Source organism: Notechis scutatus, chromosome 3, assembly GCF_049901735.1.
Source record: "Notechis scutatus isolate UNSWTSFEM ecotype Mainland chromosome 3, rNotScu1.2, whole genome shotgun sequence".
Taxonomy (NCBI): domain Eukaryota; kingdom Metazoa; phylum Chordata; class Lepidosauria; order Squamata; family Elapidae; genus Notechis; species Notechis scutatus.
In genome coordinates, this window is record NC_142011.1 from 45,608,173 (window position 1) to 45,680,261 (window position 72,089).

General features: G+C 38.5%; 2 protein-coding genes across 14 annotated transcripts in view; both read left to right on the plus strand.

Moving 5' to 3' along the window:
* Positions 1 to 5,248: 5,248 nt before the first annotated feature.
* Positions 5,249 to 43,595, plus strand: SLC45A3 (solute carrier family 45 member 3). Of its 9 annotated transcripts, XM_087959659.1 has the most exons (6): positions 5,249 to 5,381; positions 10,689 to 10,785; positions 33,481 to 33,877; positions 34,669 to 35,493; positions 36,599 to 36,864; positions 38,558 to 43,595. In XM_087959659.1, exons 3-6 carry the CDS (start codon positions 33,685 to 33,687, stop codon positions 38,984 to 38,986), a joined length of 1,713 nt encoding a protein of 570 aa, XP_087815785.1. In that variant the 5' UTR covers positions 5,249 to 5,381; positions 10,689 to 10,785; positions 33,481 to 33,684; the 3' UTR covers positions 38,987 to 43,595. The 9 variants fall into 9 exon arrangements, with proteins under 9 accessions (XP_087815785.1, XP_087815787.1, XP_026532584.1 ...); XM_087959661.1 differs by lacking the exon at positions 10,689 to 10,785 and having other exon boundaries at positions 5,249 to 5,429; XM_026676799.2 differs by lacking the exon at positions 10,689 to 10,785.
* Positions 43,596 to 55,159: 11,564 nt separating this feature from the next.
* The window catches only part of LOC113418118 (Krueppel-like factor 15), a 16,936-nt gene continuing 6 nt past the window's right edge, over positions 55,160 to 72,089 (plus strand). Inside the window, exons 1-5 of one of the 5 annotated variants that reach the window (XR_015748518.1) lie at positions 55,160 to 55,291; positions 64,843 to 65,861; positions 67,133 to 67,199; positions 69,110 to 69,246; positions 71,353 to 72,089. The exon at positions 71,353 to 72,089 is cut by the window's right edge and continues 6 nt beyond it. Coding sequence is in view for 2 of the 5 variants with exons in the window: in XM_026676832.2 (XP_026532617.2) it covers positions 64,933 to 65,861; positions 71,353 to 71,533 (1,110 nt within the window). In the remaining 3 variants the exon portion in view is untranslated. The remainder of the gene's footprint in view (positions 55,292 to 64,842; positions 65,862 to 67,132; positions 67,200 to 69,109; positions 69,247 to 71,352) is intronic. The other 4 variants (XR_015748519.1, XR_015748517.1, XM_026676833.2 and 1 more) reach the window with 4 other exon arrangements.

Here is a 72,089-nt window from a genome sequence, read left to right on the forward strand (position 1 = left end):
TTTTTATTATCAATATTGAAGCAATGTGATGACCCGGGGTGTGGTACAAAGGCAACACAGTCAGATAATCAATAAGAGTCTCTTTATTATCTCCAACTTTGCCCCCAATGTCCAGGTTACCTTCTGGCTGGAGAAAAACTCTCCCAGGCACAGCCTTTGACTGCAGAAAATTAAATCCAAAACAGGGTAAACACAAACTGTAACTTAAGTCCAAACAAGCCAAACTGAAGTAATTAGTTTGGCAAGGCAGGAGCAAGAATTTCAGACTTGAAAGCACGGCAAAACTCACACAGTTGGGAAGACACCAGGAACACAGATAAGCCACTAAAGCTGCAGATAAGGATTGAGAAAACAATTTCTGAATGAGACTCCGTCAGAAAAATATATATCAGAATATTGCTGGAAGAGTAGAGCATGGCTGCAATTATGAGGAAAATATAGTACTTTTTAATTTTGTGTGTGTGCCTTCTAGTCCATGTTTGCTGGCAACATTGCTTCCTTGTAGGGCTGAGAGGGAGTAACTTGTCCAAGGAGTCAGCTACCTTTGTCACTGAAGTGGGACTAGAGCTCACTGTCTCACCAGGTTTCTAGCCTAGTGCCTTAACCACTGCACTAGACTGGCTCTATTTAATACTTTACTAAATACATTCTGGGTGCAGTACTTTTAATTTTGCTTCTGCCTGATTTGTGGAAGAGAACAGTATATTATCAGCATTCAAAAATCGTCCTGTAGAAGCAACCTGATTGAGAAGGTTGCTATAGTCTGATGGGTTTCAGTACCTTTTTTTTGGCAGCTTTTCAAAACAAACAATGCTTATGCAATCCAATATTAATATGATTTGATTCTGGCTTCACATATTATCTTTATACAGGAAATACATCTGTGTAGTTGGCTGAGATCCATGATACACTAGCGCAGATAAATCAGTTGATTTGTTGCATAAGTAAAGAAATAATAATCTGCTTTGTGATAACTGTTTTTGGTTACTAGGTTCTGATCTGTGCTCTTCAATGTTTTTAATAATGACTTCAATGAAGAGGTAGAATAAATGTCTATTCTACCTGGAGATAACACAAATATGAGTGGGATAGTGAATAACCAAAATAAATTCAACATTATCTTCAAAGGGTGGAAGAAATAGGTAGATAATAAGAGAATGAAATTTAACAGGGACAACTTCAAAAGTTCTCTTAGAAAACAGATATTAAATCAGCGGTTATTGGTTGGGGGCTGCCTGGCTTGATAATAATGGGTATAAAAATATCTTAAAAGAATTGTTGATGACAGACTGAATATCAACAGCAATATATGAAAAGGAGGATATTTCCAGGCTTTGAGACATATAATACCTTTTGCTATCTGTTGGCCATGCCACACTCAGAATATTGTATCACCACAGTTTAAGAAAGATTCAGGCAAACAATCACACATTCTGACTAGTGAAGCTAGAAACTGGTAAGACTTGAAGGAGCTGGGACTATAATCATAAGAAGAGGAGAATATGACCTTAATATGCAAATACTGGAAAGGATGTCATACAAAAGTGGTCAGCACCTGTTTTCAATCTTTGCAGAGTACAGGACATAAATCAATCAGTTTAAATTAAAGAAATGAAGATTCTGACTGACCATTAGAAAAAACTTCCAAATAAAGCAGCATGATGGTTGGGATAAATATAAAGAGGTGATATGCTCCCCTTTCATTGGATGTTTTCAAATGAAGGTCAGGCAGCTCTCTCTCCTGAATACATTAATTTCCATCCCTGCAGTGCACAAGAGCATATAGATAGACCTTATGGTGTAGTTGTCCACTTTCAGTGTTAAGCTTCTGTGACATCATAGCAAGGAGGACAATTGTCCTTAACCTGATGTTCTCCCGATCTGTTGGACTTAAACTCCAGACCCTTCAGCTAGTGTGTCCAAATGGCCAAGAGTTGGAAGGCTGGCAGAGCATATAGCTTGGACAACATTGCTTGGAGCAAGAAAACTGCATGGAGAATATTCTAAAGGGCAGCTCAACTGCACCAGCTTTTGAACCTTTGAAGCCATAGACAGACACTCCTCTTGCAGAACACTTTCAAAGCTAGATTACTTAGTGCCTGAGACATTATCAGTCTTTATCACATCCTTGCAGACATTGTCATACCCTGATGGCTAAGTGATCTCAATCTCAGTTCAGTTTTAGATCATAGAAGGAAAATCTGTAAAATAATCTAATCAGGAGATGCAGCTGATGTGGCAGTTGCCCTTCCTCTTCCTTGATTCCAACAGATCATTTTTTTTACAAGCGTTCTTCACAATTATAAGAAAAAGAAACAGTTCTCTTTTTCACATCTCTGTTGTTAAGGTAAACAGTAAACAGAAACAGATTACCCCAGATTGGGATTCCTAATATATTATTGAACAGTTTCTGCTGATTGAACTTGGATACTTGTGGTCGTAATTCAGGATATACATGAAAAAAGTTGTCAAAAGTAGTTGTGCATAGTCAATTGGACTATGACTGATAGAGGTGGCTAAAATATCTGCTGGAATTTTACAACAGTATAGAACAGGTGTCTTCACTGTGATGTTATTACTCATTGTACATCAGACTAGAAACATATGTTTCAGTATCATCTCACCTCTTAAGAGTTATGTTTCTTAATGCTTAGGGATGATAAGCCAACTGTGGCAACCTCTAAGTTAAAACATTCCAGCTAATTTCACCTCCTCAGCCATTTTCTTCTCCAGTTGATGCACAGCATTACATAATTTATACTCAGGTTGTGTATGCAAGGAGGAAGATATGTTTTACTTTATGGACTTATTTATTTACATTAGGGTTATTTGGTATTCCTGCAAACCTCAAATTTTCAAGCAGGTTCATACCTGCTCTTGTTTGGCATTGCTTTGGCTCCATTCCTGCCAGCATCCACCTTTTGAACTCGTGATTAGAAGGAGTTATGGACTCTCTTTGGAAAATTTTCTTCTTCCTGATGTGGCAATCATTTAAAAGCAGTAGCTAATTAACAATAGCCCTTTAGTTTTTAAATCATTATACACATTCTGATTTCTACTAGGCTGTTCTCTACATTATACTTATGAAAATAAACTTCATGTTTGTAATTTTGAACTTGACTTGGCAGACAGACAGACAGTTTGCATGGAACACGTGTCCAGTGTTCCAAATAAGGCTGGCCTTGTACAACTATACAAAAGAAATAAAAAGTGCAAGTGTGATACTGAATAAAAAAGGGCAGTAATATTTCACATTTAAAAAGTTTTACATATGTCACTAAAGTGTCTGGGGCTTGTCATAAACTGTTGTAAATTGGATTATCAAATGAGTTGCGTATCAACAAATGCATATCTAATTGAAGAACAGATGTTTCCATCCCTACATCTGTGTCTTTATTTGTGAATATTTGTACAAATATCTAGTTGGTCACACAGATGTTTGGGGAATGCCTGCATTCACGTCTGGATAAAGGACTAACACAAACTTATGCTGCATGAAGATCTAAATGGACTACAGAGTGAAATTGACTTCAATGCTAGTCTAAATACAGCTGAAACAAGCTGCTCATTTATCACTGTAATTGGCACTTGGAAGACAGACTCAAACCTGTGAGGTCTCAGCCATGATTGCCTGACTCACTGAAACTTTGTCAGGCATAGAAACCTCCGACTAAATAGAGACTTCTACAGTTTAAAAGCAGAAGACAGATAATCAGATCAGTATTTGTATAATAACTTCAAACTAGGATTAATTACTGGTAATATTTAGTAATTTCCTGAAAGTTTTGTTCTGGACAAAAGAGGGTCTTGTTCTACTTCTTTATCAGGGTGCTTTTCTACTATACTTTTGCAATATTTTAAATTGACTTACTTTATTGTTGCAAAGGAGTCCTGGATGCTGCTGTTGATTCTATTGTCGCATATCGATCCAACCTTGTGCAGCTTCTTTGGCTGATCTGAGTAAGACTGAAAGAAGGATGACTTTGTTTGGGATGTCATGGGAATGCCGGTAGCCTGTGAGACTACACAATACTTGAGAAATGACTGGAGGGTGAAAAATGGGAACACTCTCAGGAACACTCATTAATCATTCCTCTCTCATGCATATGTGCATACACACCTACACATACACCTTGGCAAGCTCTTAAGTAAACAAAGTTCAAGAGTTTCAAATGTTACCCATGTTACCTTCGTCAAATGTTTCTCCTTTGGAAACGAACAGAAAAGCTGCTATGCAGAGGTCTTGGCATCATGTTGTTCTCAGCAAAAATGAGTCTGCCCAATGACCTTGTCAAAGAAATAAACAAATCATGAACTTGTAATATGGGATTGTATAACCTGGGCTTAATCTGGGGAAACTAAAAAAAAGATTGAATCATTGTTCAGTATCCTATGTTTGGAGTGTTGCCTGAAATACAGCACTGAAATCAACAAATTCAGTACACTTTTGAACTGATCTGAAAGATGGTTTATCTGCATCTGGGCTTCCAAATAAAAATATATTATTTTCTCCTAAATGCAATTTTACAGAGTGGCAATTAAAGTCCAAGAGCTTAAAATTGGTAGTGTTAAACTTAGAAACCCCGGAAGCATGTAAAATTAAATATTTTAAATGCAGGACAGCTTTCTTACCATTGGGAAGATGCTTCAGCCACCTAAGTCTAGTAACTTGGCACAAAAAGGAGAAATTCTGCTTGGCTTCCAAGTTTGCCCCTTTAAAGTATTTTAATGATACTGATTTCTAATTTCAGTTTGATCCTAACTATATTATTTTGTGTTATATTTTATACTTAAATTTTAATTATTTTTTTTATATTTTATACTTAAATTTTAATGTTTTAAAACAGCCTCAAATGTTTATTAAAACAAGGCAGAGTACACTTACACACGGAATAATAAACATGTACTTTTTGCATCTTCGGTTTTTTTAGCATGTTGTGTATTTTATTCCCCAAGAACACCGTTCACCTCAAATGTCTGAGGGAGTCAGACATTTGGTCATAATTTTAGAGAATCATATAATTCTGGAGAGGGTTAATGCTTTTTGCAACACTAAATGAAAAGGGTAATCAGGTCATTCCCGAAAACTGGAGCTTAGGCGGGTTGTAGCCTTGAACTTCAGCCAGCGGGAGGAGACGAGAAAGTCACTTCGCCCGGTCTCCAGACAAGGAACGCTCCCTCGGCCCCACATTTGGGCAAGTCAACGTCACTCCCAAGGCAACAAGGCGCATGCGCCTTGAGGTCTAGCAATTTAAAAGGCGGTAGAACGCGAGCCGGTTTGCGATGGAGCCCACAATGTAATTCACCACTCGGGGCTTCGAAGCGGAGATACGGCTTCTCTTGGAGAAGAAAGCGTGCGAGCTGCGGCGTCTCTTTTCCAGGTACTTCAGCAACATGTGCGCTAGTGTTTCCGAGCCGCCTCCTATGAAGTCAGTTCACATGTTTGCCCTTGATCTTTTCTTTTTCTTTTCTTTTTTAAACTCTGGGCATCTCCTGCAGTGCCGGGGCCGCTTTCCCTTACTGGAAAGAGCCTCTCCTCCCCTCGGCTCCGACCGCTTTCCCCAAGGGGCCGGCGCCTCAGCTCGGGCAAGTCCTCCTCCGCGTGTGGGGGATCTGGGGAGGCCGGTGTCCCCCGTGCCTTCTCCCTCCTCCTCCTCCGGCGGCGGCGGCGGCTACTGCTGCGGAGGAGCGTGGGTGGTTGGGTCGGGGGACAAGCGGGAAGAGGCGGCTCAGTCTTTTAGAGTAGGACATTGTTGGCAGCGCTCGCTCCGTTTTGAGATGCCGCAAGCGCAACCCCCCAGAAAGTTATTTTGCTTGCTCATCGTTAATCTCGTCTCTTTTGGAAAATCTTAGGCTTTCGTCTCCGGAAAGGGGTGGGGCTGCAAGAGGTATGAGTCATAGATTAATCGCGGGGTTTATTTTGGTTGAACTCGCTGCGGAAATCTCTGATGCTAGTAGATCTGCTCGGGGATTCCACGTTTTGCTTACTTCGGTTCCCGTAGTTACTTTCAAGCCGGTTTTAGAGCTGTTCATTGGATACGTGGCGTTGGGAGTAATGTTGCGGATAAATGAATGTCTGGCCCCTAGGTTACTGTTGCTGCTTAATGAGCGGTGGTCTATTAGATGACGAAGGAATTCCTCCAAGCCCTGGGAAAAATGATCATCGGGTTTGCTTCATCCTTGAACTTCTCTCTCTTCCTCTTTTTCCTCTAATTCTTTCCTGAACCCCTGCTCTCTCCTACTGGCTGGGTAGTCTGACTCTAAAAGCTTTCTAAAGCTTGTTAATTGTTGGAAATCCATAGAGCACAGATCCAAATTTGACGTAGCCGAGTTGCTGCTCTTACAAAGTACCAAAAATGTTTTTAAACCTCTTTCATCAGTCAAGACATTTTGGAGTTTTTTTTTCTCTTTCTTCCTACTGTATTATGTCGTGGTAACAATTCTAGAAGCTGAAAATACACCTCCAGAAATGCAGAACCTATGTTTTAAAAGTTTGTTTTAAATCTGGGGTAGGCCTACTTTCCAGGGCTTCTGTTTTAAAGAACCAAATGTGGTAGCATTCTATTATCTAAATTTATCCAAAATTACATTCAGCCAGTGACTCCAAGGTTTCCTCAGAAAACATGTATTGATTGCTGCGATCAGCAAAGCTGCTAACTTCTATTTTCAGTTGTGACAACTGGGTTGTTCATTACAGCCTTGTCACTTTGAGGAAAATTCTCTTGCTGGACAGAAATGGGGGAGGCTACATGACCATGTTGTCAAGAAATTCTGGGAGCTGGTACTAGATTGATATAATAAACTGGTGAAATCTGACATTTTTAGTAATTGGCCTTTAAAGTTTGGGGAGATGGGTGGTTAAAAATTAAAATATTGGATAAAAAGTTTTGTTTATAATTTTGTTCTAATACTGCACTGACATGATAGTTGTTTTCAAGGCACCTAGCATCTGTTATGCTATCTGTTAAAAATCCACAAATAACTAAATGTTACATTTAGTTATTGTGACCCAGGGCACCTTTGTCACAAGGACTATGAAAAATAAAATGGCCGCTAACCCAGATACTGTTTGAAGCATTAGGTCTGATGTTGATAATGGTAATAAGTGCTGTTATTGGATATTAATAATAGTAATACAAATTATTACATGATTGGCTCTTCACTTAAGAACTGAACCCAAGTTGTGGCCCAGAACATATATAATTGAAGTAAGATCTGTTTCATGTAACACTTTTCCCACAACATGTTCCAAATTGTTTTATTGACCACTTTAGAATTGTATGAATAATTGATTGTGAGATGCCTGAGGGAGGAATTCAGGTTGGACAAGGAAAGACTCCTTCCCCTTGCTCCAAATTGAGTTTTCTATGGATCCTGCCAACCAAAGAATCTATCAGAAGCTTTCCAGCTAGGCATGTAAGCTGGTGTCCTTGATTAACTCTGATAGACTCGGTTTGGTCTCTTTCTCAAACAGAAAACAAAACTCCATCAAGGATTTCATAATACTCATTCCACAATTGATGTGTAAGAGGTAGATTGCTCTGTATGTCCTGTGGTTAAGAAATGGTGTTTTTCTAATAATTAACTAACCTATTTCCTGATCTAAAGGGAAAGCAACTATCCCTTAACTTTCTGACAGGCCTTTAAGTTGATTGTAAATCAGTAATAATCTATGTGAGTCTTTTTTTAAAAAAATAGATTAATTTGTAGTATACAAAAGCAGACTGGTGTTTGTGTTACTTTGTTAGCTTTTCTTGTGGAACAGGTCTTTGAAAATTAAGCTTGGACACTCCTATATCAGCAGAAGTTAATCCAATAAAAGCTATTGTCTAGTTTTTTTTAAAAAAAAAAATCTTAGCTTTAGGGAAACTGAATAATGGATTTTCAGTAGTACTAAGCCTTTATGACAGATTGGGATATAACCCTAGTGTTTTACTTGGAATTATCTGAAGTATTGGGCACCTGCTAAAACAAACACATACCCATAATTTGCTGCAGCAGTAATGGAAATTGCAAATATTTGAGTGATGAGTAGGTTTAGCTGCTTTCAGATAGGTTCAGCTCAGAGCTAACTAGTTGATAGAATGATGTATGTTCAATCATAACATTCTTTGGGGTTCTTCATGAACTTCTTCCTCTTGGATATCACAGGAGGATTTCTAAGAATCACAAAATTATGTTGAAGGATAAAATTTATCATGGCTGGTACTTGTTATGCTTTATGGAGATAACATTTCTCTTAACAGCCTATAATGGCCAATCAGTACTGTAGCATTAGAAAAGAAATAACTAGTAAAAGAGGAAATGAGTTAGCTCTTCCTTGCCAGTATGCAATTTTAAATCTGACGTGACATTATTCCAGTATGTATAAATATGTGTAGGTCTAAACACAAGTGGCACATGCACTTCTGTATATTTGTATGTATATATAAGCATACTAAGTATACAATGCAGCCCCATAAGATGGTAATGTAATATAAGAAAATAAAGGAAGTTTGTTATTTATAGACATTAACTATATTATTTATTTTATATGGAACCTAAGACATTCCTCTTCACTCAGTGCAGCTCAGGCAAGCCAAAAGGTTGGACACACCTTCTCTAAATCCCTATTTTCTGTTAATCTTGGATATATTTCAAAATTATTCTATCCAAAAATTGATGAAAACAGGAAACATTGATCCACATGAATACATTGGGTATTTTCAAAGATGGATTTCTCCTAAATCAGAAGGTGAGTCTTAACTATAGCTGTTCTAGTTGATTTGGACCATTCCTCCTGTCTTATACAGAATTGCTAGCTTATGTGGCTCATCTCACTCTGTTCTTTGTTTTGCTTCTCAGTGACCAATTTTATGACAAGCACATTAATCCTTTTTCTATAGGGTAAAGTCTGAAGTGGTATAACAGATTTGTCTGAAATTATGACATATCTTCTAACAATTCTGAGATGATTTTATGTTACACTCTTGCATATTATATGAGTAGAAGGATCAAAATAGTAGCATCAATTTTGTGATTTTTTTTTTAAAGATCAAAGGGTATGTAAATGATCTTTATTCAATCAGGTATAAGTAGTCCTGGAAGGCAGTCTGTATAGTAAATAAGTATAATAATTGACTAACAGGCCTGTCAAACTGGCGGCCTACAGGCCGACACCCACCCTGGCTTTGCAAAGACAAAAAAAGTCACAAAGCGTCTCGATATGTCATGTGACGTGATCGAGTTTGACACCCGTGGACTAAAGCACAAAACAGCACTGAATACATTGAGCATACCTTTTGCACATACAACACTGTTAATGACACTGGCAGATTCTATTTTCTTTTGAGGCATGATTCACTTGATTTTTTTTTTATTCTAGGGGCTCTTTCCCTCCTAACTTTGCTGCCTACAGATACACTGAACCACAACTCACATAATTCCAAAGCTGCATCAGTTATTGTGGCAGAGAATTACAATGTTTACAGTCTTCCCATTCTTTGCATATGGAGAGGACACGGGGTTGGTAAAGACTGATCTAAAATGTTTCTAAAGTGTTCAGTAGTTCCTATATTTGCTAGTAAGATAGCGGTGTATCAGTCTAGACAGTGGTGTAGCAAGCCTAGCTTTCTTTCCATAACATTCATCTATCTTTAGTTTCATTTGTGTTCTATCTCAAAAATGGAAGTTTAAGGTTAAACATTGATATTTAAATGCAAGACTGGTTTTAGATCGGTAGGAACTGTCGTGGCTAGAATACTGTTTACCTCACTCTTCAGTCCTGTCTTTGTATGTGGTAAACTGAAAAATAGTCACTGACATATCACCAAATTATTGCCTCCTAATTCTACCTTTGCCTTTAAAAAGTTGTGAAAAATATAACAAAAACCAAAACGTAAATAAAGGTCCTTTAATGCCTTCAACTTGGCTTCACTGTTTAATTGTTCACAGTTGAAGATTAAACTATTTTCAAAATAACATTACAAACGAAAGAAATACAGTTCAAATTCAAAGAGCAGATAACGAAGCAAAAAACGAAAACAAACTGCACTAAAGAAAGTTCCACTGACAGACCAGGTAATTAATTACAAACTTCAAGAACTTTATTTTTCTTATATGTACCCATTTCATGTATTCACAACTATGTATACACTTATACTTATTATCTTGTAAACAATTGGCAAATCAAATAAATAAATAAATAAAATAAATAAAGAAGATAACCAGGTATAGTTCATTGGAAGAATGTCAACCAAGATAAACCTCATCCAGGAATAAAATACTAATTTGTCTCCAACGTTTGTTAGCACGCAGGTCCAAACTCTTATGCAAATCTCACATCTGCAACCCATGAAGAGGATCATGGCCCTCTCCTCCCAAGTAGACCACGTTTTTCCCTGATCCTCTCCTCCCTGCGTGTCCTAGGATGGATAGGGGATGGGCCTGGGTCCTCCTCTGACTGCTCAGCCGGCCTCTGCCCTTCCCTAGCCTCCTCCACCACCTCCAGAGCCACACTTCCACTCCCTGTTGGCTGTTCCTCCTCTCCCTCAGAGTCTCCACCAGGGGCATGACAAAAGTAATACAGGTATTCCTGTAGAGGTAGTACAGAAATTTGACTTGGAACCACAACTGAGCCCAAAATTTCTGTTGCTAAGCAAGACAGTTTTTAAATGAATTTTGTCTCATTTTACAACTTCTTGCCACAGTTGTGAAATGAATTACTGTAGCTGTTAAGTTAGTAACATGGATCATTAAGTGAACCTGGCTTTCCCATTGACTTTGCTTGTCAGAAAGCTGTAAAAGGTAATAAAATGACCTCAGGATGTTGCAATCATCATAAATGTGAGCCAGTTGCATCTGAATTTTGATCATGTGACCATGGGGATGCTGCGATGATCATAAGTGCGAAAATGGTCGTAAGTTACTTTTTCAGTGCTGTTGTAACTTTGAATAGTCACTAAATAAACCATTGTAAATCAAGGACTTCCTGTACCATGGAACATGTCCTAAGTGAGGAGAAAAGTGTCCTTCCAGTTTAAATATTTGCAGCTGATTTCTTCGGCTAACAATTTTGCTTTGCTGCTCGATGATGCTAGCTATTGAGCTTGGCAAGCACCAAAATTCACTTCCCAAATACAGAATTGTAGCATTCCGAATTGCAATTTCAATCTCTTCTTAATGGTAGCCAATTCTGATTTCTCTCCAATCTACTGCCATAACAAGGATTGTTAGTCTGTATTGCTACTTGCCAAGAGTTTCAGCATCCTTTTCAATCAGGCGTTTCTATATATGAGAAATAACTACTCCCAGAGCCCGTGGGCCTGATTTACCTTCTGTTCAGGTAGGCAGTACTGCATTATCATCTTAAGAGGATAGAAGCCATTAATTCCTGAACCTAATTCCTGTTGTTATCTGGCTGTTCAGAAAAACAATTTCTAATCTCTGTGGTTAAAGTCCATGTTCATGTGCAAGAGACACAAAGGTTCTAAACTGCAAACAGGTATGGGTGCAGACAAAGGAAAACCTAACTTCATATTTTGAAATTTACTTAAGCGCAGCCTAATGTATTACAGGAAAGGCAAGAAAAGTTAACGTAACACCATGGCTGACTCAGGAAAAAAAACACGCAATGCAGCTTTTTTCATTTCTTTTTGATTTCTGAGAACAATCTTTTAATTCCTTGTATTGAAATTATCCCTTATTATCATTTATTGACAGATTTGTGTGTCAAAGGGACAGGTTTTGTTTCACCCCAAAGCAGCATATTCATTCTCATTCTCATTCTCTCTCTCTCTTCTCCCTCCCTCTCTCCATCCACTTATCTATCTATATTCTATCGTCTATCCTGTTTTGTTGCATTTTGCACAATGGAAACTAGTCACAAATCATCTTCAGATATAACTGTTGAATAGGGCTTAGTTTGCAAGCTGGCTTTACTAAAAAGTTTTTTTTTCCTATGAAGTGATCTTGGGAGTGTTTTCTGAGTCTTATTCCTCAGTTATATTTCTCAAATGTAACCGAGTCCATAGGTGGCATTATAATACTCACATTCATTTCTGGTTAGCTCCAGTTAACTCTGTTTTGCTCACTGTAATTACTACTTCATCAAAACAGAGAAAGAGGTTGAGCATGTATGGTTTCTTTGGTATAGGTGTTGTTTATTTTTACTTGTGCATTGCCAAATTTCTGAAAAGGAAGTAAAATAAACAAAAAATCTAAGGGATTAATGGAAGAAAGGGATCTGGAAAGGAGGAAGATAAGCAAATAAGCTATCACTCTTTCATAAATGTTACATAACTAAGTTGCAAAATGTCCAGGTGTAATGTTCACTGCTGTAGATTATTTTGGGATGAGTGGAGTAGCCAAATGGCAGCTTGTCCCAGATAAAGGGAGGGTGGATGAGTGGGTGGAGGGAGGTGGGAGGCAGGGAGAGTCTTAGTATCATGCCTCTCCTTTGCTACAGTCAGAAGGATCAGTGGGGAAATAAGTGGCTTAGTGCCATTGGGCAGAGTTATGAATTTCATCACATTTGCATATTGGACCAGCCAATGAACAGGGTGATTAAACATACCATCCTGTCTATATTAACTCCAAAATCCACAGTGACTTACACAAAGCTTTGTGAGAGTTACACTGAGTTTTGTGCAAGTTACCCCGGATACTGTATTTCCCAGTGACAAATGTAAGATCATTTTTGCATATTATTTGCATTTTATGTAACTGCATCTTGGATTGAATTTGGGGTGGGAAGAAGAGAATCCTAGCATTATTTATTTAAAGGCTAAGAGTTACCTGAAATTCTTGATGACTACCAGAATGCACCCCTATAGTTTTCTTGTATGGAAATGGTGTGCCATTGCTTTCTTCCTAGATGTTTTTTCAACCTGTTCAGATTCTACGTTTTTATGGGTATCCCCATTTCTACTTCTGGGCAATATGAAATATATGAGCGTCCCCAGGAAAACAATCTTGGACTTTTGCAGCAGTTATAACTGTCCTTACTCTATCCTTCCCTCTCTATATACCCGTTTGTTCTTGGGTGTTGACCTGATTCACTACCTACAATGCACAGTAAGTACTTTTTGAAAATCAAAGTGTATTATTTATAGAAAGCATAATTTGAAACTGCCAGAAAGGTGTAATGTATGAGGGGGAGGAAGTTTTCCACCCCATATGTATTCTCCATGAAATTTGATCTGGAAAATTGAGATTTCTGAAGAAATGAAACATAAAGGACTAACAGGAAAAGAATATGCCTGTAATTTTCAGAGACTGCCAGGAAGATTTACCCACCCTGTCTGTAAAGATGGCCAGTAAGTCAGAGAGTTCATGTTTATAGTTAGCCTTGTTCTCAACCATGCTGTGTGTACTAAGTCTAAAATCTGCAGCAGCCAAATTCGACTCAGAGTGCAAACTTAGCCAATCCTCTATTGCCAAAACCCACTTTCCTTCTTTTCCTGTTGAGAAACTAATAGGATAACAGGATCTGATTATGTGGAAAGCATTAAATTAATTATCCCAGTTGTACAAGAGACTTAGCTGGTGCTCTGTTTGAAAGGAATTGTTAAAATCTGAACAATCAAGTGATTTATGATAAATCCTGGCCATGCAATATACTGCAGAATATGATGAACGACCTATATTAACCAGTCTTAGCTAAATGGTGAGTCATTGGGAAAACTGAAATATAAGTAGTACAAGTTTCCTAAGAGTGGTCTCAGTCATTTTAGTAGACCACTGAAGAACTTGTGTTTCAACCATAATTCCCACTTCCCCTAATGAAATTAGGGCAAGTGGGAACTATTGTTAAGCAATAGCATGAAAGCCATGGGTTTCTACAGTCCTACTTTAGAAATTGATGGTATAATATTGTAGTTACAGTTGCCAACAGTTTAAATTTCATGCTCCCGAAAGAAATGTTGATATGCTAGGAAAATAAATGCCTTTCTTCTTAAAAAGATAATTGGGCTGATGTGATTAGCAGAAATCACTGAGAAGAATGGGATTTATGTGGCAAAATGACACTTAGGTCACTCATGAGAGAAAAGTGGGGTGACTCTTTCAAAATCTGGCATTTTCAACCCAACTGAAGACCTTCCCAGCACATCCACTTTTGCCCTACCCTTTTTTTTGAAGTATGCTGTAACTGAAATTAGTCCATATTCTGTGCTTGTCTTATTTTCTTTTATAAGGGTTCTTGGTTTCCACGCCATACCCCTCTACTTTGGAAATTATCAGCAGGTCCCTTCTTTGCAGTGGTCAAAAATTACAATGATGACATTAAATAGCATGGCATGATTATAAATAGCTGGAATTGCAGGCCTCAAAACTGCCACAGGCAAAAATGCGTTACTTACCATGTGATTACAAAAGGGGCCATTAGTATGTCTGGAACTCAAAACCTATCCCTCACAGAAGAGCACAAGGTTAAGCTTTTCAACTTTAGTCAAAAAATGTAATAAAGCTTAAGAATTTGCTATCATAATTTCTTCAAAGCTTCTTGTGACTGAGATTTGGAATAATGCGGTTTTCTCCTATCACTACAGTACTGTTCTATACCAAATAAGGCCTCTCTATTGGCAACAAATTATCTTCCCATTCAAAAAATTAACTAGTTTTTGCACTGGATTAGCCAGTGGATTGCTTATATTTTTGCCTGAAAGAACTTATTTGAGTTCCACACGTTTACGAGTCGATAAGGTGGTTTGTTTGATAACAGAGAACAGATAATAATAGTTGGAAGGACCTTATAGGTCATCTAGTCCAACCCCCCACCCAAGCGGGAGACCCTACACCATTGTCTGACAAATGGCAGTCCAATCTTCTTGAAAGTCTCAAGTGATGGCATTCCCACAACTTCCGAGGACAAGCTGTTCCTTTGGTTGATTGTTCTCACTGTCAGAAAGTTTCTCCTTATTTCCAGGTTAAATCTCTCCTTGTTCAGTTTCCATCTATTATTCCTTGTCTGGCCTCAAGCGCTTTAGAAAATAGCTTGACCCCCTCATCTCTATGGCAGCCCCTCAAATATTGGAAGACCGCTATCATGTCTCCCCTGGTCCTTCTCTTCACTAGACTAGCCAAGCCCAGTTCCTGTAACCGTTCTTCATTTGCCTTAGTTTCCAGTCCCCTAAACATCCTGGTTGCTTTTCTCTGCACTTTTTTCTAGGGTCTCAACATCTTTTTATAATGTGGTGATCAAAAATGGATGCAGTACTCTAGGTGTGGTCTTACTAAGGTTAACTTATGTTGGATCTGAATCCAATATAATGTGTTAGATTCTATGTGCAAGCGTGATTTGTTTTAAACTCACCATTTCATTTTATGTTTAGTGATATTTACATATAGAGGTTCCATAGGTCCATAGCTTCTTTAGGTCCATTAGGCTCCTTTCCAATTGCAGACCTCGGGATTCAGTCTGCAATGTGTCTTGTATCAGCTGGTAGTTCTCCCCCTACATCTGGCCCAAAAATCCTTATATCATCCTGGCTGGAAGAAAAAGGCAAAATGGAAAATGTAAATAATTGTCTTTGACAGCATGACTAGGCACGGTTACCAAAGGGGGAGCAAAGTTAGCTGCTGATGTTTTCAGCCTGACCTTTGCATTTTTGGGATTCTTGATGTCATGGAGTGATGTTAAACTGGCAAAGTATTTGTTTCTGTTCAGGGCTAAGCTGTGAAGTGTGTGTGTGTGTGTGTGTGTGTGTGTGAATGAAAACTTTTCAAATAATCTGCTTTTTACTTTCTAAATGTGAAATCTAGCAGTCCAGATGATCTCTCCACCCCTAAATTCATGACTTTGTGGCTTCGAATTGTATTCTACAACTTTGCAGCAAATGTGACTTTGGAGGAACTCTGAAGAAAGAAGGAGATGAAAAAAGGCTTAAATCCAGTATGCTGGATTCAAGAGACTAAAAGTGCCAGTGTGTGTAAGAGATATAATATTAAAAGTGAATGCAAAAAGCAGTATAATTTGGAATTTAAAAAAATCTGCATTGCTTTCAGAATGGTAAAAGGATAGGTGTGAGATAGCGAAAATACTTGTAATGCCAAGAGGTAATGAGATATGTTTGCACATATTTAGTAATAAGGTCAAAAGATTGATAGTTGTTATCTCTGTAACACAATATTGTATCTTCACACTACTCCTGCACTACTCTTGCCATTCTCTCAAACAGTCAGCCATTTCAAAAGAGTGGTATATTATGAAATGCAGGTGGGGATAATATGGATAGCAAAGAAAGGAAAATACATTTTTTGCCTATAATTACATGGGAAAGGGAAGTAGTACCTTGTGTGAATGATCAAATGACTCTGACTAAATGGCTTGAAATGTATCCTACTTCATAGGATGGCTGTGAGGACAGAAGTTTTCAGATGCACATACAAGTTATAATCTGTTGGAGCTTGAAGGCAGAGTTGCATGTGAAAGGGTCCACTTCTGGATAAAAATTGCAAAAAAACTAAAACTCTCTGCAATTTCAATCCAGCATGGTGCAGATCATGTGTGTCTCTTGTTGCTTTGTATATGATGTGCAACTGATCTTTTCCTTTGCCAGACAGTTGGATTAAAGGATATGAGCATTTCCCTCACTGCTTATTGGAAGAATATCTTAAAATAAAGTTAAGTACTTTAAACTTGAAACTGCATCCAGATTTTAAAGTGAATTCAAACTATCTTGACCTGAAAGTGATTATTTGACAGTAGATGTTAAATAAGGATGAAGGCTTCTGCTGAGGAAATGATCAGCCAAAGTCAGGGAACAGACCATGCACCTTGTTTTCCCCAAAATAAAACCCTGTCTTATATTTTTTTTGCCACCAAAAAAGGCACCAGGTCTTATTTTCGGGGGATGTTATCCACTGACTAACCTCACTTGCGCGTGTCGTCCCCGGCCTCCTTTTTGCTGTCAGAGGCCTTCAGGAACTTCTTCTTCTGCGGCTGGCAAGGCTTTCCTGAAGGCCTCTGCAGCCGATAACAGAGCTCCAGGTCGATCTGGAGCTCTGTTATCAGCTACAGAGGCCTTCAGGAAAGCCTTGCCAGCCTTGTTGGCTGCTGAAGAAATGATCTGGCAAGGCAGGTGTCGGGGTGTGCGAGGCCTGGCTACAACTGTCCAAAAGTAAGTAGTAGGGCAGCTCCACCCCCACATCCCCACCCTAGCTTAATTTTTACCAGTGCACTCAAGTGGGTGGGATCTTAATTAGGGCTTATTTTTTTTGGGGGGGGGTAGGGCTTATATTGGGTGCACGAGTAAAAATCAAGGACGTACTTTCAGGGTAGGTCATATTTTGGGGGAAACAGGGTAGCAGTTTTGCATTCTTGATCCTTATCATGAGATCTGTGAATATTAATGCCACTTAGAAGTTACAAATATGTTTTGTCATCATCATTTAATAAAAACCAAAGCTCGATTTTCTTATGCCACTTACCCTCCAATAACCTCCCAGCCCTTCTTTGAATGAGGTACTTGTGAAATGGCATCTTCAGAAATGGCATTTCTGGACCAGGGCAATACTCACTTCACATTCTTTAAGAATGCAGGCAGATGGTCAAATGCAGCCGAGCACAAGGAGAAGCCTAGCTGAAGTCTGGATCTCTTCCATGTGTATTAAGAAGGAAAAGCGATTAAACCCAAAGCCCCCAAATGGCTTGGAAGAAAGGGAAATGCCTGGGGCGCTGCTAGACAATACTTAAATTCTTAGAAATGGGTATTCCTTCCCTAAATCCTTAGGTCGCTGGTTTCTTCCCCAAACCCCAAAAACTTTAACCTTAGACTGTCTACTATTGACCTCACCCCTTTCCTAAGAGGTCTGTAGGGGGCGTGCATAAGCGCACCAACGTGCCTACCGTCCCTGTCCTATTGTTTCTCTTATTCTTTTATTTTTCTTATATGTAACCATTTCATGTATTCACAACTATGTATACATTTATACTTATTATCTTGTAAACAATTGGCAAATCAAATAAATAAATAAATAAATAAATAAATGGAGAAGGGCTGGGCTGGGCGGAGTTTGGCTTGTATTGTCGGATACTTCTCCTGGCTGCTGTTGTTTCTGTTACCGGAGAGCTGGCTAGGCCACCTGTTGGGTTTTGACACATGGGAGAGGCCGCTGCCCTTTTTAACACTGGCTGCCTTTCCTCTTTCCCCTCATAGAGCTCCTTCTCTTTTCCCTTCCAAATAGTTGTCTTCTGTTTACAACTGTCCCATTGTAGGACTCGACTAGAAGCAGCTGGGGGCAGGGGGGGTGAAAACAACGACTGTTTCAGGCTCAAGGGTAATTTCAGTGTCTTCAAACGCCTTTAGAGCCTTGCTCCCTCCCCAAGAGGACGGCAGCACCAACAAGGGGATAATTTGATGGATTACTCTGCAGGGCTGAGAGGCTCTTGGCTAATCCCCTTTGTGTGTCTGTTGGGCGAGACACTTAGCAGAAGCCCCTACACCCCCCCCCGCTTTCCCTGCCTCAGGCAGAGAAAAGGCTGCTCAGCAGGGCGGGTTTTACATCCCAACATATAAATGCAATCGGCTGGGTCATGTGATCAGGGTTTAATCCTTGCCTGCTACCATGGCCAAGAGGTTAAAGGGAGGGGGGCACCTTTGGGATGGCTTTAGGTTTTTCTCACTTGGCTTGATTTCCATTTTTATTCTTCTGTATTAAACCAGAGGAGGAGGCTGACTGGCAGAGGGGCAATCCTTAACCCTGGCCCATTTGAAAGCAAACTGAGGGAGGTCCCACCTTAATTTCTAAAAGGCAGCTTTCTCTTACTCACTGGGGATATTGACAGTCCAAATTTAATATGTCTGATTTGTGATTTGAATTAAGTTCTTTCAAGCCATAAACTACTAATGCTGTAGAGCCTTCAGTTACAATAGAAGTCACAGCTAACACTGCTATGTTGTATATATTGGCCATGGAGCATGGATTTGTAGGATTAAGTGCAAGAACTATACATGTGGAGGAGAATCCATTGGCTGTAGGAATAGAGTTAAATCTTGACATTTTTAGAAGGATTTTCCCTCCAGTGGATGGAGAGAAGGAGAAATGCTTTGTTAGGGTGGTGGCGATGGTGGAAATTTCAGCTCTGGGATGGGGAAATCTCAGCTCCACATGGAACTGAGATTCCCCCAGTGGGCAGCTCTTTCAGCCAACTGCCAGAGATGACAGGTAGTCCTCGTGGCAGCCGGCAATAGCTTGCAACCTTCCCTTCCAGCTTCCCCATTGACTTTCTGGAGATTACAGATGGTGATCACATGGTCATAGTTATAAGTCTTAACAGGTTGCCAAGCACTCAGGTCGCCATCCTGTGACTGGAAAATCATGATGCTTTACAATGGCTGGAAATGCTTATGTGCTGTGAAGCACCCTTGAAGCCATCATAACTTCAAACTGTCATATTAAGACAGGCATTTGACTAACACTAAATAACTTCTGATTCCCTACAAATTCAATTCAAAGAACACCTAGAAACAGATCTCATTCATAACCTAGGGATTGCCTGTATTGTTTTGCTTGGAATCTGGGAAACAGAACAAAGGTCAATTCATTCTTGCAATTCAACAACTGCACAGAAATTACTTAAAAGTGTAGCTGCCTATGTGGAGACATTTGTCTTGTATCCCCTCTGGTGTAAGCTTGAGATGAAGACTTGCTCATGGTCATCTGGTGAATTTTGCAGTCATATAGCAATCACCAACTTGGTGTCCTCCAGCCCTCAACATGCTGGTTAAGATTTCTGGGAACTGTAGTCCAACATATCAGGAGGGTACTAGTTTTGGAATGATTACTGAATGATATCTTAAATCTTTATTTCAGGGTCATATACATGCAGTCTGTGTATGTTCTGGCATGGTTCTGCTCTGTAGTGTAGCTAGAACAGATGTGAAATGGATTTGTAGACATAGTGGCCTAATGAGCAAGCCATTCTGAAACATCTGCCTCTCCTTTTATTATTTACACTCCTTTTTATTCTAGGCAAATTGATTCTGTTGTTAAATTGCAACAGCTGTCTTTGACGGTGCACAGAGAGAAGTAGTACAGGGAAAACCTCAATAAAACATAAATGAAAGCCTCAGGGTGTTAAAATAGCTTTCCAAAAAGCAGTATTGAACTTTCTTGGGGAGAAATGTGTGTCTCCAAGTCAATCTTGACTTCTGGCCGCTGCCTGGAGAACTCCATGCAGCCTTTTTGGCAGTATTTTTGGAAGAACAGTAGTTTGCTATGGCTTCTTCCTAGGGCTGAGAGTAACTACACCAAAGTTACCCAGAAGGCTTCTGTTGAACTATAATCCTCATAATTTTCATCTAGTCATTGGTTGGTCTAATAGGGTGATAAAAGTAGGTATGATCCAGTTTGGTTGGAAAGTATGCAAATTGTAATACAATGTATGTGTAGGCCTTAGATTGAGGAAAGGTTAATGCTAGTAGGGCTGCCAAAGTTGGACTGGAAAAAATTAATTTCCACTAGATGGCAACAAAGAGAGTTCTCTATCCATTTGCTGCCACCTAATGGGTGCCCAAATCTGACAGTTCTGTTGATATAAGAATGCACTTCTCTACTCCCACTCCCTAAGTTGTGTGTTTTCAAACAGACCAGTAAATATTTAGTTTTTCCTTCTCACCTAATTTTATTTAAAGATCCTGTTTTGAAATAAATAGATTTTCATTCTGAATAACTTTACTGGCATTCTCCAACTCATTTTTTCTGATTAATGTAGGTTGTTGGGAAACAAAACTGAAGCACAATTGTATAGTTAGAAATTTATTGTTTTTTTGGTGTAGGGACAAAACAACTGGAATATTTGGTTAACAATGACTGACAGAGACAACAGACTTATGCAACAATCCTCTGAACACTTACTCAGAAGTAACTTCCTTTATATTTATTCAGTAGAACATTCTTCAGTAAATGAGTATGTGATTGCAGCCTTATTTAAATTTCCAATGACCTGAAAATCAGCAATTGAATGCCATTTCATGAATCTTAAACAAAAAGGGAATTTCCTTCATTGGGAGTTTTCTTTTGCACTTACAGAAGCTGTTAGATCAAGGCAATATTTGTGCATTCCTTGGATAAAAGGATAATAGGTTGCGTTTTTGCAACCTATTATTAGCCTTGCTCTGATGAAGAGCCAGTAAGATAACAGAGGCCTCACTTTACTAAACCAGGAGCAAATTCAGGGAGCTGAAATTAAATAAATTACAACCGTGCTTCTATCTTCCTTACTCTGAGCACATACTGTATTTAAGAACTATGGAGAGGAGATGGGTCAGAGAAGGATGAGGGACTTTTTCCCTTGTCCTCTCAGATTAGAGAGGAAGTTTAATAACTGTTCTGTTCCCCTTTCATTCAGTTTGGAGGACAGCTTCCCAATTTTTCTCTTCTCTCTTCTTGGAAGGCCAAGGTCTCTGAGTCTTTTTCTCAGAGGATAAATGCATACAGTATTTTACAATAGGTTAACTTTTTAAAAATATATTTTAAAATTATGAATAAGCATCTCTCAGTTCCTCTCTAAGTGTTTACTTTCCAGATCAGGCTATGAGATCTAATGTTCCTCTTTCCTATTCTAAGTTATGTGTCTACCGTACATCTCCCTAACTGGGTCTAAGCTTCATTAAAGCAATCAAATTTCCTTTTCAGGAGACTTTGCTTATACAGTAATTGTGCTGTGGAGCTTACTCTCCTTCAATACAGTCTGTGCATTCGATTTTCAAATGACCCCCAAAGAGTCAGCTCCCAGTGACTAAGATATGAGTTCCATCCTTCTTTGTGGATATCTATTTCTAGTGTCTTCTAAAACAACTTTGTACTTCTGAGAACTTTGGACTTGACCATCCACCTCATTACATCTCTTGTGTGGATGAAGTTGCTAGTTTGGCAAGTTAAAAACTCTATATTTGCATCTAGAGGGAAGATAATAAATTCTGCCACTTTGTCCTACAGTATTGTTTCTAAGAACAGTTTAAAAAGTTTTAAAAGTGGAAAAGCAATATAATTAAATGTGCCCATTCTCATTACAGTGAATTCTTCACCTATCTTAGGCATGAAAACCTTATCTCCCAGCCCAACCGACCTCACACAGTTGTGGTGGCAAAAAGAGGAGGCAAGAGGATTAGGAATGTTCGCCATTAGATTTTACTTCATCTGGGCAGGATAAAATATAATAATACCCCAGGTCCTTTGGAAGGACTCAATAGGTGGGTAAAAGTGCCAAATCCAGTCTGAACAGCTGACTGACTGTGTGGTGAAAGATAATAATGTGTATCATATAGTTCTGCATTGTTGAATACTACAGGTAGTATAGTTTATTAATATTATACATTGGGGCTGAATAATTTCTTCTGGAAGGTTTTCTGATTTTTATTGATGTTATTTTTGCCCAGCAATCATTCATACATAATTTTTTTAAACATGTTGAAACAATTTTTTTTAAAATTCAGATGAGTGTTGAGCTGTTATGCTTTGATACAGTCCTCAAGGTTTTAAGTCCGTTGGAACATATTTGTGCAGAAGCTGCAGGAATGTTAAATATATGTTGTTGTACCAGTTGCCATCCTTCTAAATTGTGCTTTAAATTTGCCTTCCCTTTGTCTGGCTTTTCCCTTTAAATCATGCTGAGGCCTGGCCTGCTTACCTGATTTTCAGGTAAAGGAGTTTTGTTTCCTGGTTTCTTGGACAAATGTTGTTCTCTGATCATCAGGTAGGGCTTATAATGTATTTAAAAAATAATCTTCAGACTGTTTCCCAGGGGAAGAATAAAGCAAAGCCCAGTTGATCCTGTGCCAGTTCAGACTCTATTGACTGCATTTCATTCAGGGTTTTTTTTTTTAAATGTGAATCTTAAGGTTCAAAAGCAGATTTGCAGGAGATTCATAATCCATAGGTTGTGGTGAGGGAATGTATTAGAATTAGAAAGATAACATCTAGTATTTTGAATGGAAATCTTAGTTTCTTTTAGAACAATGATAAAAGTGATTCATTCACAAAATCTATTCATTAACACTGAGAATTGGAGTCTTGAGGCTAGCATTGTTAGCATTAGCATTTGTTTATTTAGTAATATATACTGTGTTAGAAGCTGTGGACAAGGTAGTGACAAAAAAAAAAAAAAAAAAAAAAAACCCCCCCCCCCCCCAAAAAAAAAAAAAACCCCCCCACCCCCCCCCCCCCCCACACCCCCCCCCCCAACCCCAAAAAACCCCCCCCCCCCCCCCCCCCCCCCCCCAAAAAAAAAAAAAAAAAAAAAAAAAAAAAAAAAAAAAAAAAAAAAAAAAAAAAAAAAAAAAAAAAAAAAAAAAAAAAAAAAAAAAAAAAAAAAAAAAAAAAAAAAAAAAAAAAAAAAAAAAAAAAAAAAAAAAAAAAAAAAAAAAACAAAATCTATGCCCAGAAGATTTGCATATACATTGAACTACACTGTCCTTATGCACATATAAACTCTATGCATCTATTTGCTGAATCTATGGTTGCCTCTATTATACATTAACTTATCTAATTGAACACAATTGTGTGAAAAACAAGAATATGCAGCTTAAATAGTAATAAGACCTAAACATGGTAAGGCATTACACACACACAAAGCAACTTGTGCAAGTTTGGATTTGAAGAGGTTATAGGGCAGTCAGGTGAATGCATGTAATTTGGGTAGGGAGATAAGAACTAATACTGTTCTCCTCTCCATATACGCATGCACAAAGTGTGCACACACATTCATGATGTGTGAGTTCCTTAAATGCTTTGAATAATTGAAAAAGAATTGGTGACGACTTCATAAGCAGTGTGGTCTGGCCAAAAGGGAAAAAATGTTATAACTTACTTTGCTTTCCCAAATGTTTCAATCAGATACAGATATGAGATGAAGTTCTGCCTACACTTGGCCTAATGCTACATTATATAGCGGCGTACTTGTGTGAAGCACACAGAATATATGGAAGCTGGAAGCTGTCTTGAATCATTTGTCTGCATATTTCTGCAGTGTCTGTATAGACTGGCAGTGGCTCTTCCAAGATTTTCAAACAAAACACACAGCTTCTGCATGCAAAGTGCATGCTGTATTACTGAGCATGGCCTGTTGCTAAAGGCTCCTTAATATCTAGGAATATATCTTTTTTGCTGGCTTTCAGACACTTTATACAGTCATACTGTGCATAATCTTCAAGTTCTAGTATTTCTAATACTGTTCATTACTTCTGTTCCAAGATGGCCGCTGAACAGTAGGAACTTTTCTTTCTCCTGCCGAGAATCTGCTGATTTTGCTGCCAAAGCTGATTCTTTGGCAGTGCTGCTTCCTAAATTTGAATGGGAGAATGTAGAAATGCCCCAAGACAGCTTTTGTTGTCCATGGACCTCGAAGAGGAATCTTGAAGATTACAGTTGCCTGTGGGAGGGATCAGAAAGTCACTGAGCATCCATCTTTCTTCTCAGCAGTTCATTTTCTTAAGAACGTTTGGGTTTTAACTTCATTTTTAAAAGCTTTTGTTTTTCTTTGCTTCTTATCTTTAAAAGTTGACCAGCTGGTTGAATGCTGATTTATTACACTCCTCTGCTGGACTCCATCTGTTTTTTTTTTTTGTTTTTTTTTGGTGGGGTGGTCTCTCTCCTTTGATCTATTTTTTTGTTTTGAATAACTTTCATTTTTCTGTAAGGAAATCACGGTGTATTCTAGATAGTGAAAGTACTTTTACTTGCTTTACATTTTTCTTGGACAGTCACTACAAGGATTTTATATTTTATTAATTTGCAAAAAGTTTTGAGCTTATTTTTTAAATATTTTTTTTTAAATGTTGGATTAAAATATCTTCCTTGCTTCTCTATTTTCTGAGGGATATTATTTCGACGTTTCTTATTTTGTGTCTTTGAAAAATTTCCTTATCTACCATTGCTAGGTTACGCAAAGCAACAATGTATCAGATTACAGACAAGGAAAAGTGTCTAGCATCTAAAAAAGAGCCAAAAAGTCCCTAGTTGAAAGCTTTTTAAAAAAGTTTGGTAAAATGATAATGGCTGTGGAAAATATTCAGATGCATGCAACTGTAGATAAATCAGATTCACAAAAAGAATGTGATCTGAAAGTAGCAGATTCACTGGAAAGAAATACAGACTTTACAGACTTAGAACTAAGTAAGTCAATTGCATACGCCTCCTTGAAGTTCAAGCCTGCATTCTTTTACAGCAGCAGAAAACTGACTGAGTGGATAAGTGATAAATTGGTTTCCTTAAGAGGATAGAAGGAGATTGGGGAATGGAATTGTCACACATAGCTGGCAAACAATTTCCTCTGGAGATTTTTAGGAAGATAGACCTACTTTGGAGATTAGACTTAGTATATTTAACTAGACAACAATTGATAAAGAGATGGTATTAAGACACATATGTAAATATTTGATCCAGGACAAATCAGTGTTAACTATTAGAATAATTTGGGATAAATAAGAAGCCCTGATAAATTTTCTACGATAAAGTTGATTATAATAACAGCTTGTTTGACACAGGGTTTTGAAATTTTAATCTTGTCTTTTTTATTATCATTTATTTCCTGTTAATTATTTTGTCATTAATATAGTATATAGATGACAGATTGATAACTTGCAAATATAATTAGTAGTTTGAAATTTTGGGGGCCTGTTTTGCAAGGGATGGGAGAGTAATATTGTTGTAATATATTAATCAGTATTCAGCTGGGGAGGGGATAATATGTATACGTGTCAGGTTAGTGTCTTGTTTGGTTTGTGCAACTTTTTGTCTGTTTCTTTAAAAAATATTTTGGAATTTTGTATTTTAAGTTCTTTTGAATAAAATAAAAATAGATTAAAAATACAGTTCATAGGCAAAATAGACAAATCATTTTAGTTTTAGTAAGATATGCATACTGGCATCTGTCAAGGTATAATAAACAAAGCAATTTTGTTAAGACTCTCATCATGACCACAGTTTTATTTTCAGCATGGTGGGCTACAACTGCAGTTATCTGTCCTGGACATTTCCACTGTAGCATCTAATTTGGCTGTATGCCTGGCAGATCTAGTCTCTTGGCGAGTGTGTTGTGGGGGAGATTAGTGGTTTATAATGCCTGCCTGCTCTCTGCTGCAGAGACTGTTGTTAGTAGCCTAACAGGCACCTGCAAAAGGATAAGCTCTGAATTATGAGTGATAATTTCCCCCTCTTCTTTCCACTTGATCCACATTTCCTCCAGATGACTGAGACATAAACAATGTACGCTCCATACATCTGAATAGAACAAATGCTTTATCTATAGTATCTATTTATGGGGCTAAATACAAAATGACATTCAGTGATTCAAAAATAAATGTTGAAGTGTAGGCGTTTGAGTGTTTGCATATGTGTGTTTACATATGAATCAATCGAAGAGCACAATATTTAGTGCAGTGTGCCCTATTGATTAGGATCAGCATGTTCCCAACCCTATGCATAACTACCTTCAAGTTGTAGGCTGTGGCTTTTTAGGTTAGGTTAGTAAAACATGTTGATCATGAATGAAAAGTCTTCATCAACCTGAAATGCAGTTTTCAAATTTTAATTAGAAATACAAACTATACTGCTAAGAAGTTTTGCCTTTTAAACTGCTAGTAAACAAGAGGACCCTTATATATAAAAAGCAAGCTGTAATCAGCCTTTGCTTGATAATGTCCCATATTTGCTGATTTCTTTTGTATTACTACATCACAAACAATAAAAATGTGAAGGCTGCATTAGCACACAATTCATTTATTAGATCAAGAATGACATTTGGTGTTTTGCTAACTTTTGCCACTATTTTGGAAAATAGAGTTCCTTTCCAACAATAGCTTTTATTCCATGCCAACTTTCTGTGGACGCTACTATGTCTCTTCAGAGAGGCCCAGTCGAGTACAGACTCCCCTGTTGTGGAGGCAGCACTATTCAGCTGCATAATCACTTTTGAGAATGGATTCAGGGCAGGGTTCCCAGCTGTTCCCAGCCATCTCTTCTCTCTCCCCTCTCCCCCTTCTCCTCTGCTTTTGTCCCCTTTTAGGATGTCCATTACTAACATGATGTCTTAGAGTAGAAGTGTTATGTTCTACAATAGGCAGAAATGGGAGTGTAACAGCCATCCTACTGATAACAGTGCAATAGTCATGTCATCCTAGAAATTGAGAACCTGAGTTCTTCTGAGGTTTTTTTTTTTTTTAAAAAAGGATAGTTGTATTTGCTGCTTTGTATTATTTTTTTCTTTTGCCTTTCTTCCAGAGTCCAGACAAAAGAGCAGGTTGTGCATTGTAACTGGAACTCTCCACTCACTGTAAAATATACAATAGTTTGCAGTGCAAATACTTGGGAGGGGAGAAGGAAAAAGGGAAAGGTAAAAAGCAGCAGGGAGGGCTCCCAAACCAATAGGCTATGACAGCAAAGGGGTGGATCTTGGCCCCACCTCTCTCTGGTGCACTCCCAATGCCGGTCCAAGCTTACTCTGCTGAAAAAGCTTTGTCTTTCAGAAGAAAAGGATATGAAACCAGCATACTTGAACTTCTTAGCCTGTTGGCTTACAGCTTTAGCAAATAATAGGTGAGTTGAGCTTAGCATTTAGAATAAGTAGAGATTCTGCAGATGTTTTGGATGGCTGGTGAAGGACAGTTTAAATTTACACTGTTTTCTCCTCTTTGCTTCCCAGAATAGTTTTGTTTTCTCTCTCACCCTTCCAGATTACTGAATGAAAGCTGCAATTATAGAAACTTACTGGAAATAACACCTTTCATCAACTACCACAGAAGAGAAAGAGAGGGAAGGGAAGAGATTAGCCAGGAATTGCTTTAAGTTTTGCTGAACAGCTCCTTGCTTCTGAAATGTACTAATACAGGGCATGAATTTAGGTTTGCGTAGAAGTGAAAGAAGAATCCAAAATTTTGATTTGCTTAATGTCTAGCATGAAAGCTAAATATGTCTTATATTTGTAAACATTCTGAAATTGCCATTTTTAAGGGCCAAGAAGTTAATCTAATTTTGCCCCACAGAGTACAAAAGATTTTAGCGTTGTGTCATCTAATTCTGCTGACTGGTGCTATGGTAGAACCCTGTGCTACAGCTTTGTGTCTAAATAAATTGGTTTCATTATTATTTACAAATGCATCAAGAGCACTTATTTGAGTTTTATGGCTTTAGGGCAGGTTTATATCCCAAGGAAGGTTTCACTGGTTTTTAAATGGTCTATTAGTTTGTCATTAGCCTAGTGGCTAAATAATTCTTCTCGCAGTTGAATAGCTATTTTATAGGTATTATCAGTGTAGAAATTAATGTGTACAGTAAATATGTTTCCAATTCACTCCTCCATATGGATTAATATAACTAAAGTTCAAACCAGAGAGTTAAATACTGTCATTAAGATAGTAGATTAAAAGTAATGGAAAAACAGATGTCCAGAAGCATGACACACAAACTTCTTACTTTTGTACATAATCTTCATAATTATACTTTCATCAGTCCTATATGATTCTCCTGGAATTTAAAACCTATTGTAATTGTTTATATCTTACTTTGCTCTGTGAGCATCCAAGCAAAGTTCTATTCAATTATTTATGATATAATATTTGTTTTCCATGCATCAGTTTGGAAATTGAAGAATGTCTGTTGTTCAGAAAACTAAATGTGAAAAAAGTGGCATGTAGTTGTTGACTTTAGTTTTCCCAATGTAGCTGTTTCCTACCTTGCCAAATATGATTCTTTCAATTATTTATTTATTTATTTATTATTTTACTAATATAACAAGCCTATATTTAAAGCTAGGGAAAATTTGTTCATCTGGAGATGTTTTTTCAATATCTGTTCACATTTTATCTTTTCCATTTCCCCTTTCCTCTTAGAAGACAGCAGTATGAGCATTTTTCCATTCTAACCAGTGTAATAATATCTCTGTTGTGTAATATGAAGAGATAAAGGGCATTTTATGTGGTCTCTCTCCTCAAACTGGCACATGCTAATTTTGTTTAGTACATGGTTTGCACACCTTTCTCTTTATATTTTTTATGATCTGTTTCTGCTGAAGTAATGCAGTACACATACTTGTTAAAACCATGATGGGTTTGGGTTGAATTGTTTAAGGGAGGAAAGGCATGTAAATATCTGTATGGATTATGTTGAAAATGAAGATGATGGCCCCATGAACTTCTCAACTCTTGAGAGAGTAGCTCCTCTTTAAACACCATAATTGCGTTTTTGGGAAAGACTGACCAAGCTTTCTTTTAAATTACATTAATTTCAGGCAGTGAAATGAAAGATAAATGGCCTTCCCTGAGTTAGCTTTTGTATTTATTTGGATCTCAGATATTACAGAAGTATGGAATTTGTGTGAATTACTTAAATATAAATAATTTCCTTGATAGCTGAAGAATATAATTTGTTTACAGTGGCAGATCTAACATAATTTCCAGTCTTGATAAGCAAACTTTATATAAGGATGTTAAGTTATTGGTGGGAAGCATGCAATGAGAGGGAAAACTCCTTACATATATAGATAAGGCAGTTTGTGCATGCATTAATATTTTACAATTTGAAAACTGCAAATATGTTTACCTGGAATGTGTCCCATTCATTGTTTCAAAATCCTGATTTTTAAAAACAAGTTTAATAATTTAGCCCTGCCTCTTTTTAAGTAATATTACCTGGAAAATGTACTGTGACTTTACTGTAAATTTTAGGATTGTTTAAAAGAGGAAGTTCTGCATGATGCCATTTTTGATTATTGGGTGTGTCTTAGCAAAAATACGTTCCCAAGAAAGAAAAAGGAAAATTCATTGTAGAGAATCGCATATTAATCTTGTTAAGGGGACATTGGTAGAATATATTTTCAGTGCTGTGATAGAAGTAATGCAAAGTCTTGGAGGCAATAGAGCCATCTACTGGTCTGTTTTGTTAAGATTTTAAACTATGGTTTACCAAAGGAATATTTCTTGTAATTCCAACTCAAAGAGATATATACCTTCTTTCCTTTGCTAATACATTTTCTGAGGAAAAATCTGACAGTGGAGATATTGAAGGGCAGTTAAGTAATCAATATAGTAACTTCATGCCCGAGTTACTATATTGATTACTTAACTGCCCTTCAATATCTCCACTGTCAGATTTTTCCTCAGAAAATATAGTAGTCATTCTTAACAATGATTAAGAACTTAATCATTCTTAACAATGTGTTATCTTTGTGGACCAGCCCAAACAAGAAGTATATCCAGGAATAATCACCCAGTCTTTATTGTAAGGTTACATTAGCAGAATCTTGCCAGTCTGCAGGGGTCTCTCCTGTCTCACTTTTACAATCCAAGAAAGTAGGGAGGGTCTTTTCTGAGACATTTTCCATGCCCCCATTCCTGCTTCCAACCTATGGTAGCTGCCTCTTATCTGATGTCAGATTAGGCTTTCCTCCTGTCTCCTAAGGTAATTCCCTCATACCCTTCAGCTATAGCTGCTTAGAATTTATTCCTTCTTTTCTGAATAACATATTAGTACAAAAAAAAATTCCTCCTTCATACAGTGCATTTGTTAATATCTTTAATTCTTCTTAATAATCTGTATTTTTCTCTCAGTTTCTAGCCCAGATTTGCTATTTAGCAAATGTAAATGATAATTTAAACAGTTGTATTACAAAAACAACTGTGTCAGGTTTTTTCTCCCCAAAATATTTATTTACTAGAATAACATTTCAGCTCTCTCTTATCTTTGCATGTCTCATTCCTGTTGTTTCTATGAGTGCAAATTCTATGTGCTTTTACTTGGATCCACAGCCAGTGAATATAATTGTCAGGTGAGTTTAGAGCTTAAGCGCTGTACTGAATCTGATGAAACATTTAACCAAGTTGCCATCCTGGAATAGCTGGTTAGAAGCTTCTGAAAAGCCTAAGTGGCATATGCAGCTTGGAGGTGGTATGTAGTCATTATGCCCAAAAGCCTATGCTAGACATTTCCTCCAAGAATTCATTTTCTTGCCCTTTTAAACAATTTATCCTGTTGGTTATCTCCTATTGTTACAAATTATGTAGGTTCACTGTGCAAAGCTTTTCCTCTGATTTCCCATCTGCCTTGAATCTCCTGCTGTTTGAGTTCATTATACTGGGTTTCTACATGATCAGAAGATTCACTTTCTTTATACATTGTACATTTCATACTCTTTATTATCTCTTCCACTTTCTTTGTTCCAAATCCAGAGAGCTAAACACTATAATGTTTCTTCTTCCGATTGGCCTTTCTGGCAGGGTGCTACGTTATTCTTTTTGAGCTGTGACAAGACTTGCTCTTAAGTATGCATTTATAACCACACCATCAATTGTCTAAATGCATTAGGATATTGACAATCATGTTTCATCCATTTTTTTGGCTTAGTTGTGGCATCTTCACAACCTGAACTCTAACCCTAATCTAACCCTGATTACTTACAACTGGTTCAGATCTCTCCTTCACTGAGAGAGTTTCATTTCAGTACTTATTTCCATTGAAGCCCATTTGTCATTTTGTTTCCTGTTCATTTACTGAAATACTCCTTTAATGTACCATATAAAATTTGCAGCTGTTGGACTATATAGGTAGTCCTCAACTTTTGACCACAGTTGAGTCCAAAATTTATGTAGCTAAGTGAGTTTTGCCCCATTTTATGACTTTTCTTGCCATGTTTGTTAAGTGAATCATTGCAGTTGGTAACACTGGCTTCCACATTGACTTTGTTTGCCAGAAGGTCGCACAAGGGGATCACATGAATCTAGGACATTGCAACCGTCATAAATATGAACCACATCAAGCATTTGAGTCAGTGGTGGGATTCAAATTTTTAACAACCGGTTCTGTGGGCATAGCTTAGTTGGTGGGCGTGGCTTGGTGGTCATGTGACTGGGTGGACATGGCTTGGTGGTCATGTTATTGGCTGGGTGTGGCCAACTCAATATCACTCACATTGAGGCACGCATCTCCTCGCTTGGCATTTCATGACTGTGGGGATGCTGCAACAGTCGTACGTGTGAAAAATGGTCATAACTCACTTTTTTCAGTGCCATTGTAACTTTGAACGGTCACTCCACACAAGCAAAGTACCAGCAAAGGAGGGGAAAAAAACTCCAGAGAAGTTCCAGAGACAGGAAATCTAGTCCTGCCAAGAATGTAATAAGGGTTAACGGAGAGGCAGTTTCTGTAAGCAACACCAGAATGTTTCCTTCCTTCCTTCCTTACAGGATTAGGCCAGTAATTTCTTCTAACAACCGGTTCTCCGAACTGCTTAGAATGTTAACAACCGGTTCTAGTGAATAGGTGTGAACTGGTAGAATCCCACCCCTGATTTGAGTGTAAATCATGTGACCGTGAGGGTGCTGTAACGATAAGTGTGAAAAATAAGTCCCTTTTTTCAGTGCCGTTGTAACCGTTCAAACAGTCACTAAATGAACTGTTGTAAGTTGAGGACTACCTGTGTTTATAATAGATAAATAGGCAAGTTAAGAAAGGACTTGTAAGCATAAATATGAGCCGTAGTGGCACAGTGGTTAGAATGCAGTACTGCAGGCTACCTCTGCTGACTGCTGGCTGCCAGCAGTTCACCAGTTTGAGTCTTACCAGGCTCAAGGTTGACTCAGCCTTCCATCCTTCCAAAGTTGTTAAAATGAGGACCCAGATTATTGGAGGCGATATGCTGACACTGTAAACCGCTTTGAGAGGGCTGTAAAGCACTATAAAGCAGTATATAGGTCAAAGTGTTATTTATTGCTATAATTACTGCAAATTAAGAGTTCTATTTTAGTTCTATGAAGTTGTCAGAACTTAAGTATTTGAAACACAACTCTTAACATCCTCCCAAAGTGCAGCTCTGAAACTTGTTTGGCGAAATCACGGAACTGAGCTAGTTTAAACTGCTTTATTTGCATAGCTAAACAAGAAAAAAGAGCCAGCAATTAAAAAGTCCAGGGCTAAGAAATCATTTGGTGATCCTGGGCTGCATTTCACAATTGTTTTAGGAAGGGTTGGGCAAGTTCTGGGTTATGTAGCATTTATATGGATGTGTTCACTACACCTTTTATTATTAATTAGATTTCTGTCCTAGCTCAAGGTGGCATATATAATGCCACTTATTATCCCCCACAACAACAATCCTGAGGGGAAAGTTGGATTGAGGGAGTATGACTGTAAGCTACAGAATCACCAGTTGAGTTTATCTTTCATGTTTCCAAGTGGTGGAATGTGGTGTGATATTTGGTGCAGTTTTGGGGGCAGAGAGAAACGGATGCAAAGGCAGTGTGGAATCATGGAATCTTGATTTCTTCAGTCCTAAGCTAGGCACAATACGATTGTTATTCAGTTATGAATGATAAAGCTACGGCTTTAAGTTACATCATGGGGAGGGTTGGTGTTTAAGGAGTAGCTGCCCTGTGTGTTCCCTGCAAAACGCGGGGAACAATTCATTTGCAGGGGAGCTTTTACGTGGGTTACATTGCTATTAGTAAATGCCTCAACTTAAGGAAATTCAATGCTGATATGTATTATTTTTAATTTTCACTATTCTCATAGGGAAAGTGAAGCATGATAAGCACTTAAGACTACTCATCTTGCCATCCTCAGCTTGGACCCAAGTGGGCAACAAACAGATCTTCACTGCTGGATATAACATGGCTACTGATGTTTTGCCATTCAGCTACAAAAGAAAACTCAGGACTCTGAACTCCTGTTCTCAATCCCCCTAAGGAGCATGCTGTGGGCTGAGGCGACTCTGGGATGATGAGGTGCATGGGTGGCCTGGCTCAGAGGGCCTGGCTCAGCATGGTGTTCCAGAATCGCAGAGTCCAGCTTTTGCTGATCAACTCCTTGACTTTTGGCCTGGAGGTCTGCCTTGCTGCAGGTGTCACATATGTGCCACCCCTCTTGTTGGAAATAGGAGTGGAAGAGAAGTTCATGACAATGGTTCTAGGTATGTGGCTTCTTTTCTTCTTTGCTGGGAGACTGTCCATGCTAGATTTGATAGACTGATAGATTGATAGTTCTGTATGTGGATAAGTGGGTGTGCATGTTTATCTGTCCATCAATCAAGGCCTTAGGGCTGCAGGTTGCCAACTGAATAATATTCAGGCTGCAAAAATAGTGTTGTACATGTTGGTATGTAAAGTGAACTGGCATATTATGGATTAGGATGTAAGAAGAAAAGATAATGTAATTGTTATTTTATACTAAACAATATACTAGGTGTAATCTAATCCAGATATGGGCAACCTAAAGCCTGCAAACCACATATGCCCCTACATTGTTCTCATGTTTGCATTACCAAATATTGGCAGCATGTATTTTTTTGTATTTTTTTTTTTTAAAAAAGGTCTAGGGGATGTGAAGCTCTGCATTTTACAAGATGTTTCAAGATGATTCTCCTTGTCACATAGGATGACTTTCCTACTTTTGTATCATGGCTTTCCTTACCTTTGAATATGACTTCTGTTGCTAACTTGTTCACCCTTGTCCTTATCCGTTGAAGTCACATGGGTACACACACATACTCCATTTTGGAAAATGGGTGAGGGGATGCTCAAAGACCCTCTAGCAGTTGTTCATATCTCCTTAGAAAGTCTGGTTTTCCCCTTAGGATTTGGAGATCTGGAGATGGATTATCTGATGTTGCAATTTTTGTTTTGTGAGCTTTTATTTCCAGCTACTGCCCTATATAATCCCCTCGCCTCAAATAATCATTTCTCTCCCCTTCTTATTTTCTAGGAATTGGACCAGTTCTGGGTCTAGTGTTTGTACCACTGCTTGGCTCTGCCAGTGACCATTGGCACAGTAGCTATGGTCGACGAAGGCCTTTCATCTGGGTCCTATGCCTAGGTGTTTTCCTGAGCCTTCTCATCATTCCACATGCTCACCATCTGGCCAGACTTGTTGCCTTGGATACCCGTGCACTGGAGCTGGCTTTCCTTATCCTGGGGGTTGGCCTTCTTGACTTCTGTGGTCAGGTCTGCTTCACCCCCTTGGAAGCTCTTCTGTCGGACCTGTTCCAAGAGCCTGACAGCTGCCGACAGGCCTTCTCTGTGTACTCTTTCATGGTTAGTCTGGGTGGCTGTGTAGGGTACTTGCTCCCAGCTATTGACTGGGACAGTAGCTTCCTTGCTCCTTATTTAGGGGGTCAGGAGGAATGTCTCTTCAGCCTCCTCATCATCATCTTCCTTGGCTGTGTCTTAGCAACTGTCTTTGTGACAGAGGAGGTGTCAGCTCAAGTAGAGCTCAGCTCAGGCCCTACAGGAAAGTCTTCTTCCAAGTCCCCATCATTTGCCTGCTGTTCTTTTTGGCGTCCAAAGAACTTTTTGAGGACCAGGCATCTGGTTCAGGCCTTTAGGAATCTTTGTGCCTTGGCCCCACGTCTGCATGGAGTTTGCTGTCGTATTCCCAAGGTAATCCAAAAGCTTTTTGTGGCGGAATTCTGCAGCTGGATGGCCCTCATGACATTCATGTTGTTCTACACAGACTTTGTTGGGGAAGGATTATACCAAGGCATCCCCAGGGCTAAACCTGGGACAGAGGCCAGGAGAAACTATGATGAAGGTATGAAGTGTGCGAGAGTCCTTTTGCTTATACTCTTGAAGCAGATTACAGAATTGAAAGTTTTTAAAATTATGTAATTAGAAAATCCATTTTCATTAAATGTTTGATAGTTGATGCAATTAGAGCACTTATATAAACCTGTCTTTGTCATTTGTTATAAATTTTTCCTTTTCCTTGAACTTCTTTGAGGAGAAGTAGCAAGAAACTCATTACTATTCATGCACATGACATCAACATATATTTTATTCTTTTATGGAAATATGTCCCCTCATTGCTAAAGTAGTTAATACCTGACTTTTCTGATTCATTGATTAATGTATGATGGCCTGTGAGCAAACTACTTTTTGTTAATTAAATTGGTAAAATATTATTTTAGATATTTGTCCTGCACTAAATCAAATGTGCAGATCCCCCTCTTGTTGCAAAAGGATAAAATCTGTATTTGACCTGTTCTCTCATCTCTGTCTTAACATGAAAAACTATCCAGATGGTAGCTTTTTTTGAATGTCTCCTCTTAAAGCCATTTGATCTCTGAATTGCCTTTTGTTCCAATATAGCATATTGTTCCAAGGTCTGAGTGACTCCGTTTCAGTTTAACTAATATTTAACATTTATTAATGAAGTGTACACAATACTGTTCAGTAATTGCCTCATCTTGGATCTGTGACCCATGTATAATTATCTTTTAGAGATGCATGAAGAAAAGTTCACAAGGAACTGCAATGTGGCACTGATTTAAACATAATTTTCAATATAAATGAAATGTGAGCAATATTTGTCATTTGCAGGTACAAGTTAACTTCTTGGCCTCAGTTAACTGCTCAAATTAACAGCTGGGAAAAGTTCTGAAAATATTTAAGGCTGAGCTATATTTGAGGGTTGTCACTCTGTGTAAGACACCTCAGGACAGATTTCACTTCTGACATATGAATAATAACACATTTAATACATTCCTCCTATTCATTTTTTAATTTCATAAACTGTACTACAACAGATAGATCATTGTTGTCCAGACAGCTAACAAAACTTGGCGTTATGAAATTTGACTTTTTTCTAGCTAACCTGTCCATCTTCTTTATTTCACTATATATATCTTTCTTCTCAGGAATTCGGATGGGTAGCCTGGGCCTCTTTCTCCAGTGTATCATCTCCATTTTCTTCTCAACAATCATGGATCGGATGGTGAAACACTTTGGGACACGAATGGTCTACTTAGCCAGTGTGGCTTTATTTCCATTGACAGCCTTCATCATGTGCTTCTCTCAAAGTGTTGTCATTGTCACTGTTTCTGCTGCCTTGACTGGCTTCCCTTTCTCAGTGCTTCAGATCCTTCCATACACACTTGCATCACTTTATCATCATGAGAAACAGGTAGGAGAAACATCCTGAAATGACTCAGAGCATGGAACAAATGGATATAATTTTAATATGAAGTTTGGCACATATACACTTTTCCCCATAGCTATCTTGTATGAAAGCAGAAACTAGCAGATAAGAACGGTTCCAGAGAAGGCTCTTAGGTAATTTTTCTGATGAATTCATGAGTCATCTTCTAAATGTGATTCTCCTACCATTCCTCTGTTAAGGAAAAGGTGGAATGGTTGCATAATAATTTGGTTATTAATATTCCCAGCCATCCAGCTGAAAGCAGCCAAAGACTAAATTTGCTTAGTTATACTAAAGATTCAGTCAGCAGTACCTTACTTGATTGCTGTTTTATTGATTCTTGCCCATTGACATATGAAGCTATTGACTATATAAAGTACTATAATATCTTGACTTGATCTCCTGTTTTCCCCATTTATAGACATTTTAATGAGCAATGGATTTTTGTAGACTTGGTATCTTAGCCACAAATCTTAAAACCTACGTTGCAGAGCAAAACAACTAGGAAAGAGTGGATAATTTCAATTAATCTAAGAGAAAATTACCATCAGAAATTCTGATAGTACAAACTCCTGTATTTTTTATAGCTGTAATTATCAGTATCATAATCAATAAGTCTGGGACACCTGATGCAAACTCCCAAGTCGTAATGGCTTCACCCCCACTAGCCTTGACAGTAGTCATGCAGGATAAGTTCATGCTAGCCAATGCATTTATGTATTGGGTTGGATTCCTGGATTTCTTTGACCAGGGTTTGTATGGCCTAGAGATCTACAAATGTTTTGCAACATGTTTATATTGGAGCAACAAAGAGGCATGTTAAGTTGATCCTTATTTAGAGCGTTTATTCAAATCTTCAGAAAACTGGCAGTATAGCTGTTCTGATCAAACTCTTAAACAAATACATAACTTCTATTGTTGAAATATTATTCAAAACTGTCACTAGGTTAGCTTGTCTTTGCCAGTTTTGCATCCCAATCAGGATATGTCCAAAGCAGCTGTTCCCCATTATCTAACTGCACGACTACTGAATGACTACTGTATCTTCTTTGTAGACCTTTGTAGGATGATACAGTCCTACCTAAGCCTCCTCTTTTTTTCTTTGCTTTTTGTCAGTCCTTTATGTCTGCTTCCTCTACCTTTTTGCTTCTTTCTTCTGAAGTGATTTCTTCATAACAGCTGCCATTCCAGTGTTGTGAGAGCCAGCAAGACTAACTCTGTCTGAAGCTTCCAGTGCACAAGCCGTGTAAGTCGGTTGCATTTCATGCATGCCCTTGAATCGTACTGTCCTTATAGGACTGTCATCTTTCTGGAATCAATTTGTGACTGTTCTGTGTTGGCTAAAGCACTTTGACCAGGTTGACATTACATAAACTTAAATGGTAAATAAACTTAAACTTATAAACTTAAGTGGTAACTAAATAGTAAATAATACCAAACTGGTTTGAGCTCTTTTTTTTAATGAATCCTCAATTCATGTGAAATAGCTTGAACAACATTTTTAATTTCTAGAAAACAGCTATCTTTGTTTCTTCTGTTGATCTCTATTTAAAAGCTTTCATCCTCACTTTTCTCTGCTCCAGCTAATCATATATTTCATATCGTATTCTATGGTTTTTATGTCTTTGCTGAATTGTCTTCTAACATCTTATCATCTTTTATTTTCTTGTGCTTTCAGATATATTTGCCTAAGTATAAAAGTAAAGAGAATGCAGGTCAATCAGAAAAGAAGCTGGGTTTCCTCAAAAACCACATTTCTCCTCAGAAGTTGACCTACCAGAATGGACATGGTGGTAGCCTGTACTCTCCCCCTGTTGCCGGTTCTTCTCTCTGTGTCAGCTCACCATGTGAAGTCTCGCTCATGATGATGGTGGGAGATTCAGACACTGCAGCAGCAAGCCGAGGGATCTGTTCAGATCTGGCCATCTTGGACAGTGCTTTTCTTCTTTCCCAGGTTATCCCATCCCTTCTTATGGGTTCGCTGGTTCAGTTCACACAATCAGTCACCACTTATATGGCATCGGCTACCGGCTTTGGATTGGTAGCCATTTACTTTGCAACCAAAGTTATTTTTGACAAAAGTGATATGGCCAAGTATTCAGTGTAGAAGAAGAGGGGAATTAATGTGTATTAAAGACATACTAGAGAGGAGTCGGGAGTGCAAATATAGACTCTTTCTGCTTCTCTGTTTGTTCAATGAGATGTACAAAATATTTGACTGAAGGAATATAACTGGGTTGATCTCAGGGTAACAAAAAGTGTGGTATTGGGCTGCCTCTTTTTACCCAATGCCTTCAGTAAAAATCTGTGCCTGATCCTTTGGATCAGGCTCACAAAAGCCATTCAAACAGGGGTGCTACTATGATCGCTTCCTTAAGTTGTGTGAGTGGAAGATGACATAGTGCAGAAGGGACCAAAGATAGATGAGAAATGCAATGTACCTCACTTCTCAGTTATGTCTGTATTGAAATGTTGTTGGTCAGCTTTTGTATTGAGTTACAAGTCCTCACAACTTGCTGTGAGCCAGAAATCATATGGAAGAATGTGATATAGTATCTTAATATTTTTGAAAAGAAGTTAGAATAATACACTTCCTTCATTTTTCTGGATATGTTTTAGGACAAAGTCTAGGTAGTATAAATAATTTGAGTAGAGTTACATAGAAGGAGCTTGTTTAAGAGAAGATGCTGTGGTTATACTGGCAGCAACTCTACCACTGCACGAAGGAAATGAAACCTTAGTTGTCAGCTGATCCTTTCCCCCACATCTGCCCAAAACAGAGCTTGCAGTTAGTGTAAATAGAAAGACTTGCATAAATGGAAGCTGAAGAACATGCCTCTCTGGGGAATTGCCTTTAAATGACTGACTGGCTCAAACAAACTACAGTGCCTGCTACTGTGTGCAATCCTAAAAGGAAGGCTTAGATTAGAGTAAAAACATTTGGGTGTAGGCTGCTATTTCGGATAAAGAGATGTGTGGTCATCTAAATTTCTGGGGAAAGACCGCATTGAAAAGGAACCATGTTCCTATGTACCACGAGGCATGCGCCAAACTTTTTCCACTGTGTAATCCATCCCTTCTGCCACCCAGATAGAGCCTAGGCTAGAAAAGTATTGTAAGCTAAACTGCCCTTTTTTTAAGCGCAAATACACACCCCACACCCCAACTGTTTTGAATAAGATATTTAGCTGGCATTGATTCAGTCAACAGCAGGCAAGGCAACTTTTCCTGTCCAGGACTAACACATATCGAGTACAAGAGTTCAGGTTGTATTGAACAATGTGACCAGAAGGTCAAGATCTACTCTCTTTCTCCAAGGTAGGATCCTCTTTCTATGGGTTGCACCAATTAACATTGAAAAGACTGTATTTGTAAATTAGAACAACTGGTAGATTAGATCTGACAATAGTATTAAGTAAATAGGGATTTCTGGAAGCCTTAGGATTCTAGAATCTGGGATTGGGAACAGGACTGTCCACTATATGCTAAAAAAAAAGTGTCTCTAAAGCTGCAATTTGTATTTCAAGAGAAACTTCCATTTATGGTCTTTTCTTGGAAAGTAGATAACCACAGTGATGAGATGATCTTTTGGGGCTGAGAGAGTGTAAGAAAGATGGATATTGTATCTATTTGATATAAACATCAGTTGGTAATTTCTAACCTGACCCATTTTGCATTTTGAACTATGAGATAATTGTTGAGACAAGCATGTGGTCCTTTAAGCCTATGCCCATGGGTTAGTTTTAGTGTGCTGCAGTCTTGCAAATTATCACAATGTTAATCAGACTGCAGTATGTCACAAAAACCCATTAAGAAACTGCTATATGAATTTGAGCCGAAGACCCCTGTAGGAGAAATATTTTTGCTCAAGTGGATGAATCATGCTATCATTAAATACCTTAGGCAATTTTAACTAGTTCAAATTCTTAGCTTAAAGAAACCAGTCCGTTAAATCCTGTGGAAGATGACATTTATCCACAAAGTCTCCTGCTACAGACTCATGCAATTTAATCTGAGTGGAAGGAGTAAAGTTTTAAAACAAAAATAAGGACTAAATGTCAGAACTGGAACAGGTGAAGACGTAAATTGAAGCGGAAAAAGCAAAAAACAAAATCGAATACACATGCGGTTACTTGGGTTTTCCCCAGTCTGATGTTCTTCACATGTGTTGGATTATAACTTGGTATTCCCATCCAGCAAGATTACAAGTGATGGGAGCTACAGTCCTAATGTGTTTTCTTCTGATGTCGTAAGTAGAGGCTGTTGAAAAAACACATTTGATATTAGATCCTAACATGGTTTTGTGCTTTAATTGGCACAAAATTGTAATAGTCATCAGTGCCACCTGTGTGATCAGACAATAAGCATCTGTATATTATACGATGGTCCTTCCATAATGTGTACTCACAAATTAGCAAATAGATGTGTGCTTCAGTTTATGAGTCCATGAAGCAAATGGGATTATTTTCTGGCAAGAACATGCAAACTTCAACCTTCTAAAAGGAGATACTTCATTCTTTCTTAACCTGACATCTTTCAGATGTTTTGCAATTGCAGAAATTCTAAGCAATTTCATCCTATCGTGTCTAAATAATAATAAAAAACCTCATTCATAGATAGAAAATGTCAGTATCTCGACTCTGATCTGAGTAGACTCAAATAGACTTTTTTTCCCAGAGCAGTGACTCTAGTGATTGGTATTAAAGATTATGCCCATTTTCACTGAAACTTTTTCCTCCTCATAAAGTCACTCAAGTGCCCATATCTCTTGGTAGGAATGACCTTGGTTTATTAGTTTTCTTGCCTGGGGTTCTTTAATTCTTCGTAGCGTTATTGGACCAATTGAGAGAAACTTTAAAAGGGAGTAATAAATTCCCATTAGCATTTTGCTTGTTCACACTATTCTGGGTCATTTGATAACTACAATTTTGTTTTATTGCTGCAAATCAGAACTTGAATAAAAAACGAAAAGAGAGTCACCTTAGGAAAACAATGAATTTGACAAATCATTTGAATTCAGGAGAAAAAAAAAATGAAAGAGAAGAGCTTATGTGGAAATAACTCAGGTTCTGTTTTTTCCAAGGAAAATGGTTCCAGAGAATTGTAGTCACTTGTAGTCCAGAGAATTAATCAGTTAAATGCTATGAGAGCCCTCACTGTCATCCTTGATCCTCTGTGCCAAAAGTAAGGGGCATTAGTTGTTCCTAGGATCTTCTTGGATCCTAGATCTAGAAAACTCAGAAATCTGGCCATTCCCCAATGGTTTATTTCTTCTTCTTATTCCTCATACTATGTAGCAAAAGATCACAACTGTCTTTTATCAGCAAAACTTCTGCTTCAAAATATGGATATATCAGTAGATGCTGCAGTGGTAAGCAATTTTGTGTGCAAAATACATATAATCTGTTGCTGTTATTGCTGTTATTGAAGATGACGGTGTTTTTAAGTCAATTGAGTTTTTGCCTTTGCTATACGCTCTTCAATAGTCTTTCCTACTCAGGCTAGATTCACATATTTGGCTTAGCTTGATATGTCAAGATTGGGAAGATAGAAGTACAACACAATTAGAGGGGTCTAGCTTGAGGTAAATTGATATATGAAGTAGCTGAGTGGTTGAAAAGGGATTGGCAGAGATGCCTACACCAAAAGTTTGACAAACTATCCAATTAAACTTTTCATACCAATCCCTAAAAATATAAATAGGTTCATTAATTCCATTTAGTCATGGTGGTTCAACCATAATTTATTGAATAAGCCAAAAGTAGCTGTGTTCATAGAAACAATAGCCATAAACTCTTGAGTTAACAATTTCCATTACTAAATTAATAAAACATATCAAAACAAAATCTAAGCAACCACATTATAGTTAGACTTCAGCATTTTGTTTTTGCATTTTGAACAAATTATCCAGGGATGTGAAGTAGTGGAATGGGCTGGACAAACAGTTGTGGGATTTGTAACAAATTGTGACCATATTGGCTTTCTTATGATTAAATTTGTTCCATTGCATTATGTGTCACAAAGCTGTCCAGTTGGAATTATGAAACATAAATCTGATAAGATTGGTCTTGCTAATATGTGGAGGGTTAATATAGAATGAAAAGATAAATTCATGAGCAATATCCAAAATTCATATATATCAGAAACCAACCTGGTTTAAATCAGTATGATTATTAGAAAAGTTCTTTTTATACTCAAAATGTGCTAACAAAGAATCCACTGGGTAATGGATTCACAGATTTTCTTTATTGTTATGTGCACATTATTGTTTGGTCCCTAATGCATATCATTACCAAACTTTCTTTGGTGTTGAAACTTTGTTAGGGTGGTGACTCTGGGGGTGGCAAGATGGATAAACAATGACACAGGCATAATGATGGAATCACACAAAACCTGCAACTTATGCAGTTGTGTCATATGTATGTATCCATAATGTTTGCATGATTGCATCTTCACATATGAATTGTCAGTTTTGCATCACATCAGCTTTGGGCGTTAATTATTCCTCCTTTGTTAATAGTATTCATCTTTATCTTTCCCAGACAGCTTTATTTAAAGGGAATTTTCTGAATCAAGTTTTGGCCAGTGATTAAATAATACCCTGTGCTATGTCCTCCCCGCATAAAAAAAAACTGTATGGAAATTGTATGTTTATTTATTTATGGAAATAAATATTTTGTACAGTTTTGCAGGAGATATTAAAGTCTATTAAGGAATGGAAATGTTTAAATGGCCTTAATTTAAAACAATGAGAACTTTTGGATTTAGAACCAAATATCAAGTTATTTACTTTTTTCTATGTTGAATTGGAAGAATGAATAACATCTAAAATGGTAAAGTAAGTCAGGGCCATTCACAGCCAGACTATATGGCATGAGTGTCAAACTTGATTGAGTCACGTTTTTTTGCCTGTGCTGTGCCGGGGTGCGTGTGGCCGATCCATGGGCCACCAGTTTGACAGGCCTGAGGGATAATATATACTTATGGGGCTATATCATTGTGATTTGTTTCTAAAAATGGGTGATTTCATCAGAAAAATTAAAACAAAGCTGAAGCTGGTCACAAAGTTTGAATAGCTCCCTTTTCAAGACATGGCATTTTCCATATTACAATAACTTACGGTGGGATTATGTTAAATAAGACATTTAAACAAAATACAAGTTAATTGTTTGGAGGCACTGCAATATTAAGTTCACAAAATATTATTTTTATTTTCAAATTTTAAACCTGCTTTATTAAGCAAATATACAGTATTTGTGCTTCATACCAAACCCCATTTGGTGTTGATTATAGAATTATATTGAAAATGTATCCGTTTTTCACCCAGTCCCTTCTTTTTAGACTTGCCATCATGGATAACCTTTAGCTCTATCTATATATTACACCATAATAAGCATCATGACTGTATCATGAGACTTTTTTTTTTTTTTTTGGTTTATCAACTTCTTTTTAATTCAAAGATTGCCCTAAATACGGCAATGTCTCCTATCAACTTTTGTAAACCACATCAGACTTGAAAACAAACACCATATATTCTCTTTTAGGAGAAGCTGTAAAAGTAATTCTTCCATCACTCCTGATGGAAGACCGTGATTCGTTCCTTAATGAAGCTGAATCATGTTAAAGCATTGTAGCACATTTCCACCCCCAGCTTTAATGGGGAGGGAGAGATTGATGGCTTTTTATTCTTGAGCCATGCAATGTAAACTTTTTAATTAATAATGTATCCTTCAAATCATGAAAGCACTGACCTACAGTTATAAAAACCAAGAGTATTACATTCACAAAAGGGAATTTTGAGAAATCTATTGGGTCACCTGTAAATAGTTGAGACACCCAATGCCTCTGTGAAAGGAATAACTAAACATATTTCAATTCAAAAGAAGAGCTTCTGCAAGTCAGCCCATTCATAAAAGTATCCCAGGCTGACACAGAGGAATCCAGGTGGCAACTGGGAGGGCTCTGAAGAACCAGGGAAGCCAAGAGGCAGCTCCTGGAGTAAAACACAGACCTGAGTGGGATCACAACACTGCATACTATGAAAACTTTAAAGTGTAGGACCCAGTCACTTGTCTTAAAGTAACATGGGCTTGTTGCTTTGTAACATATAATTTGCTTTGGGTTAATTCCTTGTTGATTATTCCAGATTAATGCCATGGTTATTTATCAATTGAAAGGAGGTAGATTTTACTGGAATGGATAGTTATCCAAGGCACACTTGATCCATAGTCAGCTGTACTCTGTCAACAGGATAACCTGTTTCACAAACATTGACCAAGGCGTACAACTGTCTCAGAGCATATTCATACAACGGATGATTGCTCTGATTCTGCCGTGGCATGCTAGGAAATCCTCAGCAGGATTGTCAATTCCTCTTGCAGAACAATTGTAAAGTAAACATATTGGCAGATTTCAGTTATAAATTTGCTGCAGTTATTTTACTTTCATTACTAATTAAAGTTATGTACCTTTTGGTCACTAACAGTTTTGCAGCCATTAAATAGACAAAAATATTCGGAATGAGTACAAGAAATGAGACGTTTCAGAAAATTTAGAAGATATCACCATTTGTTTACATCACACAAACACCAAAATTCTTAGATTAATCCAAACTTCTCTGAGACAGCCATCTCTGCTTTATGTTCTATTTTACTTTACTATTTATTATGACTATTGAAAGAAACTGTGTGGGTGGTTGTAACTTAGACCAGTTTTTCTCAATTTGCAGCTCTAAAGAAATATTGTACTGGGGCTTTGACCCCCAACATTTCAAACCAATATACCCAAAGGCTGGAAATTCTGGGAGTTTCCAAAATTTCTGGCTGCCAAACTATTTGGAGAACCAAACCCAGAATGCAGTTGTTTGAATTTTGAATAAAAATTAAACGTTTCCATTTCATGCATATCCATGATATTAACCCAGCTAGAGTATAGTGAATACTAGCTACTGAATGCTGAAGTATTCAGATTATAGCTGCCATTATGTATGCTAGCAGCATGGCATAATTTATGTTCAATTTACATACGAGTCCATGATGGTTCTGGAAGGCTAATAAAATTATTCTTACAAAACTTTAGGCAGAGCACTTGAGAAATTGGCAGTGAATAAAGATAAATTGTTGTATGAAGAATCGCTCGAGGTATGGAATGCTACGGTTTTGACAAATTGTGAATTATAATTGAGGGAAGTCAGAGGAATAAAGGATAATTTGAAGGATCATGTCTGGATGTGCACGGTGGGAATAATTAAAGGAGTAAGAAAGGGGAAAAAAATAACCATCCTAGAAAAATCTGGCAACTTTACATTAATTTATGACTTCATTTTAAACTGTAAAATCTGCCAGTTCCGTCTCTTGGTTTGTCATGCATTCCTTTCTGAATTAGTACAGTATCTGCCAGGGAGAACAGCTTTATTTCCTAGCCGCACACCCCTAAAAAATGATTGCAGAACTAATAGTAGTTTATAGAACAGCCTCGATTTTTTTCCCCCCACTCAGCAGAATTTTGGGAAGAAATTATGTAAAGGCACTCAGGACTGTCTGTCAGCAAAATAGCTCTTCAACGCAAGAGGATCATATTTGGTATGGGAGAAGCTGGCAAAGATATTTGCAAATGGGCTGAATCAGCCCAGGTGCTACAGAGAAAGATTTGTGGGAAGAAGCAATTGGCCAGGAGCTTGGATTGCTGGCAGCTGTTCCAATTCTGAGCACTCCCACTTCTTATCACATGACCCAAAGCAGAGAGCATTCACACAGACACATCATGATGCCTCATGCTCACAGCTGAGACTTACTTAGTTACACAAACCAAATTGCAATTACCCCCAATGGTCAGGGATTCAGAAAAAATATTTAGCTGTGCTCTTGTTGCTTTCCTTACCTTATTTAGGTATGGATACACCATATCCAGCAGGTGGTGTTATAGTATTCTAATCTAGGCAAATGCTGTAGCAAGAAGTTTGCATTAGTGTACAAATTATATTTTTTATATACAGCTGACTTGGATTACTAGTGCTATATCCATTCCTTCTGAATGTGAATCCTAGCCTGGATTAGTCTTTTGGACATATCTGTTTTCAGGCTAATTGATTTGGTACCATATTCTGGCAATTCTGGATAATTATGCTTGCACTTGAAAGATTTGCATATTGGTTATTTGATTCTAAGAGGTATTAATTGCTTATAAATAACAGCTTTCAAATTCAAAAAATTTAAACCTCTACAAAGCAGAGCAAAGGTAGCAGGATAATTCAATTAAAGGCATCAAAGGTTAAATGGATAACAGAACAAAGAAAAAAATAGAATCGACCTAAAACTACTAAGCTGAATAAAATAGCAAGAATATACAGTATAAGACTAAAAGCAGTCCTTTAGAATGCATTCCAATGTAGCCAGCCTAACTCATTAAGATAATAGCTAAATAAAATACGCTATTGAGAAATAAATATTATAATTTATTGAAAAACCTAATATAATAAGTTAATAGAATTCTTTATGGGTCAAGTGTGATTGGACACATAAGGAATTTGTCTTGGTGCAAATGCTTTCAGTGTACATACAAGAAAAGATACATTGGTCAAGAGTCAAGAATCATAAGATACAACACTTAATAATAGCCATAGGGTACAATAAGCAATCAAATCATACTAGGAAACAGTCAAAATAAATCGTAAGGATACAAGCGACAAAGTTACAGTCATACAGTTACAAGTGGGAGGGGTTGAGTGATAAGGAGTGATGAGAAGATTAATAGTAATAGTAATGCAGACTTTGTAAACAGTTGGACGGTGTTGAGGGAATTATTTGTTTAGCAGAGTGATGGCGTTCGGGGAAAAACTGTCCTTGTGTCTAGCTGTTCTGGTGTGCAGTGCTCTATAGCGTCATTTTGAGGGAAGGAAGGAGTTGAAATAGTTTATGTCTGAGATGTGAGGGGTCTGTAGATATTTTCACAGCCCTCTTTTTCATTTGTGCAGTATACAGGTCCTCGATTGAAGGCAGGTGGGTAGTAATTGAACAAAGTAAATGTTGATTGGGAACCTTTCTGCAGGAGAAAGTCATTAATATATGGAATCAAACTACTTTTAAGGAAATGAATTTATTGACCAAGACTAAAAGAACACAGATATAAAGAATAAACAAAGAAACCAACACATTAGAGCAGGGCTGTCAAACTCCCGGCCCATGGGCCTGATGCGTCACACGCTGGCCACGCCCATGCCTGGTTTAGTGAAGGGGGGGAAGTCCCAATATGTCATGGGATGTCGCTGTGACGATGTGAGTTTGACACCCCTGCATTAGAGAATGGAAATGGTGGCAAACATTACAAAGTATTAATTTAGGCCCAACATATAACCAGATCATTTGAGCCTATGGGTAATTCAAACCAGCACCTTCACAGCAATTGCATTTGAGCAGAATTTGACAGCTTTTGTAGAAATTTTAATAATCTGGTATGTTAGTAGAAGTGTATTCCTACTACTTTAGGCCAACCTGGGAATATTAATTCAGAGTACTAAGATGAATGAGTCTTCCTTGATGGCTTCATCCAAGCATAAGTGAGAGCACCCTAAAGGGTGTAGCTGAACCTCCCCTTCAATATCTTTGAGGGTAAGGTATTAAATTTCACTAGTGTAAATATCCTTTGAAGTGAGATAAAAAGCATAATAGAACAGTTGGGGCTTGCAAAAGGTATGGTACAGTATTGCACTATTGGTCAAAATAGTGCAAGTGCAAGTCAATGATGTTGACATTTTTAACACAGCCTTTTCTGATTAACAAAGATTGGGATGTGAACGCCAAAAGCACAAATAACAATTTATACCTTTTTCTACCAGGAAATAAAGTGTCAGCAAGAATAGACAGGGTCCAAGATCAACCCTGAAATTTGATTTAGGAGCTACTGTGAATTTGATGTCCCTCAGGTGGTAGGAATATATGGAGAAATAAAAATGAGTTCATTGGACAAATATCAGACCATGTATTCTTTCAAGAAGCTACTAAGATTTCTGCAACATTTTAGGCACTTAGGAAAAATGCTTCAAAATATATTGTACCTTTTTACAGTTTCTTAAATGAATGCATCTTTTCTGAGGATCAGATTGCAGCTATGGACAGGAACTGCACAATCCCAGGAAATGATCAGGGGTAGGATTCTACCAGTTCGGCTCGGTTCAGGCGAATCGGTAGCTCTGAAGATCAGCTGGGAGTGAACCAATTCACCTTGAAGATCAAGGTATTTCCTCCCCCCACCACCGATCAGCTGTTTTCCAAAGATCAGCTGTGCCATGCGATTTAGATTAGCTAGAAAGCAGGAAATTGTCAGATATCTTGCTTTCTAGCTAATCTAAATTGCGCGGTACAGCTGATCCCTTCCTCGCTGTTGTACTACTTTGGCCAGGAGGCTTCCCTGAGGTCCAGGAGGCAAAAAGTGGGGTGCGGGGTGGTGGTGGTGCTGCGCGCCCCCCCCCCTGCCCCATTTTTGCTCCCAGAAGACTTCCCTGAGGCCCAGTAGGCAAAAAATAATAATAATCCACGCCCACCCAGTCACATGACCACCTGGCCACACCCACAGAACCAGTAGTTAAAAAATTTGCATCCCACCCCTGGAAATGATGCAGCTTCAGGCAGATGAAGCACTTGAATCCCTTATGCTCTCCAAATCGTGAATTGTGCCATGGCATAGACCCCCCAAAATTGCTAGCGTCCTTATAAATACCAACAAGAGCAATAAATAAGCTCTGAACTAATTACTCTTCAACTTCTAAAGTTTTTCAACACATAACAACACTATGTTTTCAGGAATCATGGTCAGAAAAAACTTCAAGGCTTTTTTAAAATGGGGTTCAGGGTTTGCCCACTCCTATTTTTATTCACAAGTTTGGGGAGATATATCTATACACATAGGCTCACACAGTATAAATAACATAAACACAACTGTTATCATCCAGAAAATCTCTCAATCTATCTATAGTTTCAATAGGCTATCCAGTATGGTGTAGTGGTGAAGGCCTCAGGCTAGAAACTGGGAGACCATGAGTTTCAGTCCTGCCTTAGGCATAAAAGTTGGTGGATGACTTTGGGCAGCCACTCTCAGTCTAAACCACTTCACAATGTTGATGTGGGGAAAAGAGGAGGAGGAAAGACTATTATGTATGTTCATCACCTTAAGTTACTTATAAAGTGATAAAGGTGGGATAAAAATCTAATCAAGCAATCCTTGTAAAGGGAGAAAGCTACTGACAGATTAAACATCAACAGACAGTGATCCAGCCATGACTAATGATTAAAAATTCCTATCTGCAGATCGCTACTAACCTGTCCAACTGAGAAAACAAAAGTTCAAAATAGTCCAGATTTAGTTTGGGCTAATTACAAGTCAAGGGAACTGTGTCTGCCATGGAAGGTATGAAACAGAGCTGCCCTTGTTGAGGCAACACTACTGCAGGTGCCTCAGGATAATCAGCCTGAGAGCCCCAATACTAAAAATGCTATTACCTATTCACAAAGACTGCTGAAAGGACACTGGCGATATCCCAGCCAAATTTGAGTGCTCAACATATATGATACAGAAGAGCCCTGGTGGCACAGTGGCTAGAATTCAATATTGCAGGCTAACTGCCCACAGCCTGGAGTTTGATTCTGATGATTGACTCAGACTTCCATCCTTCCGAGATTGCTAAAATGAGGACCCAGGTTTTTTGGGAGGTGGGGGTGGGGGCAATAGACTGACACAGAGAGTGCTATAAAAGCACTATGGGGCAGTATATAAAGTGCTATTGCTATTGCTAATACAGGCCCAAATCAGATCAGAGGGAATCTTATATGAATAAACATGAATAGGCTAACTTTTATTCTTACTCATTTGCAGTGCAGTATGTATGTATAGTTTGTTGTATGTTAATTTTAGAATAGAAGTCCCATGATGATATTATTATTATTATTATTATTATTAGTATTATTATTATTATTATTATTATTATTAATATTAATATTATTAATATTAATATTATTATTTATTATTATTATTATTATTATTATTATTATTATTATTATTATTATTATTATTATTATAGCAGATATTATAGTTACTATTAAACTGACACCAACAGATCAACTACTTGAAATGGTGTGCAAATTTCACCATTAACAATTGCAGGTGCTATTCAAACAATGTTCTATGAACACTGCCTGCTAAAACATGCATTTCAAATATAGCAGGAATCGGTTCTGATTCCTGAATAAATTAAAGCAAGATAAAAAGTGTTGGCAACCTGCATTTGGAAATTAAGGGTGGTACCTTCTTACTACCATTCTAGTAGATCAATTAAACTGGCTACAAGTTAATGCAAGCCTCTGAAGCCTCTGGGGAAAAAGGGCTAATCATGCTTTAAGAAAGAGACAGTGTTGAAATAATACAAGAATCAGATCCTCTTGGGATTAGTATAGAACAGAGTAGATGCCAGCCACAAACCAAGCTTTGAATGCCAAGAAGTTATTAGAATGTCCATATCCTTTTCGAGCGTTCAGAACATTATGTACTCATTTTCTCAACAGTCCTTATGACGACAGTATAAAATGATTAGATACTGTAATCCCTGATTTCCTTTAAGATAAATTGAGCTCTGTACCATACATATAAACATGCACATATCTTGTCCCAAAGGTGCTTTTTCAAGAGACAACTGGACTTTGTTTTTCTCTGAAGATGTTTTGCTTCTCATCCAAGAAGCTTCTTCAGCTCTGACTGAAGAAGCTTCTTCCCCATTGTCCAGTCAGAACTGAAGAAGCTTATTGGATGAGAAGTGAAATGTCTTCAAAGAAAAACAAGAAAGTCCAGTTGCCTCTTGAAAAAGCACCTTTGAGACAACTATGACCTGGATGACTAATAATCTCCATACACATACACATATCTTGTCTCTTTGTAGAGACAATCTTGCTTTCTCCATAACCAGTTGAAACTATGATTAAGTCTGTCCAAATATTGTGAAATTAATTAACTGTGAGCATCCTAGATCAAGCCAAGACCAAAACCACTAGAGAATTCCTCTGAAGCCTGGCACTCAGACAAATTGGCAATCAACAGGCATGCCGAGATAAACAACATCTACATACCATTCAAAAGAGACAATCAACAAGTCAAAAAGGAAACAAAAAGGCCCAAACATCTCCTCACCAGCAATCAACAACCAGATGAGCAAAGATTAACACCAAGATTAACACTAGACCAACTATCAAGAAGCAAACAATGCCCTAATCAGACAAAGAAGCTAACAATTAACAACAGTACAATCAAGGAACCACCAAGACCTCTTCCACCAACAGTGACAGAGAGCAAGCCACTATATAAAATGACAGTAAACCCACTCCCTACTAGCACTGATGATATTACCTAGTTTAGTAATGAAACATCAATTAACAATCAAACAACCAGAATACCAAGGACCCCACAGTTCAACCCTGAGATACAAATATTCTCTTTTATCAGCATAATTGATTTAATCAGCAATGAAGCCAACTGAAGATCTCACTGGTCTCCCAAGACCCCCAGGCCTGATGACAAAGCAAGGTCTTGAAGAACTTCCAAAAAATAAGGATGGATGGAGCTGATCTCACTTTAGAGGGGGGGTGGAAGAGATAAATGTTCCATAAGGCAGATACCCCAGCAGAGAAGGTCTGCCTCTGTGGGACTGGCAAGCTTAGTTCTCTGAAAGATGGGACCTGCTTCTCTTGCAGGATCTGATAAGACAAGCAATCGGGGAGAGGTGGTCCTTCAAAAAAAACGCATCTTTAACCCATCAAAACCAGCCCTTGAATTGAATCTTGAAGCAAAGTAGCAACCAATGCAGCTCATGGAGGTGTCATGAATTTGTTCTAGCAGAACACATAACTGCTTGTGGGACTGCATTTTGTACCAGTTGAAACTTCTGGATACTGTTCCAAGGGCAGAGCCCTCCAATCCAGGTAAAGGTATAACTGGCGCACGCCTAGCCATCACCTCCTCTTTGAGCATGAGTTCTGAGTCCAGGAGGACTCCCAAGGTGTACACTGGGTCTGTCTGCAGCAGAGCCACCCCAGTCAGCACCAAAAATGACACAGTCCTAGGACCAGTAGGTCCCCAAGCCCAAAGTTACTAAGTCTTGTCAGGGTTCAACTAGATTTAGTTTGTTCCCCATCTAGATCTTCACAGCCTCCAGACACCAGTAATGTGCCAGGGGCAGATATGTTGCAGGTAATTTCACAAAATCATTGCTGGAACAGGGAGAAATGTTTATTCACAAAATAGTTTTTGCAATAGATACAATAACAGTCCGTTCGTTAACCGGAATGTTAACTAGAAGTTGTTCCTTATCATCCATTTTCACTCCTGAAGATGGTCCTTACCAAATTTCAGATTTCTGGGCAGGAGAACAATTTCAAACAATCGCTAGATTGCAATTATGCATAATTTTTATTTTTTGAGAATGCCTATGCAACTCATATCCCAGTGGTATTCATAGAAATACAGATAATGCTGGAGGGTTGAATTTTGGAGAATACTAGTTTATTATTATTTTTAAAAAAGATTAGAGCCTGATGGATATGAAGGGAGCTATCCATGCATATATCCATTCCTATAGGCAGCTCCACCCCAACCCAGAATATTGAACCCATTCACCAGGAAGTCTATCCCCAGTATTTGAAATATGTGGGTGTGTGAGAGTAAAAATGCTGTTATATGTCATGCCCCTGTCAGAATCTGATTCCAAGGGGGAGGCTGAGCAGCTGACAGTGGGAATGTGGTTCCGTTGGCTGTGGAAGAAACTGGGGAAGGGCAAAGTCCGACTGGCCAGAGCAGGGGAGAAGTAGACCAAGTGAGAGGGAATTCAGAGGAAGATCCAGGCCCACCTCCTCTTCATCCTAGGGCACGCAGGGAGGAATGGAGAAGGGAGCAACATGAGTTGGGTGGCTTATGGGGCAGAAAAGGGCCCTGATTCCCTTCATTAGCTGCAGCTGGAAACACAGTGTTTAAAAGGGGAAATTGTGCACAGCAACTTCTTGGAAGCAAATCGTGAGTTATTGTTGAGGCTTATCTGGGTTCCTGGCGTCTTCCCAACTGTGTGGGTTTTGCTGGCCTTTCAAGTCTGGAATTCCTTATCTTGCCTGTCAAATTAATTACTGCAGTGTGGTTTGTGTGGATTTTTATTTACAGTTTGTATGTACTTTGTTTTCAGACTGAATTTCCTCCACTTAAAGATTGTTTTTGGGAGAGGTTTTTTTTTCCCCAGCAGAAGGTAACCTGGACATTGGGGGAAAAGTTGGAGGTATTAAAGGGACTCTTCCTTATGTGTCTGTGTTGCCTTTGTGCCACCCCCCCATCACATTATAGTATTGAGGGGATGTTTGTTGCTTTCTTTTCCAATGGTTTACAGTTACATTTCAGAAACATCATTTTAAATCTGTCACACTACCCTGGAGCAAATCTGCCTTAGAGGCACTGGAAAATTTAATAAAGCAATTTTTAGCTATTAGCTAATGTGCTAATTGAACATGTATACATATAACTTATATATATTCCTGACAAGTACCTAATGAATTGTTCTTAAAGTACAGGTGGTCCTCAACTTACAAAAATTCGTTTAGTGACTATTAGAAACTACAACATCACTGAAAAAGTAACGTATGACCATTTTTCACACTTATGACCATCGCAGCATCCCATGGTCACATGATCAAAATTCAGATGCAACTGACCCGCATTTATGATGATTGCAGCATCCTGAGGTTGTTTGATTACCTTTTACAGCCTTCTGACAAGCAAAGTCGATGGGAAAGCCAGGTTCTCTTAACAACCCTGTTAGTAATTTAACAACTGCAGTGATTTACTTAACAACTGGCAAGAAAGGTCATAAAATGGGGCAAAACTCACTTAGCACATTTCTCACTTAGCAACAGAAACTTTGGGCTCCCTTGTGGTCGTAAGTCGAGGACTACCCGACTATTGCCCTGTGCAAATCAACGGACAGCAAAATCTCACGTAGTTAACTTCCCATAGTTCCTAATATAGCCCCTATATCTTTTAATCCTATTAGTTTCAAGGCGCATGAAACGGAAAGGTCGGGTCTTCTCCCCTTCTAAGCCAGCGGCGAGAGTAGAATGGAAACGTAAACAGGAAAGCCCCTTTTTGCGCGTGCAGGGATGGTCCGGTTGCTCCCGCCGGGTTCTTGCCCAGCCAACGGCACGTGGCTCCGCGGCAAGCGGGGCCAGGCGAGCCCCCGAGCCGAGCCGTCCAATGAGGAGCCCGGGATGGAACCAAGCCTTCGAGGGGCGGGGCCCTCGGTTCGGAGGGCGCCTACCTTCTTCGGATCATGTGAGCAGAGAGCGAGAGCGCGAGGCGGAGTGGGGGAAAAGCCCGGGCGTCGTGGCGGTCGGCGAGGGTAAGGGAGTCACAAGCGGGGGGAGGGGAGGGAGGGGAAGGGGTTTGGCGTGGAGGCGCGCGAGCCGGCCACGGGAGAGGAGGCAAGGGGGACGGGGCCGCGGGTTGCAGGGAGCCGGCTGCGTTTTCAACCGAGGAGGTCGCACCGCGTTGTTGCTGCAAAAGGGCCACTACGGGAGGGCTCTGGAATTGGGAAGGCGCGCGCGAGGAACGCACGAGCAAGCCGCGCGTGAACGGAGCGTCTTCCAAGACGTAGTTTCGCTGCTTCTCTGCCTCAGACTAGCTGGGTTGGAGGCGGATTCCCCAGCAAGAGCCGCTCTTTTTATTTTACTTGCCGGGGAAGCAAAAACTTCTGAAAAACGGGTCTGGTTCTTTCTTTCTTTCTTTCTTTCTTTCTTTCTTTCTTTCTTTCTTTCTTTCTTTCTTTCTTTCTTTCTTTCTTTCTTTCTTTCTTTCTTTCTTTCTTTCTTTCTTTCTTTCTTTCTTTCTTTCTTTCTTTCCTTCCTTCCTTCCTTCCTTCCTTCCTTCCTTCCTTCCTCTCTCTCTCTCTCTCTCTCTCTCACACACACACATATATATACACACACGCGCCTCCTTATATTGGGAACTGAGTGAGAAATAAATCGTGTGGGTTGTTTACTGCAAATGGCATGCAAAGTTCCCGACCTCTTCTAGTGGAAAATCTGGGGCTTCTTGGCAGCCAAAGGATGGGTAGGTTTTGTTTTGTCCCCACCCCAGTCCGAGCGTCTGAAAGCGTGAATTCAGCAACGCGGCCGATTCCCATCACGCTGACAAACGTAATGGGGCTTCAGGAATCCGGCTCAGCAGGCTCAACTTCTAGAGCGGAATTGTTGGTTTTTTTTTAGTTTTTTTTTTTTATAACAAGGCGCGTGAAGCAGCAAACGCGCCCTCTTGAACGCGAGTAACCCGAGGCTGGCCGACGGGGAAGTCGATCTCGCCCGGCCTATCGGAAACGCGGAGCTCTATTGATTGATGGCTTCGGGCTTGCAAGGGCGGGACTCTTGCTCCTTCGGCTCTGGCGCGAGGGGGAAGCGACGCTGTGTGTCGCGGAGGGGTCTTCAATAACCTTGGCGGCTTTTAAGTCTTGTGGACTTCAAACTCCCAGAATTCCTCAGTCAGCAAAGCTGAAAGAAAGAAAGTTGGAGAGCCCTGGTGTGGCGAGTGGACCCTGAAAGGCGAGCCGAGGAGCGCGGGCCAGCTTTGTCCTCTTCTCCAGCGGGCGCCTGGTTCCCTTTCCATCTGTGACGCTCCGCGCCCGGTTACGGACAAGCAAGGAGCGTGCGGGTTGTGCGAAGCTCGGGATTCCTTTCCTGTGCTCCTCAAGCTCTGACAGCTGGGACTAGCTCTCATAAGCCCGTTCCAATTTTGGGCAAAGCCGTAATGGATGCTTGGGAAACACCCTCTTTCTCAAAAACAAGGCTCTTCAACCTTGGCGAGTTTAAGACTTGTAGACTTCAGCTCCCAGAATTCCTGAGCTTAACATGACTGGAGGAGGAATTCTGGGAGTTGAAGTCCACAAGTCTTAAAGCGGCCAAGTTTGAAGGAACCCTGCTCAAAAAGTTCTTTGGAATTCTTCAGCGCAATGCACTTTCGCTTGTTTGTTCTCTGCCCTTAAGTAGGCTCTCATCTGTTTTGCCCCCCTCCCCCCCTCTAATTTCATCACTGGCTGTGTCCACTCCTTTTGAAGCAGAAAGCACCAATCCAGATCTGGCTAGGAGTGATCTTCAAATATTTGCCTGAGATCAGCCTTTTGACACCTTCCCACCCATTTTAACATTAATGCACCAACACTGTAACTTCAGAGTTGAAGGAGCTTCTTGGATGAGAAGTGAAACCTCTTCAAAGAAAAACCAGAAAGTCCAGTTGCCTCTTGAAAAAGCACCGTTGGGACTGTAAGGTAAAGGTTCACCTCGCACAATTGTTTCTGGCTGTAGGGGGCGATACTCCTCTCCGTTACAAAGCTGAAGAGCCAGCGCTGTCCGAAGATGTCTCCGTAGTCATGTGGCCAGCTTGACTAAATGCCGAAGGCGCACGGAAAGCTGTTACCTTCCCACCAAAGGTGGTCCCTATTTTTCTACTTGCATTTTTATATGTTTTCAAACTGCTAGGTTGGCAGAAGCTGGGACAAGGAACAGGAGCTCAATCCGTTATGTGGTGCTAGGGATTCGAATCACCAAACTGCCTACCTTTCAACATCCCCATGGTCACATGTTCAGGTGCAAAATTCAGGTGCTTGGTAACTGGTTCATATTTATGATTTGCAGTGTCCCAGAGTCATATGATCATGTTTTGTGACTTTTTGACAAGCAAAGTCAACGGGGAAGCCAGATTCACTTAACTGTATTTCTGGTTTTAACTGCAGCAATTCACTTAACAACTGTGGCAAGAAAAGTCATAAAATGGTGCAAAACTCACTTAACAACAATATGTCTTAGTAACAGAAATGTTGGGCTCAATTGTGGCTCTAAGTCAAGGATTACTTGTAGTCCCACCTTCTCCTATCCTCCAAATATTCTGCAACCCATTTCTCAGTCTTTTTTTTTTTTTTTTTGCTCAATCTTTTCTCTTTCCTCTACTGTGTGACCACATGTCCCAGTCTCTTTCTCCCTCCCACCAACATTTCTCTCTAGGAAGAAAAGAGAAGTGAGTGCAAAGAAGTTGTGATTTGTCAGTACGAGTTACAGGGCATGAGGTCTGAGCCCAGACAACCTCCATATCTTCACAAAGAGATTGACCTCTTCTGGTAGCTCTTACCTCTCTCCAGATTCACTACTCTCACTTCCTTCAATCCATTTTACTTGGCACCTTTATTTTCTTTAATAACACACTGCTAGTTGTACAGCTGTTTCGTTCTTTCAAGTCTCTTATTTATCTTGTTTTCTTTAAAAACATTCTCTTTCCCCTCTCTTGAATTCAGTGTTACAAAATTCAATTGGTTAATGTGTCCATTATTAACGTTATTAATCAAGATTCAGGGGAAACTGGATGGCTCAGCTACTGTTTGTATATGATATTAAAATCTATGCAAATAGTAGAATTCAGGTCTATAGAGCTTGTGTCTTGAGCACACTCTTGTACTTCAGTGAGTCTTGGACCCTTGATGCACGGCAGGAGAGAAAGTTGAACCGTTCATATGCGCTGTCTCTGACATATGCTTGGCATCACCTGGCATGACAAAGTTTCAAATAATGCGGTCTTGGAACATGCTGGAATTTCTATACTATTGAAACAGTGATGTCTACGCTGGCTTGGGCATGTCGTGAGGATGGCTGATGGTCGGATTCCGAAAGACCGCCTGTTTGGAGAATTGGTGCAGGGAAAGCGCCCTAAAGGGAGACCACAGCTGTGATATAAAGATATCTGCAAGAGGGATCTAAAGGCCTTGGGAATGGACATTAACAGCTGGGAAACCTTGACCTCTGATTGGTCAGCTTGGAGGCTAAAGGCGCAGCATGGCCTTCTCCAATTCGAAGAGACACTCGTCTGGCAGGCTGAGGCAAAGAGGCAGTCACGGAGCCAGAAAAATCTGGGGGCTGGACAGGGGACAGACTGTATCTGTCCTCAGTGTGGAAGGGATTGACACTAGATGCTGTTTTAGGACCTCTTTTCAGAGCACGATACCATAGCCTTTTGAGACTGAAGGATGCCAATAATAGTAGCATTCAGGTGTTCATTTTTTTAGTACAACAGGCTCTATTTACCATTGGCAAAACTGGTTTTCAACAAAATTAACACAGTACCCAAGATAGAGCAATTGTTCTTGTGCCAGATTTTCAGTTAAAGCTTTACAACCTTTAATTAGGCTATGAAACATCTCAATTTCAATGTTTTTTATATTTACAGTTCCTCGGTGCAATAGGTAAGATGTCTTTCTTGTTTAAAATAGGTCAAAATTTAAATGCAAAAAATGAGAATACTTTTATATGATCTTGGTCTCCGAAATCTTTCCACATGTGTAAATTTTTCACTTAATTTTTCTTTAAAACTTGTCTTGCAGTTACATATGTAAATTGACTATAGTAGTGATTATCTTATACAATCATCATTTGATGCTGATACATGTATGAACCAGCTTTCCAACTTTATAGTTTTTTCCCTGTATAAATCAAGAGTCAGTTTAGTTCAAAGGTGCTTAAAAGCATGTTTTCTTCCATTGCCTTGAAGGGTAGAAGAAGCATCACATCAAATGATAGTCAACTATTGCTTGTTTTGGAATTTTATTACTGAAACTGCTTTCCTAGTCATTGAAGTATAGTTTAATATGAATGCTTGGAGTCTTTATTTCTGAAATTTAAATTTTAATTACAATTTTATATGATACGGTAGCATCACACTCCCATTTGAATGGTCTTGTCAAAAAAGGGAGCCTGGTGAAATAAATAGAAAGGCCATGGGTAGACATTCTGGAAGCTAAGGGACATTCTGCTATTGATTAGTCTGTTTCTGCGGTGAAGATAGGAAACATGGCAGCTGAGTCTGTTTCACTTGTCTTGATTTTAGATCTTTATTAATATTTTTTAAAAATAGGTGATAAATAATTTTGCCACATAGAACAGGACGGAATTTGAAAACATTTAAACAAAATAACATGGTAACTCTGTCATTTTGTTTTATCCATACATTAACTATGGCTGTATTCACAAAACAAATCAAAATGTAATACTCTTTCTTTCTTTCTTTCTTTCTTTCTTTCTTTCTTTCTTTCTTTCTTTCTTTCTTTCTTTCTTTCTTTCTTTCTTTCTTTCTTCCTTCCTTCCTTCCTTCCTTCCTTCCTTCCTTCCTTCCTTCCTTCCTTCCTTCCTTCCTTCCTTCCTTCCTTTCTTTTTCTTTCTTCATATTCATTTATTCAATAAACTGTAGTTAAACAAACCACAACAGTGCAATATGAATATCCATATTTTATATGCATCCAGTTATAGCCAGTTCTCACTTGACTCACTGTTTACACTGAGGATGATTTGCTGAGGGCAAATCCCTGTTGTTATTGACAGAACCTCTTTTGCGGTTGCTGAATGCCTCTGTTCAGACAACAAGTCAAGTTGTTCCCTGTTTGCTTTATTTTTCAGATATAAATATGCCATCAAGTATGAAGGAAGGAAACCCTTCCCCCCCACAGTTCTTTGGCTTTAAATTGCAAATGAGTTTTTAAGTGGTTCCTGACAACACACACACATGCACATACATGCTTTTCATGCCTTCTAAAAATAATATCAGATTTAGCTCTAACAACAGTCACAGTGTTTTCAACACCTGCTGAAGCTGCTATTCTCTGAAGATGTGAAACAGTGCTGGACCTTTAAGAAGTCACTTTCTGAAGGAAAAAATTGTGTGTTAGGAAGGGTGAAGAGACATACATTATAATGAAAAACACCAGCACAGAAAACACTGTTAACTAAAAACAAAATGGGAAAAATCTGGTGAAATGTGGTTTTGAATTCTGGACCATGTTTAGTTTCTATTCTAACCCACAAAGTGAAGCCCTTTCAAATATTGGCTTTTTTGTTAATCTAATATACTGCCTTTAGTTTAAAGTGCAAGGTACCAAACATAGCACTACCTGCTCTCATTTTTCCCAGTACAACAACCCTGAGAGGTAGGTTGGACTGAAGTCATCTAGATACTACCACTAGCTACTATGGCTACTACAGGTCTGTTCCAGTTTTCAGTACCCCACCCAAAGTAAAAAAAAAAAAAAAAAAAAAAAAAACCCCCCCCCAACAAACCAAAAAATAAAAAATAAAAAATTAAAAAAAAAAACCAAGCCTGTGAGTTATTCTTGAATGAACCCAAGCCCATTAACTTAAGAGCATATATATGGCTTAGCATTGTGTCTATAACAATCCAATGGCTGTTTTCAGTAAACCAAAGCTAAAATCACAAAGTGTTCTTTAAAGGTAAAGACTGCTAGCCAAGCTTCACTTCCTGTGACGGTGGGTCCATGACCATATTGATTCTCGGCAACAGAACAGAAATAGTGTTTGCCTTTTCTGGGATGCTTATTAAACAAATCTGGTCTCCATTTTGATTGCAACCAAATGTTCCAGAGGAGGAGGAGGAGAAGGCAGGGTGATCTAATTCCTTGCAATTTCTGGAGTTACATTGCAGGCACTTGCAGTGGGTGTGGGATCAAAAAACATTCCAACTGTTATGAATGGTGTGTTACAAAATGCATTGAGTAATGCCAGGTCTTTGACCTGAGCATTGCCTTGGGCTGGAAGTGAAATCTTTTGAATGCTGTGCTCTCAAAAATGGGTATGTTTAGTCAGGAATGTACCTGTAATTAGGTTTTCTTGCAGGAAGGTGCACAAGAAGATAAGCCGTGATTGAGTGCCATTAAAAGAAAAGTGCTCTGTCGGTTAAGCCCTCAGAACACATCAGAATTGTAGCTTTTAGTGAGCTGTACTCAATGGGATAGGAGCAAACATTCTTGATATATTTTTTGTCATCCAGATCTTTTTACACAAATTTGGATTCATGTTTTCTTTTTTAATATTTCCAGTTATAGCTGCTATAATATATAAAGAAAAAGTGGGTTGAAAAGGTTTTGAATTGATTGATAAAACTTATGTGTTTTACAAAATTGTATCTTCACAAAAGGAACAAAATACGTGTATGCAATGAAATGAAAGATACATGGATATATGAACTGCTATTTCTGAAGTGTTTCTCGTTTTTAACTCCAGATACCACCCCCGCAATGGCTCAGTGCTTAAAGATGCTGAGCTTGCAGCTTGAAGGTTGACAGACCAGGTTTGAGACTCAAGTGCCACGCAACAGAGCTTCTGTTCTTACCCCAGTTTCTCCCCCCCCCCCAGCAGTTCAAAAGCATGCAAATGCAAGTAGATTAATAGAACCCCTTGGATGAAAGTAATGGCATTCCATTCTCCTATGGTGTACAACTGGCCACATGACCATGGAACTTGTCTTCAGACAACGCTGGCTTCCTTGTCTAAGAATCACAGATGAGCACTGCACCCTAGAGTCGGACACAACTTTTTTACTACCTCACCACCACCAAACACCCCTACCCCCCGCTGTAAGAGTATCCTTGTTCTTAAGTTAAAATAATATGATAACCGCCTGTGCTATTACCAAGGAAGCTGCATGGACAGTTCCATGAAATCTTCAGGAGCAGAATTCAGCGTGAAGGAGATTCATTTCATCATAGGAACCTTCAATGGGATCATAAGATTTGATGAATAACCTTCATTCATCAAATAGGAAATAGGATAGGAACAATTCCTTCGGATGTAGGGGAGGGGAGCTTATTCATTTATTAACAAAGCTAAGCTAAGGCATTCATTTCATTTCATCAGCTATCTCTGCAAACAGAATTTACATCTAGTTAATTGCATTTCAGTGCCCACTTCATCTTTGCCCTTGGCTACTGATGACATTGTCCCTTGACTTTTTAAATTTTTCTCTCTTCCTTGCAAGGAGACTCCCCCCCCTTCTATTACTGAATATGAAAACTTAAGATTTTCCTTAATTTCATACAGTAAATGTTTTCAAGCAATAAGATTGCTCTTAACATGCATTCCCCAAAGGTACTTCTATTGATGTGCTACTTTAAAAATAGGGAAAGAGCTAAATACGTATTGGCTGGTCTTCTTTCTCTCCTGGATTGGCCCAAGCATCCTCCCTCAACTCTGGCTGGTAGAATGCCTTATCTTCCGCCATCTTCATTCTCTGAGATCGAGGAGATAGGGTCTCCCAACAGGAGCCTTCTCTTCAATGATCTTTTTTCCAGATCTCAATCAGTTTCTCTTCAGCAACTTCCAGATTTACCCTTAAGATTTCCACAGTGTAACATTGCCCAGTTTAGTTTTGGTCCATCAGGCATCCTTGCTCTATGCTGAAACCCAAACCAAATAGTGTGGCATGGACTACAGTCATCTTGACAGGCATTACAGGTAGTCCTCAACTTACAATAGTTCATTTAATGACTGTTCAAAGTTACAATGGCACTGAAAAAAATGACCAATTTTCACACTTACATTGCCTCATCCCTATGGTCACATGATCAAAATTCAGATGCTTGGCAACTGGTTCATATTTATGATGGTTGCGTGTCCTGGAGTCAAGTGAACAGCTTTTGTGGCCTCCTGACAAGCAAAATTAAAGGGAAATCCAGTTGCACTTTAACAACCATGTTACTATTTTAAATGCAATGATTCACTTGGCAAGGAAAGTCGTAAAATGGTGCAAACTCACTTAACAAATATTTCACTTAGCAACACAAATTTTGGGCTCAATTGTGGTCATAACTCGAGGACTACTTTATATCACTTCTAGTTCCTCTCCTCGGCTTTTCAGAATCCCCTCTATTCTTTGTTAGGCTCCCATATTTCTGATGTCATCTTAGCAGTACTAAATGAAGCTAATCTACTATCAGCTTATTTGCTCACAAAGCAAAGTGTTTGGATGTCTATATATATACATGAGCAGCCAGAAGGAAGTCATGGCTGAATGCACCTTTTATTCTTACTGCCTGAAATTCTGGCCAAATTCTACATATTACCAAATTCAGAGCTGAATTTCACATTTGTGGAAAATGGCTATATGAGGAAGGATTGATACAATAGTTGTGAACACTGGTCGCTCTGATTTTGCTAATGGTTGAAACAAGGCTCTCATTAGTTTCCCATATGGCTGCAAAACTGATAAATACCAATTTAATTTGTTGTGCCATGTAATCTGTAGAACTGGGCTTCTACTTTATGCAATGTGCTTGCCAGAAACAGTGTATTCTTGCTCTGAGCCATTTTCTGCTCTACTGAACAGAGAACATAGGCATGTCTACAAGATTAACTTCTGGTTACAGAATAATTTGTCCTATTCTAGTGTAGGGACACCTGTGTCTGCAGGTGCAACAGGACAGATATATGGTGATGCATATTTTCTTTGTACTGCAATGCTTATTGGTCTAATTGAGTTGTTTCACTGAATCTTTTGATATAGAGCATAATATATTGTAGAGTGTTGTATAGTATGCCTATAGTACAATAAGTGTCTGGACTTTTATCTTTCTTTTTTTTTTTTTGCAGAAATCTCTTTTTATTTTAAAATTGATTTTTTGCATATATATCATAAAAATCTAAACCCTAAAATTGCACACTGGAATTGAAAATCAAAAGGATAAGATATGTTTGCCACCTTGAGTTATTATATTTTTATCCTGCCTTTTCTTTATTCATAGCAGCAATAATAGTAATAATACTAAGAAGAATGTGCAATAAAATTCAAAAGGAAATGCCAGTGTACCACAACCGATCAAATAATTAAAAGATAAGGATAGATTTTATGTCAAATCAATGGCTTTAGTAACATAACAATATCAAATATCAGGAGTTTGTTGCTAACTAGAAAGTCATTGGATATTTGGATACCAGTGCAGTATGTTTCAGGGATATTTTTTTGAATTGGGATGTGTGTTCCTATAAAATTAATTTCCAAAAATCTTCTATATCTTGATTTTGTTTCAGCTAGATGTGGATACCTTTAGACAAGTTTGTGATTATTTTCTTGCAGGTGGATCTATAGATTTCCAAGGCCTTCATTTCCATCTGATTTGATTTCACACCCTGCAGTTCATCTTTTTATGAGGGAATAGATCAACCCATGGTCTCAGTAAGTCATAGCAAACTGTTATCTGTTTCTGGTCCATTGCTTGCTCCAGCTTTTGATCAGCAAGATATCATATTAGATGTTTCCAAGCCTGACATGCCACCATTAAATTTACTGCAGGACTGCAGCAATGAACAAGTCTCTGTTCCAGCTGTTACCTCAAGCACAGTTTCTACATCAGAGATGGGTGTTTCGTTATCAATGGTAAAGAAGGAAGTGGAGAAACCACAGAATACCATCTATGAGGCTTACCTCAAACTGCCAGATTTTTGTTCTGATGTTTCTAGAGATTTCATCCCTACATTGGAAGAGATTGAGGAGTTCCTCAATGAGAAGAAAGAACTTGTCAAGGATGAGCTGAATGACAAACAACCAGTGGGGCAACTTGAGATAAAATCTGAAATCAACTTAAGCAGTTCAGGGGAAGAGTCTACTACTGGAACTGATCTAGATGAAGGCGTTTCTAGTTCTGTTCAGGCTGGAATAGTATCTGGCGATATAAGCATGCCGGGAACTGTGGGGACAATCCCTGTTTTCCTTCAGATCCAGCCTGTCCAAGCAGAAGATAGTTCATCTCTCCAGAATTCTGTGGGTGGTATCCGGGTGGCCCACTTGATCATCAGAATGCAAGGTCAAAACTTGACTCTTTATCCTCAGGTCACTCCAAGTCCTGTGACAGGCACAGACCAGAAGTATGTACGAATAGCTCCTTTGCCTGTGGCATTGAGGCCAGAAATTCTTGGAAGTCCAAAGAGTATAGAGACCAAAGTCCCCAAAGTTTCCCCTTCGGTTATTCGAGTCCACAAGTGTACACATCCTGGATGCACCAAGATGTATACCAAGAGTTCCCATCTTAAGGCACACTTCCGACGTCATACTGGAGAAAAGCCTTATACTTGTACTTGGCCTGATTGTGGTTGGAGGTAAGTTGGTGACGATGAAAACCGCTTTCTTAGCTAAGCTCTCCAGCTACATCTTTCACTGCTTTTGTAACTATATGCTTACTGTTCAAGCCTGATTTTAGCATACTTCACTGTTCAAAGAAGCATTTCAAATAGTTGTAATGGTCTTAGAATTCTGTAACTTCTATTGCTGTTTCTCCGAACCCACACTGTAATTCCCCATATATTTTCACTATAATTCCCCATATATATTCTGAACAGTTCAGTGAGGCTTATAAGACTCTTTAGGATTGTAGTCCAAATACAGATCATACATTGCCTGAAAAATAATCTGAAATGTATTTACTTGATCTGAAAAACATACATGTGATCTCAACACAATTGACAGAAACAACTATATAAGCATATAATTGGATAATTATTCTTGATGTGATCAACAGTATCTTCTTATGTCTATGGAGATGCTCAGTCATCCAGATCATGGTTGTCCCAAAGGTGCTACTCAAGGAGTATAAATCCTTCCATTTTTCACCATACAGTCAGAGCTGAAGAAGCTTCCTGGATGAGAAGTGAAATGTCTTCAAAGGAAAACCAGAAAGTCCAGTTGTCTCTTGAAAAAGCACCTTTGGGAGTATCTTATTATACAAGTATATGAAGCAATTTTAAAATAAACAATAATGTGTGACTATGCTGATATATATTTAATACAGAGTTGGAAAAGATACAAAATATGGCTGTTGAAATATTCAAATTGTCCACAAGGGAGGATTACAGAAATGTGGACCATTTAGTGTACAAAAAAGGCATATATGTTTGTCTCTTTTTGGAGGGAGATATCTTCCAAAACTCAATGGTAAAAAAATGAGGATAGAAAAAGGAAAGTACTTTTTAACTCAGCACCATAAATAAATTATGAAATTCATTACCACAGGATTCCCTGAAGTCCATCAACTTCCACAGGTTTAAAAAGGAATTAAACAAATTCTGGGAGGGTAAAACTATCAGAGGCTGTCTGTCCAGGGTTAAAGCAACCTGCAGTCATTTGCTGACAAACAAGAACAGTATAACTTGTTGTTAGGCTTCCCATGTGCAATCCCTTAGGAACAGAACGTTGAACTGGAAGGTTAAACAGGCATGGCATTTCTTATGTCCATTCTTGGCGAGAGGCTGATTCACATACAATAGTTCCTCTGTCTTTCTATTCCCTACTCACAAAGTTTTGATTCATTTTACAGCTGCCTGGCAGCTTACAGTAATTTAGTTTGGTATAAAATAACTTATTTCCTTCTTAGCAGGACTGGGAAAAGTTTCAGCTGCTGAATTTTTGCTTGGTGTTCTACAGTTTTGGAAAGCCTTAAGGTTAGCCTCCCATCCCTTGGGATTGTAGTTAATGTACATTTTCAAAGGCAGCATGAATTAGTTCCTTTTCCTCCAGAATCCTTCCTATTCTGCAGGTCGTCATCTACATGTTACCCTTATTCACCCCTCCTCCCTCCCTCTCTTTCTCTCTCTCTCCCCCCCCCACTTTTTGTAAACTTGCTGGACGAAGAGTTCTGGAACTGCTCTACAGTTTTGCAGTCTGCATATTTTCTTCTGATAAAGAATTATCCACTCATGGACTGTGTCAGACTGTCATCTTATTTATGCAGCAATGCTGATATTTTCAGTTCTAACTCTATCTTACAGCAGTAAAGTTGCAAAGTTTTGGAAAATTACATTTATGTGCATATATCTTTTCTTCAGGCAATGATAATTTGTACAGTTTTAAACTTCCAGTTGTCTGTTTGTCATTATATCAGTGGAGATTTTCCAAACGTGGAGAAAGGCTGCTGTTAACAGATATGTAATTGTATTTACAGGGAGCTTTGCAGCAATTGCCAGAGCTGTGTTGATTGTCCCAGTGACAGTTCTGTGATAAGAACAGGGTTACCATGTTTGGGCTGAAAGATGCCAGTTAACCTCAGAAGGGGAACAAAGAGTTTGATTTCTGAATCTTTTTGCTACTATCCAGTGGTCATCCAGATTGTTACAGTTCAGAATAAGGGAAACAATATGAAAGAATATGCAATTTATTTGCAGAGATGAGTGTGATAAATCCTTATATACTGGTATAGCTGGCTGTGATTCACATGCTATTGCCTAGAAACCTAAAGAACTGGACTGCACCTGTTCCACTCTATACATTAAAATGGAGCAGATTGTCCATTCAGAACTACCTAATTTATCTGTAAAGCTATTAAGAGGATAGGAGTTTAAAAAAACATTTTCTGGCTAAACTTCTGGTATCCCAAACGGTGAAATTACTCTTGACTAAAGGAACAAATTCTGTCCATCAAATGTGGTGAAAGAAATTAATGGTCTTATGAACAAGCTACCTTTAGGGAAACTTGTGAATTATTTCAGGTGTGCGATATCTACAACTGATCCACCTGAAGATTATAGTCTATCAGTTCTGATTTTGTGGGCAAACTTGGAAAATGAGGGCTTCTTCAGTAGGAAATGTACTCTTCCCCAATCCATGATGTCTACACAACTGCAAGTTCTAACTACATGCCACAACAAATAGGGAACTGCTCCTTGTTACTTTGGCACACTCTCATTTGCCATTTTCTACAGTTCTTAGTTTACAAGCTATCAAGAATCATGCTAAAAGGTTCTTTGGCTGATCTGTTTGCTTCCACGCTTTCAGCTACATAACTTTGGATGCATTCCCATTTTAATGCAGTAATGTAGTTATTTTTCCTCCTCAGAACTCTGGTAAAAGTATTAAGAAATGGATCTTTGCTGACTCCTCTGATGTGTTGACAATGAGTTGCTTTTAAATGAAAACGCAAGTGGGAGGAATTATGACTAGAACATATTTCAGATTCGACATTATCCTATGTAAGCCTTGTTAAATGCTTCTATCATGTTTTGGTAATCAGGAATGCACTCCCCTTGTTTGAAACTATGCTGCTTCATGGAGGTGGGTTCTCTAGAGATGTTAGTTCCCTTCTAGTGAGGTTGATTCTGATTAGGAGAATCAAAGTCTGCTCCATTTAGGCAAAAAATAAGTTGAGAACTATGTTTTTTTAAAATATCATCTATCAATGGATATAAGCCAAATAATGGTAGTACCTTCCTCCCCTATTTCTGGCCTGCTAGGAGGCCCAGATTGGTCACTGAGAAATTTGGATTTTATATTTATCTTTGATCCAGACCCACTAAAACAAATAAACTTCTAATGACAAAATATATTATATCACAGTGAATTTCTTGGTTTTATCCAGCTGGCTCTATACAGTGGCAGTCTTTGATAGAGCTTGAAAAGAACAAGCATCCCGTTTTAATTTCCCTTTTTAATTCTGTGAGACCTTCAAAATGGCAAAAGGATCTGAGTAAGTGAACCAAGGATACCCACTCATAGGTATGTAACCCGTATGTTTAAATAGGTAGGACAAATTATAGCTTGAAAATTGATTCAAACATTAGTTATCTAATAATTGTATTCAGAAATATGTTTCTTAGATATGCTGGTTCTGTTTTAAATTCTTATTATTGAAGAAGGATAAAAATAATTGATCTTAGATGGATTTTAATCACGCCCTACAGCTTAGCTTGTTGTTTGTTCAACTAAATCATTGTTCGTTCAATATACCACAATTGGGAGGTTTTGCATAACATGGTAACACAGTATGTGAACCAGGTCAGGAAAATGATGAGTAGTATAAAACTATTTTAAAGAAATTAGGTTTATCCAGCATCAGATCTTTGGTCTGTGTAGTACTGAGGTGTAGAAAGAACTTTCTTTCTTTTTCTCTTTTTGACTTGGGCTATAGTTTTACTTGTATGTATGATTAAAGCTTGGTTGTTCTTCAATTCTTTTAATTTGTGATTGATGCTAGTTTGTAGTGATAATCTATGACATTGCCAATTCTAACTTTTCTTATTGTAAACTGCCTTGGGAAGACCATAGTTATGCAAAGGAGTTAATAATAAAATAAATGAATGAATAAAACTAAAGCAAATAACTTGCACATTTCAGCATATACATACATATTGGAGGACTGTAGCTGATCAAGGCTCTCTTTTTACATATTCAGTCAAATAAAGACTTTTGGCATTATGATGTCCACATAAATAACTGTGCATGCCTGATTTTAAATGCATTAATTGCCATTATTTTATTTATGACTTGTTATTTTCTGTTCCTTACTCATGTAAATGCCAGACTTCAGAGCATTGCTTATTTATACATATAAACAAACAATCTGTTTAAAAGATCCAAAATATCACTAGGAGATATTGGCTAGGAAAAACTAGTCTAAATGTTTTAGTTGCCTACAAGTCAACTTTGGAGTTTACATCGTTAGAGGTGAGATCATTGTTCAGAAGTGGTGTCATTATGATGAAGGTGATGGGCCTTAATCATAGGTAGGGTGTAGCCATATGAATGTGCCTTTAGTAAAGAGCTATTGCTCATAGCTTGGAATTGGTTTCCACCAGCCTATAGTTCCTGAGTGAATGGATAAAACAAATTAACATTATTCCATTAGAGCCACATTCCTGGAAAGGTCATTTGAAGGTTCTGTGTGAGTCATGGATAGAACTAAGTCAGTGGTAATCATTGCCAGAAGCCGTGGCAGCAGGGTTACTTCTTACTCTTTTAGAAAGTTTACTTTTGCCTCCCCGTCTTTCTCTCTCTCTCTCTCTTTTGAGACAGTCTCCTTCACTACCACCGTAAAAAACATCTTTGTCATCCAGGCAGCCAAGAAGAGAGACAGATTGCTCAAATCAGAGAACTGAACTGATTGCTTGGAGAGAATTTTGAAATTAGGTTGATGGGTGCATATTACCCAATACTTGCCTTATATCTTTACATTTGAACAAAGATTCCTTTCCAATTAAAAGGAAAATAAATCTGCTAGGGAGCAGTTTGTGTTCTGAGCCCAGTTTGAGCTCATGTCTAGCCTGTTTCTGTATTGTTACCTAACAATGGACAAGCGATGCTTCCTTCTGTATTCCTTCCCTCATCACATTCTAAATACAGGAAGTGGTATTGCACAAAAGCACAATAGCTTAGTTAAGATTTGTTAAGGTCTGTTGCAAGACTTTGTAGGAATATTTGGTGGGCAAATCTGCATATGAAAATAAAACCAAAAGAACGAAAAAGAAGACCTGACGTGCACAAAAATGAAGTAGCATAAGTCTTTATTGTTGTGAACTACAGAGGTGTCATGTCTCCTCTCTCCTTGAGTCATACACAAGAACATGCTACTGCATACATAATGTATATGTGTGAATTTATAGGAGCCAATGTTTGCTTTACGAGGGAAACTTCATCAGTGGAAAAATACTGGTTTCTTGAGATTCAAATAAAGATGACATCTATTTGATTCTCTTTTCAACAGTATATCCCAGAAAACTTTCCTGCATTCTGTGGTTTGGTGTTGATGGCACAAGGGGAAAAGCAACAGTCTCTTTGGTTTTAACAAATGTGCAATAAACAAATATTTCCTCTTTTGTCTGGCAGGTTTTCCCGTTCAGATGAGCTCTCTCGCCACAAGCGTTCCCATTCTGGACTCAAGCCTTATCAGTGTCAAATATGCGAGAAGAAATTTGCCCGCAGTGACCACTTATCTAAACATATGAAAATCCACAAAGGGTCATTCAGTTCAGGAAGTCAGTCAGCAGGTTTTTTCCGTAATAGTTAACTAACTCTCTGTTTCCTTGCCAAGAGAAGATTTCTCATCAACTCAAAGGACAGCTGAATAGTAAACATGATTTTTCTTTAGGAGATAATTAATTAGAAAATGACGTGTTTAAGGAGAAAACAATTTCTTTTTTAATGTGCCTTACAATTAGGTTTTGCCTCCAAATCAAGATTTTGACACATGTTAATATGTGTACATTATATCTGAGAGGAAAATGTGACAATTCAGGATGTGGAGAAGAACAGCATGAGATACTATTTCATTTTAATTTTTGTAAATACTATACTGTAAATATTATTCAGGAATTCTGTATTTTCTATTAAGCTGCACACATGGGGCTGCATTCAAATGTTAAGTTACTTTTTTCATCCTCTCAGCCTACCCTTATTTGATCAGCCTGGCACTTATTCTAAAAGCAAAAGAGTGGAAGAAAATTATTTCAGTTTGAAATGCAGGGAAGTGATCATAAACTATAATAAACCCAGCAAAGAAATTACTCTTTGAATTCCAAATTCCTCTTTTAAAATATAGGTTTCTAAAATTTATATTTTGCTAC

Bases quoted from the DNA above. Each gene is read 5' to 3' on its own strand.
- SLC45A3 (XM_087959661.1), top strand. From the start codon at position 33,685: ATGATGAGGTGCATGGGTGGCCTGGCTCAGAGGGCCTGGCTCAGCATG. The intron at 35,494-36,598 runs GTATGAAGTGTG...CTTTCTTCTCAG, and splicing joins CAGGAGAAACTATGATGAAG to GAATTCGGATGGGTAGCCTG. The intron at 36,865-38,557 runs GTAGGAGAAACA...TTGTGCTTTCAG, and splicing joins TTTATCATCATGAGAAACAG to ATATATTTGCCTAAGTATAA.